At 41.1% G+C, this 72,089-nt stretch overlaps 2 protein-coding genes across 2 annotated transcripts in view; both read left to right on the top strand.

Moving 5' to 3' along the window:
* Positions 1–2,687, top strand: part of ap3m2 (adaptor related protein complex 3 subunit mu 2) — a 10,102-nt gene extending 7,415 nt beyond the window's left edge. Inside the window, exon 9 of the mRNA XM_023275862.3 lies at positions 908–2,687. Within this exon, the coding sequence (XP_023131630.1) occupies positions 908–1,008 (101 nt within the window). The 3' untranslated portion in view covers positions 1,009–2,687. The remainder of the gene's footprint in view (positions 1–907) is intronic.
* A 17,833-nt stretch (positions 2,688–20,520) lies between these two features.
* tet3 (tet methylcytosine dioxygenase 3) lies at positions 20,521–57,066 on the top strand. The gene is given in 12 exon segments (XM_023275860.3): positions 20,521–20,538; positions 20,540–20,710; positions 21,444–21,503; positions 36,434–39,386; positions 41,721–41,811; positions 44,150–44,243; positions 45,676–45,884; positions 47,282–47,432; positions 47,623–47,712; positions 48,053–48,190; positions 48,300–48,651; positions 48,892–57,066. Coding segments are annotated over 12 exon segments (6,135 nt in total). The 3' UTR covers positions 50,700–57,066.
* Positions 57,067–72,089: the final 15,023 nt, after the last annotated feature.

Raw genomic sequence — 72,089 nt, 5'->3', positions numbered from 1 at the left:
CACTGGGCATAATATTTTTTTCATCCAAAAGGGTAAAATTAGTACAAGAAAAGCAACAACAGTCTGGGTTTTTCAGATTTCACCCAGAATATCATCCATCCATCTATCCATCCATCCATTAGCTATACCTGCTTTATTGTGTAGAGATTTGCAGGGGGCTGGAGCTAATCCCAGCTGACATTGAGAAAGACACGGGGTATATCCTGGAAAGGTCATCAGTCAATTGCAGGGCAAACACAGAGACAGACAAACGTTCACATTCACACTCACCTGGGGCCAATTTAGAATCACCATTTAGGCTTCCATGCATGTCTTTGGTGTGTGGGAGGAAGCCGAAGCACCTGGAGGAAACCCATGCAAACTCCACACAGAAAGGCCCCAGCTGACCAGCAGATCCGAACCCACAGCCTGTTTGATGTGAGGCGACTGTGCTAACCATTGTACCACTGTACCTCCTACAATTAATGTATACACTACCGTTCAAAAGTTTGGGGTCACCTAGACAACTTCATGTTTTCCATGAAAACTCACACTTTTATTCATGTGCTAACATAATTGCACAAGGGTTTTCTAATCATCAATGAGCCTTTCAACACCATTAGCTAACACAATGTAGCATTAGAACACAGGAGTGATGGTTGCTGGAAATGTTCCTCTGTACACCTATGGAGATATTCCATTAAAAATCAGCTGTTTCCAGCTAGAATAGTCATTTACCATATTAACAATGTCTAGACTGTATTTCTGATTCATTTAATGTTTTCTTCAGTGTAAAAAAAAAAAATGCTTTTCTTTCAAAAATAAGGTCATCATCCTCCAACATTCCACCCACATGATGGTGTCTGTTCTTATACAGTAACACAAGTTAAGGTATCAATAATTTATTAATATTTGTGTCCTTCAACAGGGCTGAAGGTGAATCGTCTGGACATGTATGGTGAAAAGTATAAACCTTTCAAAGGAATCAAGTACATGACCAAGGCTGGCAAGTTCCAGGTCCGGACATAAAGACTACTGCTCTGTGAACGCCGGACCAAACCACCACAAGACTGAGGGGGGGATGTGATGGGGGAAGGGGAGTAGGTATATTCCCTATGTATATGCATTTATCTATGAAGGTATACCTACATGAATTGGAGGTTCCTTGTAGCAGCTAAGAGTGGACCATTGCACATAGAAGTGAAATCTCTGTTGTCAACTGGTTAGAGCTCTGACTGAGTCTGAAGAGTTTGAACTAAGTGTCCTAAAACATTTCCATCTCTGTCCAAGTTGAACCCAGACCAATTACAAAATATATTTCTCCTCATATTGACTCTTCACAGCTGTTTCACAAAGAGTTCAATCAAACCAGACCTGAGCATTTCCATGAGAACTTTGTACCAGTCTGTGTCAATTCAGGCTCCATTGAGTTTAAACATTCATTTCAAACTCTCAAAAACAACCTATCAGTCACAATCTAATTCTGATTCATGTCCTTCACCTTTCCACACAATATTTAATTTTCTATGTCATTTTTGTCTGGAGAGGTGTGTGTGGATTGCTGGATCAGACAGATATTACACCAACAGAGCTTCTCTGATAATAGTGACATCATGAGCTGTATAGTTCTATCATCTTAATGGACCTCTGCAAGGTAAAACAACAGCATTGTCTGACTGGTAGCACATTAAAGTCACCCCAACTAAATATGCTCCTAAATGATATAGAAGAAGCTCCTACAGTGAAGGTCTGTGCTCCAAAGAATGCACATTGTTAACTGCAAGTGAACATTTATTGTTTCCTGTCCTTCTGTCCAGTTTTTCTGATTCCTTTTCCAGCACTGTGTTTCATGTACTTTCTGTTTGCTCTTCTGTTTTTCTCTTTTCTTGTGCTCTTCTTCTCTGCGTTGAAATAATGTGATGATTTTGTCTGCAACACTGGAGTCAGCACGCTGACATGTGACAAAGTGACACTGGAGCCGTCCTCAAACATGCACTTTTACATCTGCTGGTACTAACTTTTCTTTTCTTGCACGTAAGATGGATGTAGAGAGACTGAAGCTGTTTGAGCTTTTTATCACCATGAAGGTAGGCTGAAAGAAATTCAGGAACATGTTTGCCTGTATTGCTCAACTTTTATTATAATTTATTAAAGAAAAAGGATAATTTGCTAAAGTAAATCCATGTTCGTAAAAGCTTTAACCGAACCTTGTTCTTTAATGTGAGATTCTGAAATATTGATGTTCAACACTGTGGTCAGAATCATCCAGAAAGGTTTTCTCAGGGCATCGCAGCCCCCACAGTGAGAGAAACTTTCTAATGTGCATTTTTAGTAGCGATTTGCATACATCATGTAAACGTAAAATGATGAATGTCGTCATGGCAACTGAGCTGCTCTGGATAAACCAGTACAAGAGAGATAAAGTGATACATTCATGCCTCCGGGTCTCTGCTGAAATCAGCCCACATCATACTCTGCTCTTTAACAGTTGGCATCAAGCTTCATGGTTGCTATAAGGATATTGAGGCGTAAACAGCTGAAAATAAAACGATTATATGAAACTATGTATTAAGGTGTAACGGCGAGGTACCTCAGAAGAAGTGTTGACGGTTTGCGTTTTGTGTTTACAACCTTTTTGTGTTTGTTAACAGCCTCCAATGGAGTGTCACAATGGTGAAAAAAATAAAGATTCAATGTGTTATAACTAAGTGATGACACTAGTTATTAAATGTGTGTAATGTTGTGGTGAAGGTTGTGTTGTGAGTCATAAGGTTCTTTGGAATGATTACTTCTATGAATTTTAATTCTTCATTTTTCAACAGATTATAAAGCCACATTTCCGGATGAAGCTTCATAATATGATTTTAATGTGTGTTTTGCAGTGTTTTGACCACAGACAGTCAGTTTGTACTTTGAGCCTATTGCCATGGAATTTATGTCAAAGTATGTCTAGTCAGGGTGAGATACTTTATCACAGATGAAGCACAAATCTTACAGGTACAGATAAGGCCCAGGGCCTCATTTATAAAACATTGTGTAGGCTCCACACTAAAAGTTTGACTACGCCGAAAATCTGAAATAGGTGTACGCCAAAAAATATTCTGATTTTTAAAACTGTGCCTACGCACAGCTGCACGCAATTTCCCATTTATAAATCACACTCCAGCTGGAAGATTGCGCAGGTGGATCCACCTCACATCCTGCCCACGACACACCCACATTTTACCATGAATGGTCAATGCAAAGTAACTCATGAATGTATTTGCATATAAATAAGCTGCTGATCCATGGCATTTTATGCTCAGTCATAGTAGAAAAAAGAAAACGAAATTTTTCGGAGACCGAGATAGAGGTGCTTTTGGATGAGGTGGAGGCCAGGAAGAGTATTTTGTTTGGTGGTCATAGTAGTGGCATCACTAACAAAAGAAAAGGCACTGAGTGGCAGCAAGTTGTCACCTCTGTCAACAGTGAGTGCCACAGAGAGAACTGTGGCAGAGGTGAAAAAGAAGTGGTCTGATTTGAAGGTGGAGGCCAAGAAGAGAGTGACATGCCATCGCCAAAGCACGTCTGCTACAGGTGGAGGTAGAGGAAAACCCGAGCCCACACCTCTGGACAGCAGGATAGCATCCATCCTCGGGACGGCCAGCGGGTGTGGAATCGTGTCAGAGAAGGAAGGAGACACCGATTTGGCAGAGCCCACAGAGGAGACCGGTAAAGTACAGTTTTATCTGTTTATTAAATGTATTAAATATTTAAATGGACTTGTAAAAAGGCAGTGGACTTATGCTTTTTGTCCTCCGTCACTCTAGAGTTGGAAACGCTGGCTGACGAGGAGGTTCCGACCACAGCGTGTCCTGTCACCGTGGATGAGGCCTGGCTGTCCCCAGTACATCCTGAGACCATGGCACACCTAGAAGTGGTCGGATCCTGACAGACAGAGTCCTACAATCACAAAGGGACACCATCTGTGCCATAAATGAAGTGCGGGATGAGCTCCAGCAAATACGCACAGTAATGAACAACATGTGTGAGGTCCTGTCTGACATTGCCGCCTCTATTAAAGATCTTGTTAAAAAAATGAAACTTACTTTCGGTCTTATTGTAAACGCTGCATAACACCATCTCGGAGCCTTGCTCCGTGTTGGAAATCCTCATGTCGGGTAGGTGGTTGTGGGTCGGGGTCCTCGTGGTGTGGGAGAGGGAGGCCAGGTGGGAGGGGAATGGCATTCCTCAGAGCGACATTGTGTAGAACTCCACAAGCCCGAATGATTTTACACACCTTCTTGGGGTGATATAACAGTCTGCCCCCTGAGGCATCCAAAACCCTCCACCGACCTTTGAGGAGGCCGATGGCTCACTCCACAATCGAGCGCGCACGAGAGTGTGTCACATTAAAAGCTCCTCCTCTGCGCTCTGCGGGTTAGTGAAAGGGGTGAGAAGTCAGTGTCTGAGGGGGTAGCCACTGTCACCTGCAAGGTATAACAGAAGAGTAAATAAATACTCAGCTTTAATGGGTACAATCGCTACAATGGTGTTCATGTAGCTACTTACCCAGGAGCCAGCCATCCCGTGCAGCGCCGGCCTGCAGTCTTTTCCCTACACTGCTGTGTGTCAGGATGAATGAGTCATGTGTTGACCCAGGCCACCGTGCCACTAAATTTGTTATGATCATGTCCGATGTACAAATTATTTGTACATTGATTGAATGTACATTTTTTCGGTTCACATAGACAAATTCATTTTCACTCGGAGCCCTTATAGCAACATGAGTGCAGTCAATTGCGCCGATTACATGTGGAAAACCGGACATTGCTGCAAATTGCCGTTTAGTGTTGGCCTGTTCACCCACAGTGTAAGGAAACCGGATGTATCGACTAGTCATGTTTATAATGCCATCCAAAACAGCTGGCATTATTGCGCTGAGGGATGGTTGTGATATCCCAGACCTAAAGGACATCATTTAACTGTATATCAGACCCAAAGGGGATTTAGACAAAAAATGTAACCTTATATATTCTTCATATAAAACACATAACTGTCGGCCAATTCCCGCTGGAAGGAGCCGATCGCCAGAAACCCCAGAGTGGTCAGCACCTGTGTCTGTACCGGGATGGCGTGGTTTCGGCGGGTGGGTCGGTCTAAGACAGGGCCCAATTCAGCACATAGATCCAAGAGCACTGCTCTAGGGAATCTAAATCGGCTTATTAACCAGTCATCATCTTGGGCCAGGATATCTCCGTGGTCCCTAAAAACTCTTTCCATTCTTATCTTGCCATTTATGTGATCTTCCAGCAATGCCAACGCATCCATTGTGCCACATTACGCATGGCTGCCACCCGCTATTTATCCGCTTGGTCAGCAATTGGACTGATTGTTACATGTCCTGTCTCAATTAGTAATAAATCAGTGCCATCCACCGCTCTATATCATTTGAAGATTGAAGTTTGATATATGAACACAGTTCTACAAATACAGTCGTAGGTCGAATGGCGCACTATAGGAACATCTATAACAATGGGGGGTTTATGATTATCCGGCTCTACAAGTCTAATATGTGATGACAATAAAGGTTTGAGATCAATCTGGCTTCAATTCACCACCTCACCGTCTGGCACTGCCGTTCCCTCTGTCTCCAAAATGTCCCTAAGCAAGCATCAATGTTGGCGCACCGGTGCGCATATTCTCACGCCAAGTTTATTTTTATAAATCACAACCTTTGCGTTGGACGTGGTGTACGTAACTTTCTAGCTCTGTTTTGTGCGTAAGCAAGCTTTATAAATGAGGCCCCAGATCATTTATACTTGTGCCATATTTTCATTTTCAGAGAATTTTTTGTTTGACCAATAGGTTCCTCCGGTTGGAAACTACAGACACAAAAGGCATGAGATGGTAAGACGCTGTGTTAAAGACGTTAAGGAACAATTTCTATACTGTTTATTACGTTTTTATGAATCAAGTCATATCTAAAAGTATTCTTCTCAGTAATTACAATTACCACCTTTATTTGTCACCAAATTCATCAAAAAAGTTTATATAATTACAAATCATCTTCTGTACTGGGATTTGAAGCACTTCTTTTGTGTGATGATCTTCATGTATTTGAGGTTGGAAAGCTTCCTCTGCATCACTCTGATCTTTAGTTACCTCCACAGATTCTGGATGAGATGCAGGTCTGGACTCCTGAACACCTCAGCTCTATGTTTCAGATCATTATCTTATGGAAAGCTCCAGCGCTGCCCAGAGGGAAGTTTCTCTGCACATCGCCTTGTGTTTTCCTCCTGAATCTTAATTATGAGCTAAACTGTAGTGGCACAGCTTGGTACCCTCAACTGAGAGTTCACTTCTACACAGCATTAGACAGACATAAAATTGTACTGTGAAGTTATTGTAGTCAAAGTCAACGCAGACTTTACTGTTAATATCTCTACATATGCAGTAGATACATCCATCCATTGTCTATACGCTGCTTAATCCTCATTAGGGTCATGGGGGGGCTGGAGTCTATCCCAGCTGACTTAGGATGAAGGCAGGGGACACCCTAGACAGGTCACCAGTCTATCACAGGACTACATATAGAGACAAACAATCACACTCACATTCACACCTATGGACAATTTAGAGTTACCAATTAACCTCAGCATGTTTTTGGACTGTGGGAGGAAGCTGGAGTAACTGGAGAAAACCCACGCATTCACGGGGAGAACATACAAATTCCACCCAGAAAGAGCCCGAACCAGGGATCTTCTAGCTGCAAGGTGACAGTGCTAACCACTGAGCTACTGTGCAGCCCTGCAGAAGATACAGAGAAATTGAAATGCTGTTTCTCAGAATGTACAGAATAAAAAATAAAAATCTATATAAGCAATATAATACAAGATATACACTACCGGGGTCACCCAGACAATTTCATGTTTTCCATGAAAACTCACACTTTTATTCATGTGCTAACATAATTGCACAAGGGTTTTCTAATCATCAATTATCCTTTCAACACCATTAGCTAACACAATGTAGCATTAGAACACAGGAGTGATGGTTGCTGGAAATGTTCCTCTGTATCCCTATGTAGATTTCCATTAAAAATCAGCCGTTTCCAGCTAAAATGGTCTTTTACCACATTAACAATGTCTACACTGTATTTGTAATTAATTTAATGGTATTTTCATTGGAAAAAACTTTTTCTTTCAAAAATAAGGACATTTCTAAGTGACCAAGCTTTTGAATGGTAGTGTAAATACAGTACAAATAGTACAGGTGTGCATATTTGGATATGTTTTAATAGAAGAGTGAAACAAAAAAGGAGTTCTGACTCAAATAAATAATGCAGTTGTAAGGTATTTTTTTTAAATCGGACTTCTTTTATTTTTATTTTTTCTACCTACACTTCTCATTTTTCCCCTGAATGATCTCTTGGTTTAAACTCCACTGCTGCAGCCAAGCCTTATGTGGACAAAAACAAAGACTCTCAACTGCGTGTACATAGGCTGAGCTCTGTCAGCCAGGGGCCGCTGCTGGCCCTCCTCCAATCGGAGGAATGCAAATCCATCCAGGAGGACTTCAGACTTTTCAAAGCTCCTCATCTCTGTCGTGACGTCACAGCATCTGGTTTAAACCCCTTTCATTACATCACGCTTTTTGCAGCCCCACTTTTTTTGGTTTCCAATCGGAAACACCACTCAAGCTCTCACTGGGGAAACCATAAGGGACCATTTCAGATCACCTTTGATGACTTCACCTCTTGCCTGAGAACCGTCCCGTCCCAACATTGTGACGTCAGCCATGCCCCTGGCTCCAGCAGCAGGACTCCACTCCATAACTTACTGATGGCTGTAACCCTCCCAATCATTCTACCTTTTCCCCTCTCTCTCCCCAGCGACCAGACAGAGCAGGGTTAAGTCAGAGTTATGTCATTAGGCTCCAACTTTAGCCTCTCCTCTTATTGCACAAGATTGTTTTTCAGTGGGAAAAAAAAACAAAAAATAAAAAAAAATCTGCCGTATTTTTAAATTCCAAGGAAAACTTTTTTTTAACTTTGAAATTTTGCCCTTTTATCTTCATTTTGCAAACGTTTTAAAGGCTGGCGTGAAGAGGAATATCGCGGCAGTAGGTGGTAGGTTGTCACTTATTATTTTGAATATTGTGGGTTTTTTGTAGTTTGCAGACATGCATGATGTGAAGTTTCAGAGCGGCTTTAGTTGCTAATTTATGAATACATATATATATATATATATATATGTATATATACACAAAAGTTTGGGGTCACCCAGACAATTTCATATTTTCCATGAAAACTCACACTTTTATTCATGTGCTAGCATAATTGCACAAGGGTTTTTTAATCATCAATTAGCCTTTCAACACCATTGTAGCATTAGAACACAGGAGTGATGGTTGCTGGAAATGTTCCTCTGTACCCCAATCTAGATATTCCATTAAAAATCAGCCGTTTCCAGCTAGAATGGTCATTTAGCACGTTAACAATATCTACACTGTATTTCTGGTTCATTTAATGTTATCTTCATCGAAAAAAAACTGCTTGTCTTTCAAAAATAAAGACATTTCTAAATAACCCGAAATTTGTAAACGGTAGTGTACATATGTGCTAATTATTTATGACGCAATTAATGTTTTTGCTAATAAAAATGGGAGGAATATTTGGGACTATTTGAGTTGCAGGATAATCGCTGATCGCAGGTTCTGACCTCTGTAACTGCTTGACGCGGTCACGTGGTTGTAAATTGAAATGTGTATTCACAAGGTGCTGTTTTTGTCACCCTCAGTAATTAGCCGCGTGGCCTCACTAACAGCCTGTAGTGTTGTGTTTATCCCGCCCTGATAACAGCCTTATCCTAATGTAAATCTGAGGATGTCTGTTAGTTTATCTGATGGCTTTGATCAGTGCTGCTGGCCAGGCTCCCTGCAGCGAGCACACGTGGACCTACAGTAACAGTAGAGGGGCTCATTACTCATTACTGACTGACAGTTAGCCGAATGAACACCGATTCATCCAGGTGTTAAATAGCCCCAGGACAACGCTGCTGCGGGCGGCCTCACCTGTTAAGTCAGCGTTTTTAACTTAAACTCCGTATTTTATTCTCTGTATTTATTATCAGCTGCTTACCTAATGTTATTACAGTCAACTGAGTGGTGAAGTGTGCTACTGTTGTTATAATGTGGTTACATTTACATATTGTTTAGGTAACTGCACTATCACGTTAGTTTTCGCTACACAGTCAACAGGTTTAGTAGCTTTTTTTTTAGCAACTTCATTACAAATACCTTCAACGAAGAGCCACATGGAGCCCCATTCGGTGAGTTTTCATCACAAACTAAGATTTAGTTTTGGATAGCTAAACTTTAAATTTCAGTTAGCTACATTATTAGCTACAAAAATAATTAGCAATTATGCAACAATGCTGTATGGGGTTACGGTTAGCACGCTAACAACGCTGCATGCTAGTGGAAAGTTTAAATTTAGTCTTCTGTAAACTGCTACATTTAGGTGTACATATTTAAATGGAGTAACCAGTTCGTTTGTTTCCCTTATAGGAGCCAAGTCATTTGCAATTGAGTGTTTCTTTTATTTATATTTTATCTGGTATTTGGTGCTGTGCTAACAACCACAAGGACAAGAAATGTTTACTTTAGTCATAATTTTTTTTTTTGCCAACCTGTAGGCCACTGCCTAACTATAACTATTCAAAATTTTAAAACAAAATGACATCTTTCAACAAAAACATTAAAATGTTTCTTTTTTACATTGTGAACATGTCCACATGGTGTTTTTTTAAAGAAAAGACATAATTTATGAAATATGCAGTCAACACCATGGCTGAGTAAACACAGATTCTGCCTCCCAGGCTTTCATACGTAACAAATCTAAGGAACTGATCCTGTCAGCTTGCGGAGTGGGACTTTATGTGTCATTATTATTCTTCAGAATCAGTTTCCGGTTCAAACATGCATGGCGGAATTACTCCAATAGTAGAACTTTAATTGTGTAGAGTAGAATAGTTTCACAGTCTTGGAGCAGAGTTGTAGGTAAGCTGGAGTGCTCCAGCTGCAGCAAATGGGGAGGGGTAAGTGGAGGAAGAGGCAGGAACTTCATAGATCTACACAGCAATGGTTTGAAGTTATATCTAAGGCAGGAAGTGTTTATTTTAATAGAAAATGGAGAAACCTCTACTACATGTGTAACTTTAATACACAGAGATAGGTTTCAACAATTTAAGAGGGATTTTCATCCAAATGAATGCACAAGCCAATTTGGTAGTCTCATTCAAATTAGCATGAATAGCTTTTACCCTTCACTTCAGTTAAATACACAAAAAACTATAATGCATTTAAAAACACACACACACACACACACACACACACACACACACACACACACACACACACACACACACACACACACACACACACACACACACACACACACACACACACACACACACACACACACACACACATTCAGTACAGACTGAGACCAGGCAGTGGCAAAGAAACTCTGGATTTTTTCACCACAATTCACTTTACTGACGGTTGACTGGAGTGTGCGACCACGAGACAAAGAGGACTGTCCCAGGCATCAACTTATCACCCTCCTCTTCTTTCATTCAGGGGGACTTCAGCCCCCCTGTCCATGTGGGGTCTGCCATTAAAACACAATATCTCCTTAAACTGCTCACATAGGCCAGTGTGGTTGTGGGCCAACTGGATGCACAGCCCTGACAGCTGTTTTTACAAACCAGACATATCCAGACAGTAGTCAGGGATGTCAGACTGAACTGTAATGTAGGGCAACGCATCTATTATCAATTAATGAATGACAGGATTTTCAATCTGCACCAATTATAGAAAAGAATACAGATTCAAATGTTAATTCTAAATATTTTGTCTAATGCCTCTTTCATTCTCCACACTTCCAGACAGAGCCCAAGCTGGGTAAACAGTACCATGAACCTCCAGACTCCAGTTATGCTCTCCAGAAAGTGGTGGGCAGCCAATCATCCCTCAGGGTAGTTGGGATAGATGGACAGACTGGAAATTACCACCTGGATTCTCCACTGCCACCCAGGTGACCAAGAACACCAGACTATAATTGCATTGTCCCTTGAGACAAGATGAAGATAAACTAACTTTTTTGGCACACTGAGATAAGGAGATCTCCAGCTGGTTTAATATCTAGATGGACAAGCAGTGCAGCAAAAACTAACCCAAGACAAGTTTTCCATCTGCCAACCTGCCCTCAAGACCAGAGAAAGGCCAGCCAGTTATTCATGCTATGTTTTTATGGTAACTGGCGTTGATTTTAAACTCAGATTTTTATACTTTAAACTACCCATGTTGTACTGTCTGCCTAATTAATATACAGACAGACATACGACAGTACAGTAACCATGCCCAGGCCGAGAGCAGGGCCTGGCCCGCCACCTGAGGACATTTATGAATTCTCAAAGGACACGGAGGAGGCACAGTCTCTCCTCTTGCAGAGAAAAAGCTTAGACAAGACATCTCCTCTGAGTAAATACATAGAGGCTGAACACCAGCAAGCAGGACTGTTCTCTCTGTGTCCATATGATGCCTCCCCAGATGCAGCTCTTGACCAGCAGAAGAAACGCAGGAAGAAATGCGGGATCTGCACTCCTTGCCTCCGCAAAGAGAACTGCGGTTCTTGTGCAAACTGTCTGAATCGCAAGACGGGCAAACAGATATGCAAACTGCGCAAATGTGAACAGCTGAAGAAGAGACGGAACGAGTGGGAGGTGAGTGAGATACAGGTATGTTTCATATTAGTATCATACAACATTGTATCAGTGTTAGAATTCTGGTAATATTAACATTTTATGATAAATACACCAAGCGTTTTTCCTTAAGGGTTTTATTTTTCAGGGCAAATATGGATGTGAGTTAGTATTGAAGGAGACCAATTATTTGGAACTAGCATACACTTGCAGTTAACATGAACATCTCTGTCAAAATTTAATGTAAAGTCCAACACAAAACTTAGTTCAAATGCTTTTGCTTATTTATGTTTAACAGATGTTTATTTAAAAGAAAAAAATCCGACATTTGTCCTTCAGTGTTGGTAAGCTGTTAATCAGGACATGCAACCAATCAGACAGCGCTGTGCACAGACAGGTGACTACAGACAGAGAGAGGCAGCTGCATCAGAGACAAAAAAAAACAGACATTAAAAGGAGTTTATTTTTATCAGGGTTAGTTATTAAAAAATAACAGTACCTGAAATGTTGAATATTGGATCTGATTAAACGGCCAGACTGATAATCAGTTAACTCTACTAACTACTTAACTACTAACTACTTTTACTCTCTACTGTTGCAGGGAAACAGTGAAAAAACTGCTTGTGGTAAAAATAAATAAATAAATGAAAAATATTTAGGGTTGTTTACTGCCACTTTTGGACCATCCATCCATCCTCATACACTCCTTTTCAGTGCCTGCTCATTACTGTTTCATGTGAGCGTTTATCCCAGAGAATGTGCGCTTGTACTTTTTGTTCATCTAAAACGCACTAACATTGTTAGATTACACACTCAGTCAGGGGTTTTCACAGTAGAAACATGTTCTACTTTGAGTCAAAATAAGTTGTGGTTGTGTTCACTGTTAAGCAGTGCTCAAGGTACCTTTCTAGAAGACTAAAAAAGAGCAGAGTGTATCCATCTATTCATTTGCTATAGTGCACCCATTACAGATGATTACAGACATCACAGACATCATTTTAGGGATGTCCATTCAGACAAATAAAATTAAGCTTTGCAGCTGTTGGTGCTACTACTGGCAAGCCTCGACCTGTTTCTTCTCAGGCTGGGTTACAGGGATAGTCAGTTGCTCTTGCTGTATTTACAGAGTTTTTGTTAAAGCACTCACCCTATAAAGTAACAGACACATTACAATATGAACAGAAGTGAGATTGTTAATAATTAGTGGATTCCTAAATTGCAATTTCTAAATTTGCATTTTACTCTTGAATATTTTATTCTCCTCATGGAAACTGCACTGTCACAGCATCTGCATGTGACCCATTAGGTATTGTTTAATCAAACCAGAACTGATGGAAGGGATTGTCCTGCCAACTCAAATATATTAATAGAGCAAACTTCATACAATGGTGCCATGCTGTGTGCTTTACAAACAAGATCGAACCATGACTGGTTAGATAATAACAAGTTTAACAAATAGTTTATTTAAAATCCAGTTCTAAATTAAGACTAAAAGCACTCAGTCAGTTGTGTGCAAATGTTGGTAAAATTATACATTTTGTTGATTTGAATCTTGTATGCTAACACTCCTTCTTTTCTGATGTTAATGCTGCTTTGTTGCTTCTACTTCCCACTAATTTATTAAAACTAGAGATCTTAACTTTGTCTTGTGCAGTTAGAAAACAAGAAGAAGGCACACTAAATGTAGTTAATAGCTGAAGATACAAGTAACCTTCTAATCATCATCTCCATGCATATGTTTCTCATAAGTGTTGCAGTCTACTTAAATATTCTCCACAAGATGAAGCAGTAACAAAGTTTTAGTATGAGTGGACAGTGTTTTCACGGCTGAGAGATTGTGAGGACTACCAAGCAGCAGCAGTGGAGAATTCCTGCAGTTGCCTGTGCTTTGTCCTTTGACCTCTGAGGCTTCGAAAGAGAGTGGGGGTTAACCTTAGGCCGTTTTGTATTTGTGTGTGTGTGTGTGTGGGTGTGTAAAGAAAGAGAGAGAGTGCAGCTTCTTAAAGCGTTCATTTGTGTGTTAATGGTGCGCTAGTGTGGCTGTGTGTGTTTGTACGTGCACCAGCATTTTAAACGGGGGGGGAAGGGCTGTAAAGTCAAGGAGGAGGACGGGAAGATGCAGTAAATGGTCAGCAGTATTGGAAGCAGGAAAAACCAGAGTAGGCTACTAAAGCTTGACCAATGAACACAAACTGCACAGGGCTAATAAACAGGAAAACAAGCACATCACCTATTCTTTCTGTTAGTAGCAGTCAAACAGCACCTAAACAGACACAGACAAACTCGCAAAATGACTAGACTGTTTTGTGAAGCAATGTGAAGAACTAAAAAGGAAAGAAGCTGTTTTAGGGTCCTTTGAAGGGATGTATCAATAGGAATTCTGTAGACCAGTTCTCTAAGAAATACATTTGAAGATGAATGAAGATGAAGTGTTTAAACAATTTATAACCATTTCCAAAGCTTTTAAAATATCAAGAGAAAAATGTAACAACAGTGACAATGAAACATACACTCTACTGTAATTCTGTGGAATCCATGCCTTAACAAATTATTCAGATTAACACTAAAGACCCTGATGCATACATTTTTTCTCTCAAAGTAGTGAGAGTAGTAGACAAAGTATTTTGATGAGGTATAGCATATGTTAAATGAAACCACATTGTGACATTTCCAGATTAAATCATATTTAGTCTTAGTTACATCTGCATATAGCTATTCATCGTTCTCCACAGCCATTCATTTTCTTTGAATTAATCATAAACTACGTCATTGCGTAGATTTGTGAATATCTACATATGCGGTCATTGCACAAAGCTTTGTGAGTATGCTTGTTACATATTTCTACATCCCGACATAGGGACATTACAAAGACAGATAATACTTCTACAAAGTAATATCTTTACTGGTTTCTTCTCTCATTTTCTCTCATCTTCTCATTTGAATAATACACAAAGCCCCTATAGTTTCATAACATAGGCCTACCGTATATTAAAATCAGCAACAGAACTTACCGTTTCTGTTGATACAAGTTGTTTTCTGTGCAGTAAAAAGTCATCAAGTTTTGAAATTCCAGCAAATTATTGAATTTTGTTTTGCCCCCGTGTGCAAGGAAACTACTGCATCTGAACACTCAAGGGATAACAATATCCATTAGTCACTGAGGAGAATTTTTTTCCCCAAATTTGAAGTCACACTGTATCCGACCACAATGGTTATGATATTTCCTTATTACAGATAATATTTACTCAACAGTGATGAAAAGATATCTCTACTGTCAGCATTTTATGGTGGGCTACTTGTAAAAATGTGTAATAGTCATAAAACATAGCCTTTTTGCTTGATATAAAGGATAAAATAAAGAAAAATTTGCAAGTAATATATCAAATGCTGGAAGAGCTAGATACTGCAGACCACCACCCTATATATCTGAAGGTGTTGATGCCTTTGCAGACATCAAAAGTTGAAGTGTAGAGGAAAAGGCACAATGTTTGTTCAGCCACAAACAGGGCCTCTATCAGCAGTCTTCAGGCCTGTCCTATCTTGTCTGTTAAGAGGCTTCTAAAGTTGCGACAACAACACATGAGCAACAGTTCTGCAAAATGAGTATGGTGTAGTTTCCCAACTCAGCACTGAAACAATTTAAATAACTGCCTTTGTGGTTTATGAGGTAAGCTTGTGAGCTAATGTCAGTATTTGGTGTAAAAACAATAATCTACTAATCATAGTAAGACTCAATAAGCATATCCATATACAGTGTTGCTAACAATGAACATCACAGTCTTTTCCATGCGAGTTCAGGAGTTGATACTGACAGCCTTGGTTAAAAGGGTTCTCTGTTTGTACAATTGTTGCTTTCTGAAGCTCTCTGGTCATCAAGGGGTAATAGAAGTTTACAGCCTCCATATTTTAAAACCCCTGATCTGTGCCTAAACTTAAAACTATTGTGAGGGCACATAAACATTTAATTAGGCCATATTAGGTATCTATAATGATGACAATATCCAGATTGATCTATATTTACAATTATTAGATGAATCACAGCCCATCAGAAGTTACCGTTTACATCCTTGTCTGTCCACACTCATAAAAAATTATAGATTGACACCCAAGTCACCAATTCGGTATGAGGCCATCTATCTGTGATATACGGTCACAATCTCTCCTTCTCTTCCTAGTCTATGGTGTTCAGTAATCAGGGCCAGAAAAGTTTGTGCAGACTATTATGATGTTGACAATGTCAGCGTCAGAATGTACAGGGAAGTTGACCTTTGACCTTTTGAATGTAAAATGTCATCCCTTCTTCATTTATCTTAATAGAGATTTGTGTAAAATTTAGTCAGAAATAGTCGATGAATTTGTGAGGTTTTGCCAAAAAAGTGTTGTGTGAGGTTACAGTGAAATTGAAAATCAAAGTCTAATCAGTTTTTCGTTGAGTTCAGGTGACTGTTTGTGTTAGATTTCGAGAAAATAATTTGAGGCACTCCTTAATATTGCGTTCACAAAAATGGAACAGACGAGTGCACAACCTGCAAAAAAATCATGCCTCTATCCCAGCTGACACCTGCCCCGGTGTCAGCTGGGATAGGCTCCAGCCCCCTACGACCCCCTACATGATAAAACAGGTATAACAAATCAAGTAATAGTTGATGACCAAATACCTGAAAAGTGGTAGCATTTTCATCATCCTCAGCTGCAATTTGTGCTTAGTGCCATTAAGCAAATGCTAAGACACTAAACAAAGATGGTGATTAACCTTCCTAAGAACAGCATGTCAGCATTGCCATATTAAGCATGTTAGTGTGCTGACTTAAGAATTTTGATCAGAGCACACCCTCACTAAGCTGCCACCGTGGCTGGACTCTTAGTTTTGCATAAACACACTGTTGCAATGCTTTAATGCAATATTATTGATCAGCAGTCATTTCAAGTTATGTATGTCTGATAAGTAATCAAAATGTAAATATAACATGAATACAAATTTTCCGTCAGCACGCTTCACTAGATTTGTTCAGTCATGCATTCATATTTCGCATTGATCACAGAAGAAATCATAGAGCAGGCATTTATATGGCCAGGCCAAGATTTTTTGCAGCCTGATTCTGCCTGTCACAATAACTATCTGTTCCAAAATACCAATATTGGCCCTCAGTGATCTTTATTGGTCCACTGTTTCTCCTGATAGTGGTGAATGTGAGTTGGGAAATCAGAAGCTGTGCAGGATGAGTGGCTTTTCTCCATAACCAGTTCTTAACCATGTGTCCATCCATTCATCAACATCCGTTCCCCATAGCCCCTCTGTCTCGGCACTTTGACCTCTGTATCGATCTTCCACATCCTCCATCTTATGACAGTTGCTCTGTAGCTCACTGCACACAATCTGTTAAATGTACAGTTAAATATGGACATGAAATATTTGCTCTACCCATGAGTCTTTACATTCATGTGACATTATGATACGTAACAGCCTGGCTGAGTTTCCATATAATCAGTAACATGCTTGATATGCCTTAGAGGTTTCTTTGCAGTTAAACCACTTGAGACAGGTGACTGTAATTGTTACTGTGCATGAAAAAGAGGATTAGGGTTAACAGAAGGATCTGCACTGCTTTTGTCAGTATAAAGACTAGAGCAACTTTACTTAATTAATCCAACTAATTAGACTTTGATAATTGCAGGCAAACCACTCCAGCACCCTCGTGTACTGTCTGTCTTCCTGCCGCCAAATGCAAATTTTTACAGCACACTCTCCAAACAGCTTTAATAAGCCTCCCCTCTGCTGGGTCTACGTGTAGTGACTGTGTTTGTGTGAGAGTTTTTTGCGGGTCAGGGGAGGCTCTAATCTGTTGTTAAACGTGAGTAGGTAGCAGTGTGTGAATGAGGTGAAGCTGAATGAAGGCACGTGCATGTCAGGATTATGACGCTGTCTGGGAGTAGGTAGGATTTGTGTCTGTGATTACACTCAGTCAGTGATGGCCAGGTGTCTCTTGGAGTCTGGGAAAGTCTGAACAAGAGAGGTATACTCTTCACCAGCTTATGTTTTGCATTACTTGTTTTCTTGTTGAGAACTAGTCATCCCTTAGTGGGTGTTACCCAACATATAATCCCACTTAGGTGAATGCATAATAGTGACTACATTATTTCACTGCAGTCACTCTTATTATTTCTAGTCCTACAACCATTGTTTTTGGTATTTCTGTAGTTTCTACTTGTTATATCAGGGGTGTCAAACTACTTTATTTCAGGGGTCACATACAGCCCAATTTGAACTATCCTTTAACAAAACATTATGAACAACCTGAAATTTCTTAATAAAAATAAGTGCAATTTCAACAGTTTTATGCCTCAGTTTATCATTTACACATTACAACTTACAGATCACAATTTGTCTACAAAATGTAGAAAACATTTAGTCACAGGTATCTGCAACTGAACAATAAAGTGCTTTACTTTATGATCGAAACAAACTTTTGTAAATGTAGTAAATTTATGCATAAAAAATACATAAAAGTTGTAGCAGTACAGTGGACAAATTTAAAATAGCAGTTTCTTTTACTTAAAAATTGCACTTCATGTCATGCCTGTAATTTTTACACTTTGCAAAGTCACCCCACGTACCAGATTGGACCCCCTGGCAGGCTGGTTTTGGCCCAGAGGCTGTATGTTTGACACCCCTGTGTTATATGAATACCTCTGTTTGAACAAATAGTAATTAACTCCTTACTTGAACAGTTATTGTGAGGTTCATCTTCTAATACACAGTATCTGTCACTTGTACGTGTGTACTGCGACTACGCTATTAGGACTGTCGGTTCAAGCACTACCCCGGCCCACCTGTAACGAAGCACACTGAAGCCAAGCAGCCGCTCTTGCTGTCCAGCTCACCACAAACACGCCTCTTCTCACACGTAAACACACGCACTCACACACATTCATACACACGTGGCCCTTGTGACGTCAGCAGAGGGGATTTCCCATGCCATATGAGAGCGTCAGACAGACACTACAAACGCTGTGTCACTGTGTGGCTGCCTCGCCTCACCGCGCCACACTTCGGCTCCCTCTCTCTTTTCGATTCTCCCCGTCTCGGTCTGCCTTTCGCTGTCTGTCCGCTTCACCTCGATCCGCTGTGTCTTCGCCAGCGGTCTGAACTTTCGCTGACTTTGTCCTGTCTTTTGGCAGTTTCTAATTCGGCAGCCCATTTCACTCTCACACGCCATCACTGCTTTTCATATCTTAACAGAAAGCTTTGCTACACTATTTGTTTCTGACAAACTTCCCGCTTCACAAAAATTGATCATTGACAGTTTTCTTAATAGGGCTTCATTAAAAAAGAGAAATGCATCCTGGCCGCAGAACCCGACTGCTGATATGGACAAAGCAATTTCCCCTTGGTTTTTGTGGTTATGTTCAGCACTTTGGCAAGAACGTGTACTGATGTCTGGTTTAAAGAGATGCAAGCTGGAGATGATCTTTCTTGCTGAGAATGTAAATATTTTGAACCCAGGCCTCCAAAATATGCTTGGTATGCCATTCTTGCATAGACTGCACAAAGTAAATACGAGTCCCTGCAGTTTTTTCCTTTTAAGCGAAAGGTTTTGCACGTGTTCCCTTTGCAGATCCCTGATTTGCATACGTGAACATGATCCCAGCTGATGATTTATGATGTTATGACACATAACAACTTTACTTTATGGAGCTTTAATGACTTCTCTTTTAACTGCATCTGTGGCACTGTGCTTATTTCATGTGTCTTCACTCGTTTTGAGTCAGCATGGTGGGCTTTGCTGTGTAATTGTGCATTTTGCCTGTCAGAGTGGAAGTCTGTGTTTGTGTGTGTGTGTGTGTCTGAGAGGGTTTGTTCGACTGTGTGTCAATGAGTGTATGTGTGTGTTTGTGCTGTGCAGTCCAGTCCAGTTATTGCAGGCAGCCCAGACACAGATGGTGCTCAGCGATACCACATACCAGAGGCATTGTTTAGGGAAGGCGAGTTCGAGGAGATAATTGACAGGCATAGAGAGGACCCATCCCCCCAACACACACACGCACGCACGCACGCACGCACGCACACACACACACACACACACACGCACACACACACACACAGACACTTGCACAAACGCACAACACACACCTCCCGCCCACCTTCACTTTCTTTATGTCAGTCTTTCTTTTATGTTGCTGCACACACACATGAAAACACATATTCACAGACCCTTTTGTTTTTTATTTTAACCTCCTCTTTTACTAGCTCCAGTTTCTCTCTCTCTCTCTCTCTCTTTCTCTCTCGACACCCTCACTTGCTCTCCTTCAGTTTCACCCTAGCAGCAGAACCCAGTCGGCCTCTGATTGGTGGACAGGCTGCCTTTGTGTGCTATCTGTAGCGTGACGTCTCTCCGTGTGTGTATTTGTAAATGTGTGTACATTTGTTCACGAGTGTATATGTTTAAAAAGACCGGGGGGAGGGGGTGGTTGAGGGGACATTCACATCATGTGTGCAGAAGGAGAAGAGAAGGAAAAAAAAACTGAACGAGTGGGAGGAAGCAGTGATAGCTATCAGATAAAAAAAAAAAATCTCTCTTGTGCATGTGTGTGTGTGTGTGTGTGTGTGTGTGTGTGTGTGTGTGTGTGTGTGTGTGTGTGTGTGTGTGCGGTAGACCTATTGGCATACGAGCAGGAGGGAGAGAGGGAGGGAGGGAGGACGAGCAAGAGAGCAAGTGGGGGGGAGAGAGAGAGAGAGAACGTGCGTACGAGGGCTCATGTAAAACCAGATTAAAAACACAAGATGGCTTCCTGAATGGGCTGCTGGAACACAGGCGAGAGAGAGAGAGACAGAGAAAGAAGAGTGGAGAGACAGAGAGAGAGAAAGGGAGAGAAGAAAGGGACAGAGGGATAGGGGTGAGGACGACAGGGAGCCGGAGTCTTCTGATGGGGATTCGGCCAGTGGACGGAGGAATACAAACCAAGGCAGCTCAGAGGCTTGGAGGGTAAATATTCATCTCTCCAGACTATTTTAGGATTGATAGGTGGGTGGGTGGGGGGTGAGAGGGGGGCTCGGAGGTTGGCGGGACTGGGGAACAGCTCGAGACAAAACACATGATTTAACACCGAGACAGCCAGGGCCATGTAGACAGGGGGGGTACATGCTGTGCAAAATAAAAAGATGCTATTGTTTTACAGTAATCAGCATTGCTTTGATGAACCATTTCCATCTATTCCACCTCAACCAACCTATCCACTGACACTTGCCATGTTTTATCAATTTACCCTTTAAAAAACTGGGTTATGCAGACCTGTGAAATTTATACATCAGGCAGGCTGCACCAGGTCAGGATACAGACATTACATAATTCCATAATTGAAATTGAATCTCGTTTTGCTGCGTCTCATTCGCTGTCCCAGCAGTAGAGGGAAGTGCCAGCTCACTGTTTGAGCACATATTAAAGAAAAGAGATTTCTGTGCACGGCTGCTTTTTGATGGTCGCTGAGGATGACAGGAATGATAAGGAGATTGCATGTGGGGTGGCGTAAATGTTGTGCGGCCATTCTACATGGCTGTAAAGGTGAAATATTTTTAGTGATTGCACTGTCCTTAATGATGAGTCTTTATGAACAGGCCCTTGTCGCATTATTCTATTGATTGTTATTCTCACCCCCTCCCATCTCTCTGTGTCTCCTTCTCTCTCCCCTCCACTCTCGTTCTGGTGGATGTCTGTAAAGGTGGACTATATTGAAGACAACAGTCAAGGCTGCTTGGGAAACCCTGAACTGGCAACTGAGGTAAGAGAGGGCATTGAGTTTGTATTGCTGTGGGCTTGTGTGTGTCTGTCATCTCTGTCACAAGTGCATAATATCTGGTCATGTTGTTGTGATTCTCAGCTGTTGGGTCATCAGCGCAGTGAAGTGAAAATGTTGTGGTTAGTCAACACAGTGACCAGTTCTTGTTCTCCATCAATGAGTTACCATGCACATTTTTTCAAATGTGACTACACCATGTCAGTTGTATTATATATGTGTATTTGTATAACTAGGTTTACCCACTGAAAACAGTTCCAAAGTTAAAGCTGTGATTGTCCCTGCTGTGTTGCTAGGATGTCATTTGACTATTTTCTGTGCTTCGTGGCGAGCACACAAGCTCATTATATTAGCACTCCTATCACGACGGAATACAGGTGTGTTAGTCTTCTCGCCTAACTTTCACTGCTTGGAAGGTGAGTTTCTTCAGCCCGATCTCCAAGCCGTGGTGAGCTAAGCGCCTCAGTGATGAAGTGGCGGCATCCTCAGTTTAAAGCGTCCCACGCTGCCCGCTGATTGGTGCCAGAGCCAGGCATGTGTAGATACAAGAGACCAGGGAAAGGAGGAGGGAGGAGGAGGAGGAACCCTGCACGCTGGCTCAGGAGCCAGGGGGGCCGTCCTGCTTCTCCTAGGTTCTGGAGTCAAATGAGGTAAAGGGAGTAAAAGTTAGTGGGTCACGCATGCGTACGTGTTTGATTGTCGGGCGTAGTAACCTGTGCCGTATGGCCGCTGAGAGTTGCTGTTCTACAGCTTCCCGAGTCGAGGCACGCTTGTGTGTTCATGTGGGAAGGAGTGTAGAAAGACGGCGAAGCTTCATAAAGAAAGGATTTATTGAGCATCAAACAAACTGTTGTCTGAGTTATGAGAATCTTGTGATGTCCTCTCCCAGCAGAAGAAAGAATGCTTTGACTTCACTTCCATCACATACATACAGTCATTTCAGTGTTGCACCTAGACACTGTATGTGGAAGTAACAAGCTCAGACATTTGACATTTACATTGGTCCATACATTCATCTGCATGACTACAGGGAAACGTAGGTTAATCAATCAGTTTCAAATGTCATAAATGGGTTTAGCTCAGTTTTGCGGCCTACTGTAGCTTACCGCTAAGCCTGCTTTAATCTCCGTCCGTATGCAGACAGCCTCTTTATCTACAAGGCATATACAACCATCTGGTTTAAGGGATAGATAATTGAACTATCCTCTCCTTTGTTTAACAAGTTCTCTGCCTTTATAGCTCTCCCATCCTCCTGTTTGTAGAGTCATGGTTGTCGTGCATGTCCTGGGTGGAGTGTGTATCTCAGCAAGATCTGGTCCTTGGTTATGCACACACAAACATGGTCTACACCCAACAAGCTAAGAACACTATTTTCGACAATTCAAATAAGCAGTTATACAGTATCATTAAGTATTTTCAGCACCCACACAGAAACTCCAAGAAGTTGGAACATAAAAACATTGTGTGACAATAGACATGGTTACTAGTGAGTCAGACAGTGCTTTGAATGATTTATTTCAGTTTTACAGCACAGCGTTTGTTTGGTAGTTTTCTTTTTGCTGTTCAGGAAGCAAAACTGAATGAGGTTACCACAACAGGTTACAAGACAGACAGACTACACACGTGTGATGTTTTCCACGCCCGTACACAGGATTTCCTCTTTCTATGAGATGAACTTCACACAGGTGGGAAAGAGTCAGAAGCAGAGTAAAAAAAACTCAGACCATGAGTGTGTGACAACAGATGGAATGTTTGTTAATCATATGTTGAGCTTTGCGTGTGTGGAATCCCCAGCCTCGTTCGCAAAGGGTTAACACTGACCTAGTTTCCGTAGCAACACTGAATGTCTGGTGACATCATTGCTTTAATTTTAGCTCAAGTCCGGCATCCAAGGTTGGTCACATGAACAACTAGCCGGCACCACATCTGTGTATGTGTGTATATTTGTGTAGTAAGTGGTTTGGTATATAGTACAGACTCAGGAAGTGGAGGGTTTGACATCACATCTTCCTTTCACTGTTAGCTTTCGATGTATTTGCTGTTCTGTAACCTTTCCACTTAGTCAGATAAAGATTCTGTTGCCTATGTGCCGTGACACACAACTTCTAATGGATCATTAAAATGTGAGTAAGTGGTGACATACACTCAGTAATTACACTAGTAGGCAGTAGACTTTGGCCTATGTAGTAGAGATTTTCTTCTTGGAATCATTAGGGTCCGAGCACCAAAGGTGCAACGACCCTATTGAAATGCTAGGGTTTATGTTTCTTGTACTTGCTTTGGTCTTCACTTCAAATGTTTTTTTAAGTAAGAAGTAAAGAACAAATCTTGTTCTCCTATATTACTTCTCGTTTGAGGATACTGGGTTATTCTGAAAGGCATTTCAAGATTTCTGACAGTCACAGTGAAAATGCTTCTACAGTTTAATGTAATTTATTACAAGACAATTGTTTGCACTCTGTTAAAACCAGTAGTTTTCATTTGTGATGTTTTTCTTCTTGGTCTTGGATAGCATAGGTCTGTTTACAAACTTGACTACATTACTATCAAAAATATAAGCAAAGATTTAATACATGTCCAGAAAAGATTTCAGAAATTTTTGTCCTTGTTTACTGAACAATATTTTAGTACAATTTCTTCCACCCTGATAGTATTTAGATGGATTAAGTTCAAGGTGAATCATTCTCTACAGTTATATAGCCATTTACCTATTTAACCTTGACTACATCCAACCTCAGAAAGAGTCAGCTGCTGCCTGGCACTAGAAACTCTTGTAACTGTGGTGAATCTTGTAGACGCACAAGTTCTTTTAATCAGTCTGCCTTTAGCAGTTTTAAAGAAGTGTTTTATCAAAGACACCCCGAGGATTTCAAAACATCACATCTTATAGTCCTCATGGGATTTCACGTCACATTTTAATGTATACAGTTTCCAGCAATTGCCTCACTTGCATGCAATCATTAAAGTATAAACACTTGCTAAGCCCTGCCCCATTGTCATGTTTCATTTCTTATTCATGACAATTAGCAGACATTCGTCTCTGTACTGTCTGTTATGCTACACTGCCTGAAGTTTTGTATGTACTCAAGACCACAGCTGCCTTCACTGAGTCCTGGGCTGGATCGATATCCTGTATGGCACGATGAGTTGTGGTTGGTGGCTTGTTGGCATCGTTGGTGGTATCTGTGTTTGATGTCGGAGGGAGGTTGTCAGCCGCCTGGTGCCGCAGTTAATAAAAAATGAATGGAAAGAGAAGGGGGAGGAGCTCTCAGCTGTTGCTCGAGCACTTTAACTCTCACCTCTCTGGCGCCTGCTCTGCTGCTCCCACCGGGCACACGGTTTATACAGTCCTGAATCCCACTGCTGCCAGACACTGCCAGGTTTTATGTAATACAGTGCAACAGCTGTTGGAGTTTTTATCACATACTATTGAAACACAAACATGAAAACGTTGATTTGTAAACTATATATTATTGTAAATTTATTGGAGCATATTGTCTCCAAAAATTTGGAGGATAGGACTGATGATATTATGAGACAAGGTATAAAAGTGGCAGTAGCTCAGAGCTGCACTGCATACACTCATGCACCTGCATACACCTCATTCAGCCATTATCTACTGTGAACTTGTCTTTATTTGAATTAGTTAGAAGACATTTGACCAGGATTTACTTGCGTATGTTTGATTATGCATTACTTCATCAGGTGCAGTGAAGGTTTCCTAGTTATGCCACAGTCGGGTACTGGCCCTTTAAGTCCGGCTACGCCTGACTTGAACATATGGGAAGCTAATCTTAGCCCACGTCCTGAGAGAGACAAGGCTGGCAACCAGCCACTGTGCAGAACTGAGAAAGGTTTCTCTCCTTTTTTCTCTGTGTTTCTCTCTCAAGTCTGACAAATTTCTTCTGTAGCCCCAAAATATTATCCCTCAAAACACATCACCTGGGATTTCAGAACCCTCATAAATGTTCTACTACTTGTAACTACAATATTCTGTTAATGATTACATCACTGTTCTGTCAGATTTGACTGCTCAGCTCTTTTTCTTGACTTGGCACACATTAGCCTGGCAGGTAGTGGTACACAGTGTACTTTTATTGCTTTGAATCATTTTTTTAAATCTTGCTTGTTTTCCATCCATTTGCTTTCTCTCTGCTCCACTCTCTTGTCTCAGATCCAAAACTGTCTAACTTATGTTGTGCTGTATATTAATTACATTCCATGTCTTCTTGTCATGTCCCAAACCTCAAGCACAAAGAGTAGCCTCTTAAAAAACAGCGCCCCCCTCCCCTTCCTCCTCGTTATTTTTTTTGCTGCTCCACCCAGCCTACCACCCCCCTCCACCACCCATCACCACTTTTCCAATTTTTCTGTCTCCTCCCTCCCAAACCACTCCTCCTTTTCTCTTTGTGAGGAATAGTGAAGGGGTGAGGCTGGGGGAGGGGGTGTAGACCTTCCCCAGCTGGGCGGTTCGTGCTGACTTGCACGTGCCGAATGTCAGGAGGTATGACTCAGACTGGATACCCTACACTCAGTACTACAAACTACACCCAAACACCCTGAACCTAACACCATCCTGCCTGGGAAGGGTTTGGGGATAGGGCTGGTGTAGGTAGGAGGCAAAGACAAAGAGAGAAAAACAGCCCAACAGACATTTGCAAAAATGAAGACACACGAATGTACATTCTGCATGTGGTTACACATATGTACACAATATTTATTTTTTCATTTTTTGGTATATCCTGTTAAAAAAAAGGCATTATATACTATTTATATCTTTTTCATGAAATTATAGATACCCAATACAAAAACCATTTTGTGGTTGGTTAGCCTTTTAAAAAGACCAAGCCAGGCAAAAATATATCATCATTATAATAAGAGATCTTAGTAAGATATTTGTTTTATTTGTTCAGTCAGGCTACAACACTTTGTGTTGCTGCTTCCACTAGTTACAGTATAATGTGCTGGCCGTAGTCCCGCCCACCAATAAACCCAGTGACCCTCACTGAACTGTGTGCATAGTACCGTACTGTATGTGGGGATAAAAATCATTAAAGCATGCCTCTGCATCTGATGACAGTTTGTGCATTTGCTGGAGCCTTTAGGGAACGGGGGGAGGGAGCAGGAAGAGGGAGAGAAAGTGAAAGATAAAGAGATGTGGAGCAAAAAGGGGGTGTGTGGAGCAGGGGGTGCACAGAGTGTGTCAGATCAGATGACCTTGATGCCATTACACTGCAGGACAATGTGGATTGGGGATGAGGGCGTATAGAGGTAGATGGGAGGGAGGTGGAGTCAGCTGACAGGAAGAGATGGGAGGAGGGAAGTGGACCATAGCGCTCCTGTGACATGGTTAAAGACTGCTAGAAAGTGGTGTATAATAATGAAGTCACATATTTATTTAGAAGCACATTTCTCCACGGATCCCCTGAAAATGAACAGTTTGTTCTTTTGTGGTCTTTGTGCGTCTCATACACATAGACCTCCCACTGCTGATGTGTTGGCAAAAATGTGAAAAGCTTGTTTCAGTGTGTGAGGGTTTTATGTCAGGACTTTGTTGAAAAGAAAAGATAAAGATGACTCAGGCTTAGTCATATGCAAGCCAACCCAACACACACTGCTGAGGATGGACTTTTGTTGTCAGTCATACCTCCTACAACCAAAGACCTTTCCTCCATGCTGCTGAGAAACAGCAAGCGAGAGGCAGAGAAACGAGAGAGATGCAGAGAGATAGAAATGGAGAGAGAAAGAGAGAGACGAGGGCGTGAAGCAACTCATTTGGATGATAATTTGAGTGCATTGTGGATGAAGTGATCGATGTGAGATTAGGAGTCCCTGGTGTACCTTCCACTCTCTGTCAATGCCGGGTTACAGCAGGTTTACCGTAAGTGTGATTCCATTTTTACTAAGAAGACAGGATACTTGGATTGTTGTTATAATTTCAGATGTCTTCAAATAGACTGCCTTCCGGTCATATGTCATCTGTCTGTCAGAGATATGTTAACTAGTCGAGAAGTAACCAATGTGTTCAGGAGGTGATGTGGACAGCTTTCTTGTACAAACTTGTGGCATTGTTTCTGTGTATAACTTTAAGAGCACAGAAACATCCTAAAGCCAGGACCATACTTTTCTGTTATTGTTTATTTTCTAAATTCTCTAAAGAATTCCTTAATTCTTATTTTATTGTTAGATTTAGTCAAATATGATTGTGGTTCTCACGAGAGATGTTGAGTAACGTTTCATGTGAAATGACACCAGCTTTATGCTGATGGTTATGAGTCATCAAAGAGCACAAGTGTTTGAATCAACAGTAGTCTTACTGTAAATTAGTTTGATCTGCCTACAGATAGTGAATTGTGTCGTACACATCATATTTACACAATGTACATGCATCTGTAGCATGTGTTGAAGTTCGTTCCTCTATGTTGATGTTTTTGTCAAGTTGGACTTCCTTGTTTTACTCAGCTGTGTACATGGACAGTTACAGACTCAGGCAGAGTTCTTGTTTTTACACTTTGAGTAAGTTCTAAGTCTTCCTTAGCGCACATGTGTTTCAGTTCATGTTTCTGTTCTGTTTTCTTGATATTCATTTAAAAACTATGAATGTGTTACAGTCATTTGATTACATGAATTCACAGCACTGCTTATTATAAATCTAGCTTCGGTGTCTGATGGTTTGCCAAGGTCTTTTTTAGCCAAATGACCCTAATTTTGAGCTTTTATCTTCAGTATAGCTGGCATTGTTATAACAATTATGAAAGGTCTAACTTCTGAGAAAAACGCAGCATTTAAGGACACAAAAAGACCTGTTGCGTTCGGCAGAGCTTTAAAATGAGGAACAGTGCATGGAGAGCATGTGACTCAGGGGTTAAGTTGAGTCTTGAGCTAGAAATGTTGTGTCACTGAAGCTGGGGGAGTGAGCGAGCACAAGCCAGCAGGGTGAGAGGATAAGAGCATATTTTTCAAGTGTCCGTTGGTGTGTGGGGTTGGTGATAGTTGAAAGTGGGCATGTGTCAGATGACACATGTGCCCACACCTTGTGGTGGAGGCAAGTGTCCTAGTGGGAGACACTGATGATGATACAGCTACGTCACCGCCACACGTGCTTCCTACCTCTCTTGCTCACTGCTCTCCCTCTCGCTCATTGGCACTCCCTGGTCACATGACCTAATGCTCTACTTCTTCTCTCCTTCCCTTAGACAGCTTCGGCTGCGCTGTTTCTCTTTGGGATTGACGCTCATCTGTGTGTGTATATACGAATATGTGTGGCAACAGCGAGACAGACAGTGTGCAATTTACAGGGCCAGAGAGCGAGTGCGTCAGAAAGTGTGGAACATTAATGCAATAAGCTATGCTAGAAGGAAAAAAGGTTCAGGAAACAAAATAGAAAGACAAATCGAGGGAGGCAGAGGAAGATTGAAAAAAACTGAGAAAATGAGAGATCAAGAGAGACCAAGAGGAACAGGGAAAGCTAAAGTATGGAAGCAGGGAAAGGTTGCTGAAGTTAATCCAGCCATAGCGAAGTGTAGCCGACACATGCTCAGTAATGTAAGAGAAAAATACTACGCAGGAGCTGACAGCGATCTGCATTGGGGGAGACGGCCATGTTTCCCTCCTCCTCCTCTTGGCTAAATCTGCTCTAAAACTCCAGCAATGTAGGAGAGAAGAGAGAACCAGAAGGCCGGTCAGCCAGCTCTCTCGGTTAGTGGGCGAGAGGAAACATCCAGCGATGATGACGACGTTGATAATGATAGTGGTACTGATGCCAAGGCGGAACAACGGTGAGGAGAGAATTACAAGACTACGCTATCGTAGGATAGTGGACACAAGCGTTGCATCCTGAGCGAACTGTAATGGGTTGATTACCTGTGGTTGCTTACTTTGTTGGGCAACAACCTGCTGACCCTCTTTGTGTTTGTACCATCCTCCTCTTCTTCATCATCTTCCTTCCTGTTGCAGAATGTCACAAGAATAACAGAAATTCTGTGTTACTTTTAAGAGTTTTCTCCACAGACTCTTGTTGTCTTCCCTTTTCTCAGTGTTGTTCTACATTCCTTGATATTCATCCTGTTCCTCTTGTTTTCTGATGTTGAAATGTCATCCACTGTTCCATCTCCATCATCCAATGCAGCTGTCATTCTCTGTTACCTTAGAGCGTACGTTCGTATTCCTACCCCATGTAGATGGGTGAGTTAGCAATATGGAGTTTTATATATTTGATGCCCCTTAGCGTCCTTCAATCAGAAGCCTTTCACTCATTTGTATCCTTTGGATCTTGGAGGAAGGGCCAGCAAGACCGTCAGCCAGCCAGCCAGCTCCCTCTTTATTTACCAACCTTTCAGTCTCTTGTACATGCAGCCTTGCTAGAGGATCTATTATTAGCCACAGGTGTAAGACTGACGCTTTGTTTTTCAAATGAGCAATAGGAAACCAATATAAATGTGGATGAGGAAGAGAATGGAAATTGAAGAACCATTATCGATGGCTTCTCCTTTGGCCCGGAGCTGAGCCAAATCTAGACGCTGAAACATGGAACAAAATCTCCGCAAGGAAACCCAGATGTCGTTTGCAGAAGGCATAAACAAGCAATGTAATGTCGCTTTTCTTTGCTCCCTTTTCTTTTTCCTGTTGATGCCATTGTGAGTTGAGATTGTGAATTCGCTTGGCAGCCGCTGGTTCACCTCTGCGCCCGAAAGCAGAGAAGCTCTGTCACAGCCGAAATTGCCAATATTAGGCTTTTGTGGATAAACAAAACACACACATAGCCTTCCTTATATGTAAAGTCATCTAATGCAGCAGATCAAGTGGTGTTGAAGGGCGTGGATAGAGACAGAGAGATTTTCTCATTGGTAAGAGCTCTGCTACACTGCTGTTTCCTAGGCTAGTGACTATCCCCCACTGCTCTCTCCGTTTCTGCTCACTGCACACTCCTCCATTCCATCGTACGTGCCCGCTGTGGCTCAGATAATGGCCTCTCGCTCTGCACACACTGAAGAGAGAGAGGTGAGGAGATGGAGGGAGAGGCTGCGCGAGAGGGAGGGGAATGGAGGGAGGGAAGAGAGAGAGGGGAAGGTGGGGGCTGCGAAGAGAAGCCGACTGCATGTGTAGTCAAGAGAAAGAAAGAGGATATTGAAAAAGGGAAGGGAGGAGCAGACAGAGATAATGAGAAAGGAAAAAGGAGAGAACAGAAAGCGTTGGCCATAACAAGAGGAAAGAGAATGAGAAACGTGTGTTGTGTGCTGGGGGGAGGTGTGTTGTGTGTGTGTGTTTGTGTGTGTGCGCGTGTGTGAACGCATGCATGTGTGTCTTGGTGCTCGCTGTGTCTGTGCACTGCACAGACTGGAAGAAATAAAAAGGAATACAACTGAACAAGGCCGGATTGCTTGTGGACTGCTGTGCCGGCAAGCAAGTCTCATGCTCCTCTCTGTCTCCTCTTCTGCTTCTTCGACCGGCAGCTTTGTCTGGACGCTTAGGACCACGTAAGTATGCGTCGCTGGTCCTCAGGGCTCTCAGCCGGCTTCATATTGTCAGGGTCCCTGCTTCATGTTCCTGCTCGGCACGGCAGCAAAGGAAGGGGTGGGGGAAGAAGGAGGAGGGCGAGAGGGAGGATGGGGTGGTGTTGTGTATCTGGGATTTAGGTTCAGCTGTCTACTCACAAGCTACACTTAACCCCCTCATCACCACCACCACCACCACTACTGTCCTTGCATGCTTTGTCTCCTCTCTCCAGCTTTTTTGTGCAGTGTCAGTGTTAAACAGCACTTAGTTTGTCCTCACACAAACCTATACAGACTTATCATGTTTAAAGGGCACCCAGACTCAAATCTGGTCCGCCAGGTTCTACAAGATCTGATCCTGGTAGGTGTGTTGATGTTTTTGAATATACTTTGTGGTCTGTGTCAACCTTGTACATATGTGTGTGTTTTTGTGTTTGAAATACAGCGACACAGATAGAGAAGACAAATATACTTGGCTCTGTCATGGTGTAAATATTTGTCATAGCACGTGGTCTGTACAGTCCAAACACCCGGATAGGTGTAAAAGCGCAAGGTGTCAGCGCAACAATTCCATCCTAGATTGGCATATGAACTCTCAATTAAATACCTTTCAAGGTTAATCATTAGATTATATGAGGGTTCAGAGAGTTGTTATTTTGTGTGGGGAGAGGCGTGTGTTTGAGGCACTGGCAAGTTAAGTGAAGTCCATTTGTTCTAAATGCTAGGCATAAGACGCTTTAAAACCATGCAACTTTTTCTGAGGCAGTAGTTTGTGTGTGACTGTGAGAAAAAGAGGAAAAGAGAGTGTCAGTGTGACTGATATGCGTGATTGTGGGATGTTAGGTTGTGCAGTGTTGCAGTCACTGTTTCAACACACTGCAGTTCTCATAACTGCCGCACACAGCTACCTCCCCCCCTCCTTCCTCTTTCCCGTCTGATGCCACTGATAGTACAGACATGGGGCCTCTCACGTATTGCATGCCGGCTGTTCACTGCCACCCCCAAACCCCCCTCCTCCAACCCCACACCACCTCTCACCAATAGTGTCGGCACCCCCTGGGACCCCCACCAGACACCCAGCGCAGAAGGTGGATTCAAAAGACCCAAGCTTTCTGCCTGTCCAGTAATTAGCTACTTCAAAGGCTCATTTCAATAATATTCAAATGATGGGGAAGCTGGACGTCACGCTCACTTCTACTATCATACACTGGTGGATCTACAAACAGAAGTCATCTTCTTTGTTTTTTTCTGGCTGAAGATGATAGAATACTGAGTCGTTCAGATTTAAATTAGAAACTACTTCATATCTATGTTGGTGTGCAAGATGTTCAGTTTGCCTGAGGTTAGTTTGTGTGCATTTATAAAATATATATGGATCACATTATCTTAGATTAGTTTTTGTGGTGTCTTTTTGCAGGAAGTCTTGTATTGCAACCAGAATTTTGATGCCTGGTAGTGTTCTTTAGTTAAGGCTACTGCTTGTTTAGGGTACCTTTGCATATAGTAAACACATAGAAGAGTTTGACATTAATACAGTGTGCCGGCTTCTTTCTATGGGGCAAGCACAACAAATGTATTTATATAGTGACTCTGCAATTGTTTTTTCTTTCACAAGAGCTGCTGAATATGTTGGAATATACTGTTAAGCCACAACATGAACTCTGTCAATGATTTCTAAACTTGCCCTTGGGTTATCTTTGTTTGCTGTTCCTCACTAGACTCATTTAATTATAATCGGTGAGGAGCCAGCATGGGCTTGAATATTGTTTGCAAGTAACATCTTTGGATTCAAGTGACTTGTAGAATTGTAGTTATTTTTAACATATGACGCTAATTCAAATTTTTAGTCATGTAGAAGCAGTTTAGCAACATTACTTTATAATAGTCCACACCATTTTTACACTGATGCAGTCAAACTTATCCCTCTAGTGCTTCAAGCAGACTGAAATAAACACATCACTTTGAAAATGTAAGTTGAGACAGGGTCATGTGATGTGTTTGCAAATTTCAGTGGAACTACAAATGTGGCAACTGAACCAATTTTGAAGTACAGAGGAAGCGAGGTATGTGGCTGCAACCATCAGCTCTTGATTAGTGTTATCTCTGTGAAAGAACTTAAACCTGCTGAAGTGACAAAAGATCAGGAAAGAATCCATCATGCATTTACTCTATGTAAGCATGTTTTTAAAATACTTACTGTTCTTTTTTTTAAATTCTACATAATGGGATGCAGTAATTGCATGAACAGAAAGAGTTGCTTATTGAACCCTTGAAATCAGTGAAAATAAAAAAAGGTTGGTTAAGCTAGATTCCCGAAGATTATGTTTTACTCATATGTATTAAGTTACAGCAGCTTGCAAGTTGGTGACCGCACAGTATTAATGTGCAATAAAATGAAGCAGAATTTTGGAAAAGATGATCTATTTTTGCACTACAATGACCTTAAAATAACACTATCTTTTGTAACAGTTTCGTGCCTGGCTTAAAAAAATGTTTAATAACAAGAAATATGGATAGTAACAATAGTTTTGCACAGAAAAGGTCAAAAATGTATATTTGTGTGCATATTATGGCCTACAGCTTCAGAGACCAGAAACAGTCAAGGACTAGAAGAAGTAACAGCCATCAGGGCCATTAGAGAGCATGGAAGGTGTCTTGGTGATGTTTGATAGTGTTAGCTCATGTTGTATTATATCACAGTATTGTAAAATTTACTGTCACATAGAATACAACACAACCAGTATTGTACGTGTATACTGGAGTATTGATACTATGTACCTTAAACCAAAACTATGTTTTATAGTGTCATGTGTGAGACAGAGAGAGAGAGAGAGAGAGAGAGAGAGAGCTGACCAATGTAGAAGTTACAGTTTGCATTTTTGTTAAGCTAATTCTCTGACAGATCTGATCTGTAACCATGACTCCCACTAGCAGCAATAACAGAAGCTGTTGCTGATAGTGGAACTGAAGCTGCTGTGTGTACCCAAAGGAACCAAACCAGCTATCAGTCTCACATGTCCTGGCTTCGACATCCATTCTGTGAATCCACTGTATCACCGAGATGATAATTCTCCATCTACAATGAGTGATGCACACAACCACGTATTTCCTTAAAGATACAACATTGAAGTCTCTGTCTGTACAAAAATGCACCCAGGGTCAAAAGCTAGCTGTGTTGTTCAGAAAAGTGTGGAATCAGATGTCCTGACAAGTTGGACTTTCTGCAAGTACACAAACACAAGGAGTCCCCATAATAGAAAACTGGGAAATGACAGGTTATTAGCAAAAAGGACGAGCTTCCCACCTACAATTCCACACTTTGATTATGTGATGTAATGTGACGAAGTGTTTTGAAGAGCACTGCTTAAAATGCGTACGCTTTCCTCTGAATTACTGCCATTATGTCTCATGAAATACAGAAAATCCAACACCCATTTTCAAGAAATATTAAGTAGAAAGTTAGTAAAAAGCAAGTTAACCTGAAAGTTGGTCTTTAAAATGACGATTTGAATCAAGTGCACAATAAGAATGTTGTTTTCGTAACAGCGCATTTGTGCAAAGACAACTACACATTATGGCTGCTGGAGTCCTGGGCTGTTAGTGTGGCTAAAAGTCTTACTGTTTTATGAAAGTCAGTATACCTGGCTGAAGTCATATGCTAGATTTACAGATTGCAGTGATTGCCGTTACATTCTACAAAGCTATGCAAAACTTGAGAGTCTACATTATTCCATTCAATCATTTAGAACATCTCATCGGGTAACTTGGGGTATTATAGTGTGTTTCGCCTTTTTGAAATGCTTCAAAAAAATTGAGTCAGGTAGAGGTCTTTTGACTGCTAAGGAGAGATCATGCAGGTCACGTCACACCTGAATATTTGCTTAATTTTTCTCACTTCATCAGCTCCTGTGGACAATTCAACACTAGGTTGTGGACAGTGTTGTGGTAGTTCCATGCCTACATACACCAACTCTGAAATTTACATCAGTAATGTCACAGCAATACCTGGTTTCAGTATTTCTCTCTCTCTCTCTTAGCACACACACACTCCTCCTACATGGCAATTTAGTTGCAACTGAATAGATGTTCATGTGCATAAAATGTCATTAACAAGTGTCATTAACAAATAATGGTCATGTTAAAATATGAGACTATATTCATACAAGACTTTCCTTCATACTTTAATAAAGAATTTCAGTATTTGTAGCTCTACACTTGGTCAGCAGGTTCTTAGGTAAATCTTATGACTGTATTGTTACCATCTGTGGTGGTATGATCTTTGTTCAGCTGACTTTGTATCTGAGATAAGGTGCTGTTTGTTAGACAACAGATTATCTCAGCAAGGCATACTGATCTTCTGACATTCAGGTCATTTCAGGTTTGCCATTTAAGGTTTTGTCCTGTAGGACAGTGAGTGTATGGATAAGTTGTGAGTTGCACTGAACACAATGTGATACTTGGTTTAGCTGCAATTTGCTGTGAAAGTCATTTTTCAGCACCGAAAAGACTCAAATTTAAGTCAGTAGAACTATTACGAGCAAATGTAAACATGTTGCATTTCTACAAAGGCTGTCTTAGAAAATGAAAACAAGAGAAAAGACTATAACAACTTAATCTGTGTCTGGTTTTGGTTGATAATAAGCAGTTCATAATAATGAACATAAATGTGTTACAATCGCATATATGTTTATATTTCTGTTTCTAAAGAGCTCAACTATCTGGACGTCTCACATTTGACCTTTGTTTCTCTTATTTATTACAGTATCGACCAATAATGCATAGTTTTACGCTTTTGTTACTTATTCTCTGCTTACTGATAGTTTTTATACATTTAATATATTTTTATTTATTACATTTTAGAAATGAACAATTTATGAAAGTGAACTTACATTGTATTTCATTTTCTTTACCTGTCAGTGTGTATGCAATGCCCCATCCCTCCCACAGAATCTCCTAACACCACAGTTGACAAATTTTAACTCCAAACTGCCTGTTTTGCATAGCCCAACTGATCTGGAGCTACGTCCATTCATTTAACAACAGTGGAACTGTGTCACATGACCTGTGACTTACCTGCAATATGTTTGCCTGTAGTGAAGTCACTCCACTGAATACTGCAGTAGTTTAATTCACTTTCCTTTACTGCTACTGACCTCACCCTGCAGCACTGTATGTTAATGTGTGAGATGGGAGGGAAATACTGGGGAAAAAGTAATAACGTCCTGCATTACTTGGTTGTTAGTCTATCAAGTTGTAATATGAAAAAAAAATATTTATGTTATTCCAAAATAGTGATCGAACACATATGCACAACTTCAGATCATTATTTCAAAGTCATCCCCAATGTAGGTGTGTAGTGTTGTTTTGCTTCAGTCTTGAATTTATTAACTTCACTAACCTTGCTCCATTTTTGTCTTTCAGACTGTTCACAAAGTCACTTCAGTGGATGGCCCCAGAAGTGGAGGCCAGATGGAAATTGGGTCACATGACCGCCTCCAGGAAGGCGCACTGAGCCTGGAACTGGCCAATGGGGTGAATCGCTACCCTAATGATGATGAGGCGTCTATAGAAAGAGAGCAGCAGAGGGCAGGAAGTGTGCCTCCAAGGCAAAACTGGGTGCCAGGACATGGCAAGGTCAGTGACACCCAACAACAGCAGTCATGTTGGAGCAGCAGCAGTGGTACAACCTCCGGTGTACCTGTCCACCATGCAAATGTGGAGGATGCTCAAAATCTGGTGGCTTTTTCAGCTATTGCGGGTTCCTTGCCTCCTTCCTCCTCCTCCTCCTGCCTCCTCGTGCAGCCTAATACTGCCCAGCTGTATGAGAAGTTCACTCAGGAGACAGGTGCTGGGGGAACTCATGCCAGACTCTCTGCAGGGGCTCCTGAGGGAAGCTGCCAGCCTCCAGAAAACCTGGACACCCTACAGTCAGCACTGAGCCAAGCCAAACATGGACACAAGCCCCCTAACTGCAACTGTGATGGGCCTGACTGTCCAGACTACCTTGAGTGGCTGGAGAAGAAGATTAAGCTAGCAACCAGTGAGGATCAAACCTCCCAAAAAACGTCTGATGCTTCTCCACACTTACAGCCTCATCTACAGCAATCCCATTTGCAGAATCACACTCAGCCCTCCCAACAGGTGAATGGTGGCCACCATCTGTCTACTTCATGCTCCCAGCATCAACAAGCAACTCAAGGCTCTCACCCAAACCAAGTGCCCTGCTCCAAACCTCCAATTCCCTGCTCCCCCCAGGTGCTCTCCATAGCCAAGGAAAAGAACATCAGTCTTCAGACAGCCATTGCCATCGATGCCCTGACCCAGTTATCTGGTACCAGTCCACAAGCTGCCGGTCCTCCAGGTCAAACCAATTACAAAAGTCACCTCCATCACCACCAACATACTCAGAACATCATATCACAGCCTTCTAATGGCACTGGCTTGATTCCATCATCTCCTGGCACCCACTCATCTTCCTCACGCTCTCAGTCTGTCCCTCCAGGACTACACACCAGCCAGCAGGCATCATGTGAACACCACAGACCCCAGTCCCAGGGCCAGCCACCCCATGCTACCCCTCTCCCATTCTCTACCTCTCCTTTCCCACGTCAGGGAAAACCTGAAGGCTTTAGCCCTAGCCCCCAGCAATGGCAGCAAGGCTCAGGCAGAGGCTCTGAACAGAGGAATCCATGGATGTGTATGAAATCTGAGCCCCAGTCTCACTTTGCCACTGCACCTCACAGTAGCTCAGATCCCATGTCAGAGCTCAAACAGCTTCTTGGTGACACAAGTGGCAAGTTCAGCAATGCTACTTTCAAGCTTCCAGTTGTACAGCAGCTTAGCTTGAACCAGAATGGGGGTGTCCAGACACAGGACAACCCAGCATTGGCCAGGATAAAACAAGAGTCAGACTCTGGTGAGCACTACCATCACACTGCCTCCATGGGACAGTGTGGCATGGCTAATGGTCAGCAGCAGGGTCAGCACTACCCTGGCACTCCCCTGTCTCCGGGCCAAGCAGCCATCAGCCACTCCACTCAGGCAGCTCTGCAGCAGCACCTTCACTATAAGAGGAACCTCTTCTCTAACCACTCCTCTGGCTTTGGAGCACCAGGCCCGCATGCACCTCTGGCTTGCCAAAACTTGAAGAAATGGTGGCCACAGATGGATGCAGAAAGTTTGTCCCATCTGGCCATCAAACAGGAGCCCAAGGAACCCAAGAAGAAAAAAAACAGCCAAGGATCTCCCGTTATTAAAGCTATGAGTGGAATGCTTATAGGCCCTCCCCTTCCTAAACCTAAACAGATAATCATCAAGAAGACCAAGCAGAAAGCCTCCATGCCAACCTTCCTGCCTCAGACTCAGATCACCGTACAAAAACCACCGGTCCTCATGATGGACAGAGCTCCAGCCCTTACCAGCCTGCAAACAGGTCCTCTCCCCTCTCTGCCCTTCCACAGTAACTCCACTCAGGCTGCTGCAGCAGGCCTCCCTGCCCCAGCCCAATCTCAGGTATCCATTTTCAACTCCTTAATGACTCCCTCCTCTGCCATTTCTGTTTTGTCAGAAAACACTCCAGCTCTCATCGGTGCTCTGCCCCCACCTGTGGCTCCTGCAGCCCATGTTAGGTCAGAAGGAGCAGGCAGCCTGGCCTCCAGTAACACCAGCACCACCACACCTGTGACCTCCACATCTCCATCCAGCACCTCAAGATTACAGAGTCTCATCAACATAGACCCGAAATATGAAGAGTTAATCCGCCAGTTTGAGGCTGAATTTGGGGACTCAGCCCCAGATGCACCTGCCAGTCAGCCCATGGAGGAGACTGCTTCAACCCCTAAGCCAGGTATTCAATCCCTGATCAGTCCTAAGGACCTTAGTCCCACGTCATCATTCACATCCCAGTCAGTTCTCTTAAATTCCACCACTCAAGCCAGCTCCACACCTCATTCAGACCACCCGGAGATGGAAGTCAACAAGGATGAGTCAGGGACCCAAAGTAAAGCAACCTTGAGCCAGACACTCACAGAAAACCGTAATGACAAGCAGCATGAGGGAGCCTTTCCTATTTCTCTGCATCAAGAGGCCATTCTGGACAAGCAGCAGCAGTCTAGAGTGTTGGAGGATACATTCAGCATGCCATGTTCCCCACTGCCTAAACGCATGAAGATTGAAGCCTCGGGCGATATAGCAGTTCTGTCTACAACATGCTATTCTGAGGAAGACACACCGACTAAGGACAGTCTGCCCTCCTCTCCATCGCTCAAAGGCTTTCTAGAGTCTCCTTTGCGCTACCTGGACACCTCCACCAAGAGCTTGCTGGATACTCCTTCAAAGGATCTACAGGCAGAGTTCCCCACCTGTACCTGCGTGGGTAAGTCTGTGCATCACTGGTAGCTTTTTTTATGTTTATGCAGATTGCTGTTCATCCACAAAGTGCATTGGCTCTTTTCAGACACATATACAGTACTGTTCAAACATATAACATGCCACTTAAAACTTTAAACACTGAATAAGTGATTCAGTCTGGGCAAAAAGAGTAAAGGTGTTTTTTTTTTCTGAAGGGCCTTATAGTGGCATGGGACATGCATAATTTGCATGCTCTTTTTTGGAAACATTTTATAAATCTGGAAGTGTAATGTTTTGTTCTACCCATTGAGCTAATCCATAATGTGGTCACTGGTAGCGCTTTACTTACCTATGTACACAGATCCATTGTAAGGTTTTTTCAGTCTGCAGCAGCTCTTCTCTGGATGCTTGTTTAGTGTGCCTAAGAATGTATGTGTTGCCAGGGTGTGGAACTATGACCATCCAGACTGCGACAGTGTGAGGCAATGAAGGCAGCAGGCAGGAACAATAGCAGTGGTGGCAGAAGGAGGCTTTTGTGTGGGTTTGGGTCTGGCAGGCAAGCAGAACGCAAGCTTTGTTAGACAGAAAGGGGTTCAGCCTCATAGTTTGGGTAGCATCCTACTTAGGTTATTTATTTGCATCAAAGTAGGTGGTCCTACAGTAGAAATGTATAATTTATAGATCATATTATACAGTACATGTTTAAAATACATGAGAAAAATGTTTTTTTTTGCTAGCCTTACCAGTAGATGGAGTTAGTCAAAATGGGTTTGCCATTAGAAACACACATTATTATTATGTACACTGTCTCTGTCCATTAAGTCATTAATGAATGACGAGGTAAATCAGAATGTTACTGCTGTAGCTGCCCTGGATAATAGTTCATTAACTTGATGCAATAACTTCATAATAAAAGTCAGTTCTCAGAGATGTGTTAACTGTAGATTTGTGAAGGGCTAAGGCTTGGTACATAGGCCCGTGCTGTCCCTCACCATCAAAAAGGGTACACAGCAGGGGAGAGCAGCTGCAGGGAAAACACTTGCTAACTGTGTGTTGTTACTAGAGCAAAGACCAGCAGACAACAAGCCTTCACAGTAAAGCCTGGTTACTCACTGTCTTATCAGGGCCCTATAGAATATAACTGCACTAGAAAACTACTCATACTCATACAGTATGCAGCCATAATCCACACACGCACGCACGCACACACGCACGCACACACAATTTTCACACAAGAATTTAGTATAATTAGTCCACTTCCTACTATGAGCCACGCCCTGGTGACTCCCTGCACCAACAGGGGAATGTGACCTCATATAGCCTCTGAACCAGAGACACACATCACTGAGTGAATGTCCGCATTTCAGATAATCCTCTGATAGTGTGTAACATTTAGTGCATTTAGCTAATGTTGTTATCAGAGAATGTTCTATGAGAGGTGTGACATGGAAGTGTGATACAGAAGCAAGCACAACATGGTAATAGTTGTCAGACATTCCCGTTTTAAAACACATAGTAAGCTGTTCCAGAGCTAGGAAGTACAAAGTGCATTAGAGACTTTCATTTAATGCAGGCAATCTTATACAAAGATTTGCACTGAAGTCATAGGATGTGGTTTATAACCACAGATATGTGTAGGACACTGGTCAAATACACTCACATTCTCATACACAACAGAAACAGATGTGAGCAGCATGCACACAGACACACCCTGACTCCCTCACAACACTCCTAAATACTGATTCATCCATTACTACCTCCAAAAGCTTCTGCTTTACAAAGTGGCTCCCAACAGACCACACCCTACAGTCACAGCCCACTGTCTGGCCTTGTAGAAGATCTGTGTGTTCATGTGTGTTGGTGTGAACTGGATGTTGCAATCTGTTGTACATTCTCACACTTCTCATGGATGATGTGGCCTCAACTGCAATGAGGATGTCTCTAATTTGGACTAAAAATACATCAAAATGCATACCTTTGACCTTTTACAAAACTCTGCAACAAGTAAGACGTGATGACATGCAGAATCAGGCTTCACTCTACTGAAGTCAAGGGGCTTTTACTGTTTACTACTTGATAGAGACACATATTAGCTTCAAGTGAGACTATCTCTAGGGACTGGTACATTTGAATTTGAGACATAGACATTTGATCCATTGATCCGTCCACTAAAATTACTATAAGTGTGGAAGAGTAAAGTTTTTAATAGACAGGCAATGTTTAAAATATACTTTTTATACAAACTGACAAAAGATTTAAGGAGAAACACAAACAATATTTGCAGTAATACACAATAATTGTCATAGCAGTTTACAATTAAATGTGTTATTTCCTCACTCTGTACTGTCTCTTTCTCAAGAACAAATCCTGGAGAAAGATGAAGGCCCGTACTACAATCACCTGGGATCTGGACCTACTGTAGCCTCTATACGAAGCCTGATGGAGACAAGGTGTGTTCATTCTTCTCTTCTCTTCTCTTCTCTTCTCTTCTCTTCTCTTCTCTTCTCTTCTCTTCTCTTCTCTTCTCTTCTCTTCTCTTCTCTTCTCTTCTCTTCTCTTCTCTTCTCTTCTCTTCTCTTCTCTTCCTCCCACATGCTCTTGCTTTCCCAGCCGCTCCCTCCTCCTCCTGTCTCTCCACTTTCCCTCCTCCTCACATTTTCTCCTTAGGGAATCTGTGACCCAGAATCCAATAGGAGGAACAGGAAATATCAGCATCATAAGCGTGTCACAGGCAGAGCAAGAAACACAGGAGTAACAGCAGATGACAACAGAGAATGGGAGGAGTAAGGAAGGAACAGGGATGGATATCAAATTACAGAGAAAGAAGAAAGGGCAGGAATACAAATGGGTACCCTTTTGCTTGCAAATAATGTACATAAAAGCTGAAATCAATATGTTTGAGACCTAGAATTAAACAAATAATCTCACAATCAAATTGAAGATTAAATCATTGTATTTTGGTTTTGTAAACGAGGCAAAGGATAGCATTTAACGTTATTAATCAGGACTCCAATCTTTAATTAATGCCACATATGCAGTTATCACTAAACAATCCAATAAGCTGTTGTTACTTTGTCTACAATGTATCAATAATCTTGATGATAAAAAGACTGAGCAAAGGAAAGCTCCCTTTGCTAGAAGTTTCAATAACCAGTGCAGCTGCAGCCTCTATAATGATATTGTTATTGGGTTGTGTTACTAAAACATAACACTAATCTAGTGTTTATAGAGTTGAATGAAAAAAAAATTTCATATTGTCACTCCTCATTGCAAATGTGCTTTCTGCTCTGTGTAGTAACCTTTTATACCAAGATCTCTCACTGTGTTATGCTTCATATTAACAGTACTGGACATTGTAAAGAGGCACACGTTTGACTGCTAGTCATAGAAAGCCTGGATTTCTGTAGGACCAGTGAGGTATTAGTAGCCAGAGAACACAGGTTTAGTGAGTGAGGGGGGATGTTTGGCCGAAGAGCACTTTTTGTTGTTTGAGAGATGACGTAAGATGTTAAGACCCTATAGTCCTTAGCTGACCTTTGACCCACCTCTGACCCCTGCAGGCCACCCCTGCAGTGACAGAGCTCAATCCCGCCCAATTTCTCAGCCACCTCAGGGTGGTTCCTATTCAGCAGGAGCCCCTTGTGTGCACTGTCACGCCAAATCTGCTCAGGGCTGAAGTTTGCACAATGGCAGGTATCAAGCTGGCGTAGACTTGATATGAGCTGTGAGCGGACATCTGACAATTTCTGATGACCTACCCGCACCCCAGTGCAACCTCTGACCCCTCCCTCCCCCTAAACACCAACCAATAGACGTGCTGAAATACACACATGCGCAGCTAAGACTAGGACACACAAACACATACAAATAAAAGGCAAATGCAGTCGCATGTCATGAACACCAGCACAGAATTATCTCCAAGAGAAGACCCTGTCAGCTGGCATTGTGTACAGGCTGGTGGGTTCTGGTTTATTCTGCCATGTTTGTGTGAATCTCAGCAGAGCCTTGTGAACATACACCTCCCTAGCTAGAGTTGCTGAAATTGGCCTGTCTTTGACAGGGTTGACATATACTACATGTTTAAAGCAGGACAGACAAAAGGAACAGTTTGCTTAAAAAATAAGAAACACTGTTGATGAGGTCAGTTGTGACAAAAAGAAAACTTTGATTATCGTCTCAACAACAGGATTGTGTCTCCTATTCCAACTCTGATTCAGATGATGGGGTGCTGTTCAATTGTTATTGAATAGCCATGTGGTGTCCATAGTTTTTGCAATATGGTACTATTGGCAGTAGTTATGAGCAACCATTTGGTCAGTTGAACATGTTTATTCAGAGCTTGTGGTTTGGTCAGCTCACGAAATTAGTAAAAAAGCCAACTGGACATATTAAGAGCATGGAAATACAGGCTAGCTTTTCTTGTCTTTTTGATGTTTATTTGGGAATACAGGCACAGAATGCACAACCTTGTCTGTTGTCAACTGACTGTCAGGTGTAGTCTTTGTGGTGTGTTCAGATTGAACTTTTAACAGATCATGTGAGACCACAAGAAACGAATGCAATGTCAGCTTTTGTCTGCACCATTTCTTTGAGGTTGCCTCAGTGGCCCTTAGGGCGCTGACACTCAATTAATACTGCAGTCTCTGTTTAAATGTAGGAGATTTGAATGTCCAGTCAGTGTGTCAGGCACTAAAGTCAGACATCAGGACAAGGCGCCATTCTGACTGCAAACACCAATTGCGTAAGTGGATGTACAATAAAGGAAATTGTCTTTCTCTCTCTGTGAAGGTATGGTGAGAAAGGAGAAGCCATCCGGATTGAGAAGGTGGTGTATACAGGCAAAGAGGGAAAGAGCTCACATGGATGTCCTATTGCTAAGTGGGTAAGTAGCATAACATCACATCCACTATGTAGGCAAAGTTTCAAAAAAGCTTAGACATGGGATGATGAGGAATAGCCTTGGGTAATTTTTCACTGCAGTATATAATCCTGCACTTCTGAAAACAGCACAATCATAGCTAAAAGCAGAGAGAACTCAAGGCATTTTCTGTGCCACATCACAAAATCATAGTGCCGTAAATCATTAAAAAAGAAAAATATAGATATCTGTTTGATTGTTTATTTTACAAAAAGTAAAAAAACCTTTCTCCAAACAGGATAATAATGGTCAGTCTACATACTATCTATATTTTTATTACTTATTTTTTTATTTTTCCCTGAATTGTTGTCATGTGACTGTTGGTTGCAGCTGAGTCAGTCATGGCTTCTTAGTGCATATGTTTTAATTTTTTACAGATTCTGATTAGAGTTCCACTTTCTGGTAAATTTTTAAGTGACATTTATACAATACAGTGATTTTGTGAAATATTGCAATTTTAAACCTACACAGCTCAGTAGTTCAAGGAAACCTCATCATTCTCTATGCTTTGACAGTTTCTGTCTCTTATTTATGGTGTTTAAAAGCAGCATATATTTAAAAACTGCCGGTGGGTTTTGGGTTTCAGAGGGTTAAAAGAACAGCTCACTTCTTTCAAAAAACTTTCAAGCATTTGTGACAGTCAACAACTCGTCAACAACTCAGTCAGTGTCTGATTGTGATCAAGTGAGGGGGGTGAAAAAGAGAGAAAGGTGTTTTTGAATGTTTGTTCCACCTGACAACAATGACAGCTAGTCAGCAACAGATTTATGCTGTGTGTGTGTTTGTGTATAATGAGGGGTCCTGGGGAGACACACAGGCAAGTTTGTCGTCCCCAGTGAGAAAATCAGTAGGAGGTCTCACTCTGTAACAACTGCCCAGCCTCTCCCCCGTGCCACCCCTGACACATTCTGCTAATGACTTTATGGATTCAAAACAGCCATCTGATTGAGGGAGGGTGACTGTGAATGTGTGTTTATGTTGAGGCAGAGCGAGACAATTTGTGAGAGCAGGCATGCACATATCAAAATACATTTATCTTTTTAAATACCTGTATATGTAATATAGCTTGACTCTTCAGCATAATTTAATCAGTAGAATCATAAGCAGACTAGATTAATATTTGGTCACCAAAGCAGGTTAGATTTCAGTACAGGTATTAAATATCTTACCAAAATACAGTGTAACCATCAACTGTGTCTTAATGTGTCAGTATATTAAAAGCATTTGTGTGTGCTGGACATCTGCTGGACAAACGTAGTAACTACAAAGTTAAATAGTAAGTTTCTCTGCATTTTAGCATATAACTGATATTTTATTTAAGTGATATGCAACTTTTAAAGTGAAACTTTGTGAGATGGTAAAAGCAAAACTTATCGTAATCTTTGTTTCGTGTCAGGTGATCCGTCGGAGCAGTGAGACAGAGAAGCTGCTGTGTGTGGTGCGTCATCGTGCAGGCCACCACTGTGCCAATGCTGTCATCATTATCCTCATTATGGCCTGGGAAGGTGTCCCGAGGGGCCTGGCTGACAAGCTGTACCGCGAACTCAGTGACACCCTCACCAAATATGGCAACCCCACCAGCCGACGCTGTGGCCTCAATGATGAGTGAGTAGCCCATAGGTGGTTTTTGACAACAGTTTTCTCACAAACAAGTTTGTGAATGTGCAAACAACAAGCAGTTTTTAAAATGTTTTTGAATTTGCATCACTTTACATACTTTACATTAACTGTATGTTTTGTCATACATGCAGTTAATGTAAAGTGATTCAAAACGTGATGCAGAGAAAAAGAAACGAGCAATTTTCAAAGTTGTACTTTACTATATTACTTTCAGTCATCGCTGAACACGGAGTAAAACATTCCTAGGTAAAACATACTAAAAGTGTGTTTGTTTTGTGAGGGTCCATGGTTTTATCATATGTGAGGGCAGTACATTGAAAAGTTTAGGAAATTCTGAGGTATAAAGCATAATTTTTAGTAATGATGGAAAAATTCCTCTAAGTACACTTTTGAAGTACTTGTAGTTTACTTGAGTATTTTCATTTTGTACTGCTTTAGACTTACACTCCACCACATTTCAGAAGTAAGTATCATACTTTGTAGCCCACTGCATTTATCTGACAGCTTTAGTTACTTTGAAGACAAAGATTTTACACTATAGACAATATAGCATGTTTTTGAAATACAACACATTGCTATAGATTAAACCAGTGGTTTTCAACCTCTTTGGGCTCTTCTAAAAAGCAGAATTTAGTCAGGGTCGCATTTCAGATGTCTGTGAATTGCTGACAGCTCCACCAAACAGTAAATTTTTCCCTTTAAACTTCTCTCACAATTTCATTTCAAAAAGTGTTGAAGTGATTGAATATCACAGATTAGAGAAAAAGTCAAACAATAACAGTCCAACAGCAACTAGTGCCTCATTAATCAAATCATGTCATGCATACTGATATATCAATCTGTGGGAACAAATCAGGACTTTTATTTTATCTATATATTTTTTTGCGAATACATATGTATTTTTCACTTTAGCAGGATTTTTGATACAGGGGTTTTATTTGCAATAGAATATTTTTGTATACTTTTGTATTCTGTATACTTGTTCCACCACAGATTTTAAGACAAATGGTTTGTGCATGCACACAAAATAATACTGCATCTTCATCACCAGATGTGTACACATTGTTTGATGTCATACATGTCATTGTTCACGCTCATAATTATTCATAAATACATATCAACACAGCCTTGTTTGTGGTGCATAAAGTATAAGAATCACTCGCCACCTGGGATGAGAAAATCAGTCATGATTTCTCCTTAATCCCCTTGAAGCAGCCTTTGTGTAAAACCATGTTAGTCTGTATCAGCTTCAATTGAAACACTGGCCAAATTTTCTCACTGATGTTTCTCCCACATATAGTGTATTCATGATGTAAAGCGTGCACAGGGTACACATCATTTATGAATGAAGCTGTGGGTGTGCTCACTGTCTCCCCCTGCAGTCGTACCTGTGCCTGTCAAGGCAAGGACCCTGAAAGTTGTGGTGCTTCCTTCTCCTTTGGGTGTTCCTGGAGCATGTACTTTAATGGCTGTAAGTACGCCAGAAGCAAAATGCCGCGCAAGTTCAGGTTACAAGGAGATCGCCCTGAAGAGGTACTCATCACATCACTACCACCTGTTTTACAGCATACAGCAATATATTAATGCAATAAAGGAGCTAGTTTTTAAAATTTCTTTTGTCTTAGAGTTTAGTCTCTAAAACTTTTAGTAATTTTATGGTGCCATTTAATTGCTATGTTACTGTGTTTTGTTTGGACCCGTGATTCATGTTTTTGCTTATTAGGAGGACAAACTCAGGGATAACTTCCAGAATCTGGCAACTGAGGTGGCTCCGTTGTACAAGCGTCTGGCTCCACAGGCTTACAGTAACCAGGTTTGTTGTACAGACAAATTTTCATCAGTGTACATTTACTGTACAGGTCTTTACACAGTAACGACCTGATGCCACCAAACTCCACTTGTCATTTTTCTCACAAACAGCATATACTACTGTGCACAAGACTGTCAAGGCAGTTGCTGTCACATAATGATAAATTCCTAGCAAAAAGAGGAGGCAGAAATTAATCTGTTGGCAGGGACTGACTGAAATCTCAGCAAATATCACAGTATGAAATGTCATACCTGTGAAGTGCTGTATTTCAAGAGTGCTTTGAAATTTAAATGTAAGTTCCCTCCTGTAGCTGGTTTAAAGTTTTCTCTGTCTTCTACCTCAGTGTCAGTCAGAACACAAAGCTCCAGAATGCAGACTGGGCTTAAAAGAAGGTCGTCCATTCTCTGGAGTCACTGCTTGTATGGACTTCTGTGCCCACGCTCATAAGGACCAGCACAACCTCTACAATGGTTGCACAGTGGTAAGATCACTCATCATCAGATGAATTAACAATAGATAATTAGTATTTCATAAAGGATATATTGTTTTTAATAAGATAAATGAAATGGGTTGATATTTGTCTGTGTTAGGTGTGTACTTTAACGAAGGAGGATAACCGCACTGTGGGGGAAATCCCTGAGGATGAGCAGCTCCATGTGTTGCCTCTTTATACAATTTCCCTTACTGATGAGTTTGGCAATGCAGAGGCCCAGCGCCTCAAGATGCAAACAGGTGCTATCCAGGTGCTTCAGGCTTTCCGTCGTGAGGTACGAAAGTTGCCCGAACCTGCCAAGTCCTGCCGACAGCGCCGACTGGAGGCTAAGAAGGCAGCCTCAGAGAAGAAGAAAAGTAAACTCATGCAGCAGGCAGGGGAGACGCCGGAGAAAACAGTTGTCAAGAGTGTCTGCATCACCAGTTCCCCTCAACCCCAAGGCAATAAAGGTTAGTTATTGTTGTTTTGTTCATGCTTTTGTTATTCATAATGCTCACTGATTGTGTTAAACAGGTGTCCACACCATAAGGCAGTTACTTTAAAGTTCTTGATCTTAATCCTAAATTGCAACCAGTGTGTAACAAACAATAAAAATTCCACATAATAACTGTATTATTAAAAATTGAAATGCATTGAAAAAAGTACTTGTTAAATTTGTAATTTACCTTTCATTTGTTTCAAACAACCAGCAATTATAAAACAAGAAGTGAAGCCCAATATCAAGATGGAACCATTTAACGGATCAGTAGATGGATACCCTGTGCAGGCAGCAGACCCATTCAGTAACATCTATCCACACCCTGCCTACTATGCAAGGGGAGGCCTCCCCCCAACTGGCCAGCCCTCTGCACCTGAAGCAGTAAAGGCTTACCACCCCACTCTGCCCGCTATGCCCTATGGTTACTATAACTTCCCGCCCAATGCACTTTTCCCCCCTAAACTGAGGACCTACGAGGGTCGCAATGGCTCTAAAGTCGTCCAGGTAGACAAGAAGCCTGACATTCAGAGCCTTCAGGCAAAACTGGCCCAGTCCTGCCCCAGCCACCCAGAGCAAACCAGCCAACCAAACCACAGCACTTATACCCAGTCTGCAGACTACAACCAGTCCCGTCCTTCCTCTGTCTCCTCTGAGCCCTCCAACAGAGGCACTCCAGTCATCAAACAGGAGCCTATGGATGTTCCAGTCTATGAAGGCACATTGCCGAGCCAGTCTGGTGTCAACACAGGGAGAATCACCCCTCAGCCTGTGGCCTGGCCAGGACACAAGATTAATGGAAGTATTATTCCTACCACCTGGGATGGGCATCTAAACCGCAAACAAAGTCCTGAGGCCTCATCATTAAACCCGGACAAGCAGCAATTTCACCAGCATCCTCAGCAGCGGCAGCCCTCTCCTTACTCCCAGCAGTGGACATCCTACCCGGGTTCAAACCCCATGATGGTTTCCCCATCTCCATCACCTTCAGTCCAGGTACCTCTTTCTCCATCTCCGTCCCCTCACCTAGGCACAGCGCTCCAGGCTAACATACACCAAGGCTCCCCACGCCCTGCTACCCCCCGGCCAAGCACCCCTCACACAGGTCCACTACAGCCTGTCAGCTGTCACTCAGGCTCAGTTACCCCACAGCCAGGCACCCCAGGCCCAGGCACCCCCCGGCCAGGCACCCCCAGACACTGGGCCAGCCCTGCTCCTAGTCCTCAGCCAAATGCTTGGGCAATGGGGCCTGCAGCATACAGTCCTGTTTTGAAGCACAGCAATCCTGCAGGAGCGTACCCTGATAAGATCTGGTCCAAGACTGGTGAGAGTCGATGCTCCACTCCCCTTGGGCTTCAAGAAAAGGCCTGGAAGTCTTGTGGTGGTTCAGTGGCAGGTAGCACCCCGTCCCCTGCCCCCGAGGGACGCCTCTTCCCGGATGCCCTGCAGCAGTCAAATCAGGCCTGTTGGGACCCCAGCCAAGCTGAGAGTGACACTGAGAGCACCAAGCACCGTGAAGAGGATGAGGATGAGGTGTGGTCTGACAGCGAGCACAACTTCCTGGATCCCAACATTGGTGGTGTAGCGGTAGCACCAGCTCATGGCTCCATCCTGATTGAATGTGCCCGTCGGGAACTACATGCTACAACTCCACTCAAAAAGCCTGATCGCTCCCACCCCACTCGCATCTCCCTGGTCTTCTACCAGCACAAGAACCTCAACCAGCCCATGCACGGCCTGGCTCTGTGGGAGGCCAAAATGAAGCTGCTGGCAGAGCGAGCGCTGCAGAGGCAGCAGGAAGCAGCTCTCCTTGGCCTCTCCCAGGATGACATCAAAACGCTCGGGAAAAAACGCAAATGGGGAGCTTCAGTGGCAGGTGCCAGTCCAGGACCTGGACAATCTAAAGACAAGAAGGAGGGGCCAGTGACACGGGTAGCCCCCACATTCAACACCACCTCTCTGGTTACTGTGTCTCCCTATGCCTTCACCCGCCTCACTGGACCCTACAGCCACTTTGTCTGAGGCCAGACAGACACAGACAGACTGATAGCTACGGAGTGGTGCAGTGGAGGGCTGGAGAGAGCAATGAGCAGGATGAATGTCTCTCAGCCACCCCGCAGTCTGGCATCTCTCCATCCTGCCCCCCTCCACGGTCCACTGGGAGGAGGGGACATTTTTATTGTTTTTACCTCATGTCAGGCAGTGGTCTGGGCTTCAGACACACTGCCTGTGGTGCTCTTCCTCTCTCTTCCCTGGAGAGGAACTCCATTGCTTTTTCTTGTTTATGGAATTTTAATGATCTAATTATTGCTATTGTTATCAATATTATTATGATTGCTATTGTTACTGTCAATGTTGTTATTACAGGTATTATTATAATGAAGACTTGTTTGTTTTTTTATTATTGCTGTTTTCATTAATGTTATTATTAATGAGGTGATTGTTTTTGGTTATATATTTTTTTAAATCAATCAGTCTGAGTCTGACATACTCAGACAGTTGCTTTTTCCATGTTTGGAAAATGTGTACCCTTTTTTTTGATTTTCTTTGTTCTTGTCAATCTTTAAGCTGTACTTGGAGGAGGAGCCATTATCTGCTTGATAAGACAACAAATCAGTGTTACAATAATCATAATCATGGCTGTATACAAAAAATCAGACTTGGAATAGATATCTATTTCTATATTGACAATATACAGATATCTGTCTCTAACTTTATAAAAACCAGTTTAGGCCCTCTGAAGGATCATTCATTTTATTTTTTTTGTTTTGGCCATCATGAGGACTGTGTTCAAATTTTCTACCAGCATCATTATTGTCTAATAACAGACGGTGGTCTGACTGCTAACTGCTATTATATATTATGAACATTGTCTACACAAATACATAGCATGTATGTCAGATGATCAGACGTAATGCATTGATGCAATCCTTCATACCTTTTTTATGTGGCTAAGTAGACTGAAAAAATCTGTTCAGTTGGAAACAATATGATATTCTTTGTACACAGCAGAAGTGCAGTAGTTGCTTTCAGCTGTTAGCAGTTTGCAAGACTAAAACTGTGCTCTAAACATATGAACAAAACTAATCGTCATGATGTAAACATTAAGAAAATGATGTCCAGGTTGATAACAGCTGCATTTAAACCACACTGAGAGAAAACGCTGCTGCTTGTCTTATCGTTTGATGATGCGCTCCTCCTACTCTTCCACACCCCTCCAGCTTTCGACTGGTGCTCAGCTTCCGGCTCTGACCGATTTTCATTCCGCTACTCTTCATGGCACTTGTTGCTGTATTTAGGTGCTCTAAGCCAAATTTGGCTCAAGTAGTATTTGCAAGTATATTTTTTTTTGTTTTGTCTGAGGTGGGGTACCAGAATGATGGGATATATTGTGTTAAGAGATGGAGGCAGATAATGTATTGTGCAAGGAAAACGTACCATGAATTATCCTGCAAATGCTTTCTCTTGCTTTTCATGTTGTGCTGCAGGGGAAACTGTGGTTGTGTGGTATCTGGTACCCCACAAAGGCAGGAATAAGTCATTTTATTTGCAAATGCCATTTAACCCAGATCTGCAATTATCACACAGAGATGGAACAGGTGGCACTCTATCTTCCTATAACATTCAAGTAGGGGTGAGCACTTCCCAATGTAAACTCTAGAGGGCAGCAGTGACCGCCGTTTCAAAGCGGTGTGTACAAACAAACCTACAAGCACTTGAGATCCATGCAGAAGCCAGTAACCCTCTGCATTGCTGCTTTAACCACCCATGGCCAGTAGAGGGGGATCTCATACCTTGTATGCTGATCATGGATGGGAGTCAAGGCAGATCCTTGTCCCATTGAGGCACAAATGTGAATGAAGTGTGGCGATGCCTTTGGGAAGCCCACCCTGTGTTAGAGCAGAGGGAAACAGTGTTGGAACAGCAGTGCTTTTGGTGCTCCTACACACACTCTGGTGCTCTCCTATTACACTTGATTTACTGTGAAGGGCCCACTTCTTCCTCTGCATGGTGCTGTCATCTTCGAGCAGAGCGAAGTGTGACCTTCTGTAGGCACCTTGTCACCATGGAGCCAGCCAATCAAAGTGGCCGCCATGTGGTTGCAGCTCTTTCTTGGGCCCAACAACTGGTTCCTTTTGAGCAGTTTTTGCAGTTTATTGTGGCATAGAGTGGTTTTGTCTCAAACAAAGTACACTGTACAGGGCAGAGAAAGCACAGTCATTCAACACATTTCTTGTGCACCCATTAACAGTGCTTTTCACAGAGAAAACAATACTGAGAGATAAAGGGAAACCTTAGTATAGTACTGTCACTGCTGGGAGTCGGCACCAAATGTAAAGATATCAAATCAATGAATCTCTCACTTTGTGTGTGTGAGTGTGTCAGAAAATGACACAAATGGATGATTGTGTAAAAGAGAAGAGCCAAAGAGAGAGATGATTTGATATTCAAGCTAGAATTGCTGTTTTTTTTGGATCACATGGTTTACTTGCAACATATGTAGAAAATATAATTGAGTGACTAATAGAGGTCGACAGAAGCCGACTCCCAGCTGCTGGGTGGTTGTTTGAGTCAAGGCCCTGGTCATCTGTGAAAGACCCTGTTACCGATCCAGAGGGTCTCCAGCTCTCTACCTCACGCTGTAGAGACACTGGTCACAATCACAACTTGCTACTGAGGACATGTCTCTTTGTGTGCTCCAGATCTCCACACTCATTTTAACCTGCTTTTTAAAAAAATCTTATTTATTACTACATGGTGATGATGATAATGATTGTCTTTGATGTTATTTTTTGTTTTTGTTTTTTTGTCTTTTTTATATAGCTAATACAAATTGTACATAGAGAAGAAAAGATTTATAAAAGCACTTTTAATCTTGATTTTAATGACAAAAAGAAAGAGCCGATTATTGACAACTTGAAGCTTAGGTTTTCGTTTATGTTTTTTAGTTTTTAATTTTCTCAAGAGAGAGATAAAAAGTGTAAATATTAAACTATTTAGGTAAGATTATTTAACTGGTGAGGAAAGTAACTAAACCATGAATGACAAGGGGGTATTTTGAAGTCTCTGACAGCCCTTAACAACAGTAAACAACACTTGGTCCCAATGTGTTGTGTGTAAATGTGTGCTTAGTAACACTGCTGTTTTGCTTTCGTAAGTACTGTACCCCCTGTCAGCATGTGGCTGACAGAACCCTGTCACTTTCTGAAATTTAGTTCATGAGCCCAATTATGTAACCTGAAACTGCACTCACCTTACTCACTGACCAAGGTCCAAAAATATGCAGGATCCCCCTTGTGTTGCAGTTCTCTGGTTAAAACCTCACGTCTGCAAATTATTGAACTTGAAGAGTTTTAGAAAACCTTGGCAATGATGAATTTATTGGAAACTGTCTTTTAAACTCTTATCATAAAGGAATACTGACAGCAAATTTCTATTTAGGTGTGAAAAATACCAAAATTTGTAATGATGTGGTTCTCAACAGCAGATTCCAACTGTCAGTAAGATAAGAACAAATCTAAATTGTTGTTTTAAGGAATTTGACATTTTGGGAAATATGCTTATTTGCCACTTGTATACCAGAAGCCAGTTAGCTTAGCGTAGCACAAAGACCAGACAGATCACCCACATCATTTCATTAACCCTGTATTTACTTTGTTTAAAGGCCCCACTTAGTACCTAATTTTAATAAGAAAATTTAAGTTTCCAATATCCCAAGAATGTGTATTTCAGGTTTCAAGTCAAAATACTGCACAGATCATTCACACTAGTATGCCTTTTATGTTTGTATTTTAGACCTGTTAAATATGGGCTATTTCAGCGTTTGCAGCTTTAAATCTAACTGAGCTGCTGCTGCCCACATCTTCAACAGAAAGAGGGTTGTAGGTAAACCTTTCTCTGAATCTACTCTGTTCAGTGAGCGGCAGAGAGGAGGAGGAGCCAGCTGGGGGCCGGTGCTAATCCTGTAGTGGCATCACAACAGGCTGCAAACCTGAAAAGCTCATTTAGAGACACACTGATTTATGTAGAAGAAAGAGAAAGAATACATTTTGTGGCTGTCGTGACACACTTGGGACAGATAGTTATTTTCAAGAACAAATAAAAACTGAATTTTGCATAAGATGGTCCCTTTAATCTATTAAAAAAAAAACAAAAACAAAACAGAGTCTCAACACATTAGAGCGAGCGAGTAGCTCAGGGGATAAGAAGAGAGACTACCAACTGGAAGCTAGCAGGTTCAAGACCCACCACTGGCCTTTATTTGGGGGCAGTGGTGGTGCAACAGTTAAGTCTCTGGACTACTGATCAGAAGGTCAGAGGTTCAAGCCCCGACGCGGCCACTGTTGGACCCTTGAGCAAGGCCCTTAACCCATCCTGCTCCAGGGGCGCTGTACTTTGGCTGACCCGTCACTCTGACTCCCCCAATTTGGGAGATATGTGAAAATCAGAATTTCCCCTCGTGGGATTAATAAGGGATAATAAATTAAGATCTATGTGGTGTTCCTTTCAAGAAGTCCCTGCTCACAGCCAACAAAATCATCTGGCACATAAACTCCTGCAAAACACTGCTCTTTTCAGTATGGATTTTAAAAGCAAGCTTTAGAGGTGTTGGCAGGCAGATTTTGTTACTTTTGATTGTTTACTGTGTGTCCAGTCTTCATGCTAAGCTAAGCTGCCTGCTAGCTGTAGCTTCATATTGAGCATAGAGACATTAAAGTAGTGTATCTTCTCATCAAAGTCTGAACAAAAAGTGAATAAGTGTTTTCCCAAAAATTTAAGTCTTCTTTTAATATTGATTATTTGGTCCTTGATAAATTCAGATTTATGTGTAGAACTGCATCTGAGAGGTGGGATGTGTCCGACCACACAGCTGCAGAGCCAGTCTGGTGGTGAATCAGTGGGTGATGTTGTTGTGAGTTATAGCCCAGCAATCTTTGTCAGTTGTGTTAGACTATCAGGTAAGAGACTGCCTTCCTGCTTGTTTAGATGTATCTACCATTATTGTCTGCTCTAGCTTTCGTAATAGCACATGATGGGTCGTGGTTAGCGCCTTGCATGGCAGCTTCCGCCATCAGTGTGTGAATGTGTGTGTGAATGGGTGAATGTGATGTATAATGTAAAGCGCTTTGGATATCGTTTCCGGTATAGTAAAGCGCTATATAAATACAGACCATTTACCATTTACCATGGCAGAAAAATCACGATGCCCCTGCGGAAGACACCAGATGTTTAGTTTGTAATGATAATTATTTAAATGACACATACATCATGGCTAACAGTAGTTTGACTGGTGCAGGGGCTGGGACTAGTACAGTAAGAGGGTCAATATACACGGCCCACATTACACACACTTGCCTAAGAAAGGGTGCTGAGGATACAGTGTACACGATACCAACTTTGTAAATTTCTAAATGTCTCACAAGTTTGGTGGACGGTTCTCATGAAAGGCACCACCTCCCAAGGACGTGCTGAGACAGGGTGGGGGTGGGTCGGTCAGCTGGTGCTATGATGCTATACCTTGAAATTCACTGTGTTAAAAAAAAAAAGAAAATGAGGGATAAATGGTAACCACAGATATTTTTCTGAGCTCTTCGAATGTCAAGAGAACTATACTTTTGATTAAAGCAGTTTCACGGGATGGGAAGCTGCCCTGGTGCTGACTTCATGAGAAGTCTTTTGTTACAACGCTACAAATTTGCATCTCTTTTTGAGGGCAGGAGGGCACTCAAACAGTTGATTACATTCTCTATTAATATTCATTCCATATTGTACTTGAATTCATTTAAACTAGGATGAGATATAGAGTCATATTATATGAAGACTGTTATCTGGGTTTCATATTTGGTACAGCGCAAGTACCAAAGGCTATTAAAATTATCTTTTGAGTATGTTGTACATGTTCATGTTAACCTAATGCTAAGATATTTGAACAATACAAGAACTGTGTGCTACCCCCCTCTTTCTATTTGTGCACTTCCTTTACTCACCCACTCTTTTTCTCTTAAATCTTGTATATTCTGTCAAACACACAAACATAGATATACATTTGCATCTAACTGTGTATGGCCCACTTTTCAAAATTTATGAACACCTGATTTTAACGAACACTCTCCAAATTTGGACTTGGACCCTGGCCCATACAAAAAAAAAAAAAAATAATGAAAATGAACCGACGCAACTGGCAGCTACATTCCTCTTTGAGTTTTAGGATTGTTCTTGGTTTCTTATTTTTCATGTCAAGGATGCAGTATGTAAAAAAAATTGTGTTTTTGTTCAGTCTCTCTCTCTTTGTAGCTGTATGGTGTATTATGTGAATACATAGTGTATGTGGTAAAAACCCCACAATATTGTTTTATGTTGCGCGATAAATAAAAAGATTGAAGTGAAACGTGTTTATTAAGTGGTTTAATTTCCTGGTCAAGCTGTAATTGAGTCTGATTTTGATTACAGTGGTGCGGTGATGGTGCCACTCTGAGCTCTGTGAATATGCATTTTGTTCCAGCAGGAGACTTGAGTAATTTCACTGATTTGCACTTCCACTATGATTGATAACCTCCGGGTGGATTCTTCTCAAGGATCTAATTAAAGACTAGCTTTGAAAACTGTAGACAGGGCGCTGATCAATAATTGCCTATTTTTCAGCAGCTTTGGCTGTTGGGAATGGGTGCTGGATGAGGGTGGATGAGGGCTGATTACATACGAGCAAGCATGTCGCACACTCATTTGAGACTGAATGATGGGCAAACAGAGGGGCAGGTAAATGGATTTTTTGATGGTTCACCGAGCCAGTGATGCAGGATTTCTATGGGCAATAACTAAGTGCACCACTACTCACATCGCTGTTTGTTATTGCTGATAAGATGTGAGATCATCTAGGACACGACAAAGGAAGAAGTGGTGGCCTTCCAAGCCATTAGCCCCACATATTTCCACTTTCTCAGAAAGGTCTCTATGGTAGCATAACAGCCCTGCTTTTAACGTGGATCAAGGTTCTGAGAGGTCCACCCCTCCTCAACTCATCTCCAAGCTTCAAGATCAAGCCAACATTTCTTTTTAGTGCACTGTCGCACGAAGATACGCGAAAGGAAGCCATGAGAGTGACAACAGTGTAGGTGTTGACAATGTTGACTTGGTGACTTGTTTTGCAAAAATCTGAATAACGTGGAATCGACGTGTACAGCAATTTTCAACAGGGGCGTTACAAGTACAAAATTGTAGCTTTACATAATACAGCGGCTCTATCTACTACCTCCTCAAGCTCGACATATACCACTGTACTCTGCACATGGTCTGCTATTATGTAGCACTTTTCTATCCTAGTGTAAAGTGCTTTCCAATGTACAGTCACACAATGCCTGATTGCAATCAGGTGCAACTTAAAATTTAATGTCTTGCCAAAGGTCACTTCAGCACTTGGAGGGGCAGTGGATTTAATCACCCACCAGCCATAGGTGCCCAATTGGGATTGGACATCAGTTTTAAAAAGATATTTCACCATGCTGAATGCATCTTCCAGCAACTTGCTGACAACTTCCTCCTCTGTATATTGTTTTTGAGGCATGCTGCATTTATTTTACTGATCAAATACATTTTTTTTAGCTCTTAATCTCTATAATTTGTCTCCATACTTGTCTTTGCTATTTGGTCCGTGTAAACACAACTTGCAGTTCAACCCAGTTAACTGAACAGTCCCAGCATTTTTGCCACATGACTGGAGTCGATGGTCACAGCTGAGTAATACATCACTTTTCAGTTACACTCAGGAGCGCAGACTTTTTACATTTTTTTTTATTCACAGAATCTGTTGAAAGCTGTTTAGTTTTGGTGAATTTTTAAATGAGACAGAATAAAGTGATTTTGGTGAAATATGATTTTAGGTTTGATTAATTTTTTTTGATTAAACTATATGTTACTCATGATTTGTCTGAAGACTGTCGGAAAGTTGAAAATCTGTTGATTCTCTCTGATTTTACCATTTCTGGATATCATAAATGGTGTGATTTTGCTTATTTTAAAAAGAGATAATGTGCCTTAAAAACCTACCTGTGGGTTTTGGGGTTCAGAGGGTTAAACAAGAGTATCAATACATGTCCAAAGCCTGGACGGTAAATATTGAGCTACACCCACCACATCTTAGTGTAGCTTGGCTGAAAGACTGGAAACTGGAAGAAACAAATCAAATTAAACTCTGCAAGAAAATGTATGTCTGAAAATGCCAATAGGTCCTCTAACAATTCGAAACACTAGTGTTATCATCAATAGCAAAAATAGATCCGTCTCTATTCAGGTCAAGTTGTGGACCCATAAACGTTTCTCTCTCCTACATGAAATTATAGAAGCTGCTTTTAATTATAAACTGTAACTGTATTGTCGTTGTTTTTTTCAGTGCTTATTATGAGTTTAATAAGTGGTAAATTTCTACCTTGAAACTGCAGTTTACCCGTGACAGTCTCAAAACATAGATTCAGACTTCCAGGGTTTCATACATAACAAACTAAAAAAAATGTTCTGTCATCTTGCAGGGTGGAACTTTCTGTATCATTGTTCTTCTTCAGAATCAACTTTCAATTCAAACTTCTATAGCTGATTACAATATTAGAACTTGTCATTCAGCATAGAGTAGCTTTAGTGTTTGAGCAGGCATGTAGGGGAGCTGGTTTGCTTGAGCTGCACCGAGTGTTGAGGGGTGACTGAAAGTCTAATTAGATTCTAATCCTCTGATTTTACTTATCTGCACATTCTAAAGAAAACAACAATATAGAGTTAGATCTAAGCCATTTTAACATAAGAATAGATTATTTTCATCGAGAAAACTTCTAAATATGTAACTTTGACACACCAGGACTTTAGAAAGACAAGTTCCACTGAAAAGATGATTTGTGAACTGTGTCTTTGTTATCATGGATCAGGTTTAAATTTAGGCTATTATGGTGTAATATTCATGTATTAGGGCAATTCATTACAGACTGACTTCAAGCTACTGCCACTCATACTGTGCTTGTCATCATTATTATAAACTTCACTCACTTTAACTCAAAGATCAGGATAAAAAACAAACTTTCTTGATGCTAGCTACCATAAAACTACACAGAAGAACTAATCTAGTTCTCTATGGCGCTGCAAGCAGGCAGTAGCAGCTACTTTTCATCTGTTTACTTAATACTCATTTTTTTCATAGGAATAGTGGTAAATAAAAGCTAAATCAAGTGCTCTAAAAATCTTGTATGTGAGGGTTTTTTGTTGGGGTTTTTTTTTCAACCATAGAAAGAACCAGGAAATTTCAGTGGAAGGTATTGGCAAAGAACTGAAATCATGAACACAATTAATAGTCTAAATATAAAGCCTTATGGCAAAAATTTAACATGTCGAGGCTTTGTAAATGTTATTAAAACCTGGAGGAAATGGGGGAAAGGTTGGTCTGTTTTTAATTTCAAAATTAATTAGTTTCATAATCCTTTTGGACCTGTGGGCGAGTGTTGATGATGTCTTGAGAAATGCTGGTCTGATACAAAATTTACACACAATAATTCCACACGCAACCATGATGAAATGAAATGAATGGCCTCAACATTTCTTAATAATCATGCTTACAAGCAATACTGACAGCAGATAAAATCAGAGGATAAGAGTCTAATTAGACTTTCAGAGAAGTTTAATATTCATCCATTTTTTGAGACTCCACTTAACCATCATTCCACCAGTGACTGAGAGACATTAGATTACCTTTCACAAAGAAGCACAGAACACCTTTAATCTGCAAAGAAATACATTTTGTCTCAGTACTACGTCAGAAGATTTTATCACTTTTTTCAGACTTCGAAGTGAAGTAAATGTGCCACACTCACCACCCGGAGAGACTCTGGAAGCACAAATAAATATTTTCTGCCATTAGTCAGTAACTGAATTGTTTGAGCAGAGATATTAAGCACTATGACTGTTGAACAGGAGGCACTTTTCATCACCTGATAATGCCGCCCCTGTGAAGCATGGTGGTGGCAGTATCATGCTATGGTGCTCCTCAGCATGTGGAGAGGGTGGTCAGAACTGGAGGAAGCAGAAACAGTACAAAGAAAAAGAGCAGCACACAATGCAAAGATATAAATAGGTACTTTCTCATTATAGAAGAGATATGAATATAAATGCTTACAGAAAAACATTCTGTGAAATGAAAAAGATACTCAGCAAGTGAGAGCTGCTGTAACCAGCTGCCATTAGAGTGGCGCCCTCTTAGATTACTGCTCATCACTGTGTTGGACACACAGATCTGAAGGCAAAGATCATGAGGAGGTAATGTATGGTACGGTAGTGATTACAGGACAGGACAAGTTATGCTGATGATCACAGTCTATGGATGTCTTGGCAACTGCATATGTCTGTGTGTGCAGGAAGAAATATTTGTTGCTACTGTAATGGAAGAACTCACATCTTTGCTCTTTCTTTTTTCCACTTGATTTCATTTATTCCATTTGTTCTTCATTTTATGTATTTCATTACCTTACAAGAAATGGCAAATCACGACTCTATGAACTTCTGTCCATTAATATGCAGAAGTGAAGAAAATCCTGTTAACTCCAATCTGCCATGGGCAGAAAATCAAACTTGTCATTTACACTAAAGCCAAAGAAGAAATGGAAACATAACCAATGGTGATACTTGACTCTGGCTAAAAAAGAAAACAAAACTGAAATATCACCACAAAGGTCAATACATTTACCTCAGCTCACCTTTGTTTTACATCGGGGAGTCCTGTTTTTCAGCAGAATGGTGAAAAGGCTAATGAAGTCACAAATAGCCAAAGGCTTTATTTATGCAGTCTCCTGACAGACTGACTAAGTTCAGGCAACCAACAAGGGAAAAGTTCAGGTGATGTGAGAAAAACTGTGAAAGAACAAAAGCTAATATCCAGGATAAGACATTAGAGTCCAGCCTAGCAAATTACACACTATTGTCAGGTTCCTGGGAGTTTCTCACAACTCCTCCTTTTTCACAGCTCTATTATTAAGCCATTCTGTAGCACCTACATAGCACAAAGGTATAGAGTTCATGATAAAACAGGGCAGCGGAGGAGAGTCTACCATAAACACAGCATCCACCTGCAGACTCAGACTTTAACCTTTAATCAGCTTTCATCACTCTGCTCTTAGTTACTGTGCAGGTGTAGCTGCATGGAGCCCCAACATGAACTACTATATATCGCTTTGTGTGAGTTGAATGACTGAAATACTGGACAGTTTGTGTTTAAACAATTCTGGAGTGATCGGTCATGTCTTTTGGCCTTCATCAGCGAAACTGCTGGATGATTCATTTTCCTCCATGACTGAAAGCATGGGGTTTAGGTCATGTGATACAGGTGGCTGTAGCAAACATGGATATACACTACCGTTGAAAAGTTTGCTGTCACCCAGACAGTTTCATGTTTTTCATGAAAATTCACACTTTTATTCATGGCTAACATAACTGCACAAGAGTTTTCTAATCATCAATTAGCCTTTCATCACTATTAGCTAACACAATGTAGCATTAGAACACAGGAGTGATGGTTGCTGGAAATGGGCTTCTGTACCTATATGTAGATGTTAAAAATCAGCTGTTTCCAGCTAGAATAGTCATTTACCACATTAACAATGTCTAGACTGTATTTCTGATTCATTTAATGTTATCTTCATTGAAAAAAAACTGCTTTTCTTTCAAAAATAATGACATTTCTAAGTGACCCCAAACTTTTGAATGGTGATGTATGATAAGAGCTAGACTGGGAAAAACCTGAAGCTTTCTAGCTTCCAGCACAGACTGTATGTAAAAGAGGGATGCTGCGACCATGATACAACCACTGGTTTGTTAACTTTTGAAGGCTAGAGCTTGGCATTTGGCAGTTGTCATCTTGTTCTTTGGATGTGATGAGTGAGTGGAAGGTCTGAGAATCTGAGGATACTATATCTGGTGATAGACCAGCAACGTGTCAAACAGAAGGTAGCTGTTCTGTAAATCATATCCTGCTCTATTGTCTATTTTTGTCTAAGTAGGACCATAATTTACAAAGTGATTAGGATCAGTCAGAGGAATTGTGTTCAGCTGGCTGTTTTAGGTTTAAGGTTCTGTGCTGACTCCACTTTTCTGACCAGCAGGCTACATCCATCTTAAACATATGGTCTATGCTTTCAGAACTGCCTATGCATGATGCTCTTCACAGGTTAGTATTCTCACTTGTTCCAACTCAGAACATGAAGTTCACTTTGGACAAAACAAGTATTAAAAATGCAAAATCTCCATAGATTAAGAAATGATAATAGAAGGAAGCATGTTTGTAGTTGTGTAGTTGTTTCTAGATGTCCTGTCACACTGCATTTACAGACATCTCCTTCATAATAGTGGTCTATAGGGAAAACGCTTTCAAGGCCACAAGGGCTTTGTTGTCACGTTCTCCTGAGCTCTAACTGCCTGATCAACAGAGATGTGGGGGTTTTTGTTTGCTGTTTATTTATTGTTTTAATCTCCTGGGTGTGTTCTGATTCTAGTTTCTTGTTACACTTCTGTGTAACTTACACAGACTTCTTAACAGCCTAAGTTGTACACAGTGTTTTCAATATTCAAAAGTAAAACACAATACACACGCAAAAGTAAACACACAAACGTCTGTTTCTTGTGAGTTTGTCACTCATCAGCTTGTGTCTTTCTTCCATATAGTATATATAACAGACACCACACATACCTCTACTTTCACAGTGAAAGGTGCAAAAAGGGAACACTGCACACTCCCCAGATCTGCACCTTCTGTGACATCCTCTTAGCATCATGCTATTCTCAATTGCAAGGCAATTTCAGAATTCAAGATTTTTATTTGCCCTTTGTACATGTAAACAGACAGTTTAGGCTTTAGGCACATAGGAATTATTGTGCAGGGCTTTCTTTTAAGTCAAGTTAAAGAACAGTCAACACAACTGTCAAAAATAGAATAAAAAAAAGAGTGACATAGAGGACAAATACAAAAAAATTAAGGGAACCAGATGCTACAGCTGAGGTGCAAAAATACTTCAAATGTCAATTGTTCATAAACATACACACACACACACACACACACACACACACACACACACACACACACACACACACACACACACACACACACACACACACACACACACACACACACACACACACACACACACACATATGAGAGTAACAGGCTATGTACCACAGGCTTTTAAGGTCTCTGTAATCAAACCTTTACTTAAAAAGCCCACTCTAGATCCAGATGTTTTAGCTAACTGTAGACCAATTTCCAACCTCCCATTTCTCTCCAAAATTCTGGAAAGAACAGTTGCAAATCAATTGTGTGAAAATTTACAAAGAAATTGCTTGTTTGAAGAGTTTCAGTCAGGCTTCAGAGTGCATCATAGCACAGAAACAGCTCTGGTGAAAGTTACTAATGACCTTCTCATAGCATCAGATAATGGACTAGTCTCTGTACTTGTTTTTTTGGACCTTAGTGCAGCATTTGACACAATCGACCACAAACTTTTATTACAGTGACTAGAACATTCTATTGGCATTAAAGGGACAGCACTGGACTGGTTTAAATCCTACTTATCAGACAGGTTCCAGTTTGTGCATGTCAACAATGACTCTTCTGAGCATACTAAGGTTAATCATGGAGTTCCTCAGGGTTCTGTTTTAGGACCCATACTGTTCACATTATACATGCTTCCGTTCAGACTGATAAGTCCGCGACTGTTGATTTGTAGTAGGATCGCAATCATGTGATCGTCAGCAGGCAGCTGACGTAGTGTTCATTTGTTCTCATAGTTACAATGAGGCTGTGCCACTATCTTGCAATGATAGAGAAATCTTTAACAAATCTGTGGATCCAGACTATAAGCCGCATCACTGCCAAAATCTAATCACTTGGTGCTTGTGTCATTTCTGACCTTCCTGTATCATTGTCAGATAGCGGCACGGCATCACTGTAACTATGACAAGTTAACACTACGTCAGGTGCCTGCTGACGATCACATGATTGCAATCCTACTACAAATCCACCACTGCAGACCACAAATTTTTTTAAAGATTTCATCTGTCAGAAATCATACAATGGTGGAATAATGCGATGATGATGGCGATGATGATGATGAGTATCATCATTATCCATCCATTATCTATACACTGCTTCATCCTCATTAGGGTCGCAGGGGGCTGGAGTCTATCCCAGCTGACTTAGGGTGAAGGCAGGGGACACCCAGGACAGGTCACCACCATTGCTATTTGTTTTTATTTGTTTGTTTGTATAAAATATAATTGCTCTGTTTCCATAATGTTTTGGTGTAGCGCAAAGTGGAGGGGCTTGTCATGTTTGCTGACTAATGCATTGACAATACAATTATATTTATCCTCTTAGTGTACAAGCTATCAATTTGTAATGTCAACACCTCATAATTATCCCCAAATAAAAAAAAATGATCACAAAAAAGGGATGGAGAGTCAACAACAGCACTCAGGTCCAGAAAAACAAGAAGGAAGCTTTCATCATAATCTGCAGCAAGAACCAAGTCACCATAGAGACCCATTCTGATGAAAATCTTTTTTTTTTTTTTTTTTTAAATATCTCATTAAAATGTCCACCATACTGTTTCTGGTCTGAATATGTATGAATGAATTACTCAGTTATTACAGTTTTCCATTGTGTAGAAACCAGGCTGAAAGGTGTTTAAATTTAGAGGGAATAGTGTCCAACTGGGAAGAACATGCATTATGAAAGACTGTGGCTTTAAAGACAGAGGGAAATTGGATGAAATTGAGTCAGGACTGCACAGTGTGTCTACTAGAATCAGAGTCCTGATAAGTCTGCTAATACAGCTCTAGGTTCAGTATGAGATGAAACAGCTCACAACAGGACCAATAATTTCAACAGCACTTTACAGAGACTTTAAAATAACACAAACCTCTCTCTAGCTGCAGTCTGATGGTGGACCATGTCAAAGGAAGTATGCAACCTGTTTGTTTTCCAAATATATTCAGCTTTTCCACATTTGTTCTCAAGGGCCTGAGTGTGTGTTCGTTAAGCCACGGAGGAGATTTTGACTGTTTCTTTGTGAATATGAGAGGAGCAATGCGGTCAAGGTTGAACTGGTATATTTTGTCAGAGTAATTAACCAAAACTTGAGGTCTCTTTTGCTGCATGAAAGAGGACATGGTCGATGTGTTAAAGAGAGATCCATGACATTTCTTGTCAACAGAAAGGACCCATGCATGCATGGATATTAAAATGACCAAAGACAAGAAATGCTTCAAAAATCTATAAAACCATTTAGCATTGGAGGCCTGTATACAAGTATAGAGAGCAGAGAAAGTTGACCTGTAATGAAAAAACTTTGATAGAGTTAAAAGAAGTTGTTACCCATGGAAACAAAAGTGTTTCTATGGGTAACAGCAGTGGCATCATCCCAACCAGAGCACCTGGTGAGATGAACATATGAAGTTATCAGGAAGACTGGGGTCAAAGGGATAATAATTATAGGTTGGGCAAGTCCAAGCAATCAGAAATAATAAAACTGGGTGTCCTGTTAGCTCACAGGGGGTAGACTAGTTGAAAATGTTAGTCTGTCTGCCTGAGTCGTGGAGCTTTTAGCTGACTGAGCTTTGTGTCAGTGTCAAGTGTCTTTTCTTAACGCTATGGCTTCCCACACTTGAAAAGGAAGGACTGGACTCACATCAGGATTTCACTCAAATCTCTTCTTTATTTTAATTTGATCAGTGACGAAGGAGGAAGCAGGTGAAAAAACCTTTTAAACACAAAAATAAACAAATATAAATACAAATGCTTCTCCAACTTAGTAAAGCAAGTATATTTTGCATAAACAATCATTTTTTAAACCCATAATACTCAATCAGGTTTTACAAGCGTTAAACTGATTTTTACACTGGTATTTTTTAACAGTTCTAACAGCTCTTTAGCTCTTTGCATTTACTCATGAATTAAAATTAAAGCAAAACTCATTTAACTAATACCATTCGTAAACTATTTTTTATTATTTTTTTATTAATATCGTTAAGGCGTTTTGTTTAGTGTTAAGCTGCATTTTAAAATTAAAGGTAGTTAAAAGTTTCACTTTACTTTCACCTGTTGATGAACTCCAGCAGGCGTTAAATTAGGCCAAATCTGCTGAGATTCATCTTCTTCAGGATCACGTCATCACTAACTCGCTGAAATGTTGCCTTATGTTCATGAAACACCTGCAGCATCACACAGCAGCAGGATCCAGTCTTCAAACTGAGGCTGTGTGCAATTAAGGTAGGTGTCACAGCAGGCGATTAAATTATTTCAGTCTTTTCATGTGTTGTTGTGATCTTTCGAAGCCTTATTAACCTGAATGCTTGTCGACAAGCAGTCAGCTATGAAATCATTGGTTCAAGCTCAGGATGAATCCAGTACATCCGAGCTGTCTATACATGTTTATTTTCAGTAAATATTGTTTCATGTGGACATATGACGTAAATTATTACAGAAGGTTTTCAGTTTTGCTCTTAAATGCAATAATACATCTGCAGTTGTGACATTACTAAAAACATGAACTGATCTAATCATTTAAATAAGGCAACTGTCAGACTAATAATGAAAAAACTCAGCCGAGAAGTTAGTGTAGATAGTTTAGTTCAATGCAAACATCCTGTAGGTTTATTTTAAGCTATGGCAACATAAAGTCAGTGCCAATGATATAAAATGGAGTGTTGTATTACTGTCCTTTGGAATTTTGAGTGGCTGCAGATGAAGCTTTTTTTTATTCTGATTCATTTCTAAATGACTACAATAAAATTTTACAAAGCATACAAAGATATAAACAAATCACAAAATAGAGATTCTCTGGCTTCTCCATTGTGGAATCTGGCTGTTTAGATTGTGTTGAATGTGGCTGTTTTTTGAGATAGAAGGCAAACCACTTCCCTCCAATTAAGCTGTTTATTTTCTAAATATCAGTGTCCCAAAAGAATCTTGTATCCCAGAAAGGGATACAATCAAAAGTGAACATAACATTTTATTCAGTCTAGTATTGTGTGATAGGTAATAGATATAAGCATCTAATTCAAATATTGAAATGTGATTGGCTAAAGGTGGGGATAAACCATGCTTTAGACTTAGTTCTCCCATTAGTCAGTGCACAGATATGTCCATATCTCTTGGCACACGATTCATCCAATCCACAGGAGCCGTACCCTGTAAAATGAACTCTCCTGCAAACCTTTTCCCGCTTTCTACCAGTTAGTGTTATTCCATTGTTAGCTGAGATGTGATGCAGCCATTAGTGGTATCTCATAGGGAGGATGCAGGTGTCCCTTAGGGAGGATTATTATGGTTTTCTCCCTCAAACAATCTTGAGCTAGCAGTTTCAGTAAGATTAATTGTTACATTATAAGAAAATAAGAATGTGCTGTGTATCAAGGCCAAAACTCTATCTTTGTTAGTGTGTTCATGCGTAGAAAAAGAAGCATTTTTTGCAAGCGGCTGTAACTTTCCAGCCTGACCTGTCTGTGTCCATCAGAGCTTGGAGTTAGTGCTTAGCTCCATCTCTTCCCTTTTAAAGGTCAAGCACAACTCATGGAATCACTGCACATTAAATAGTTATTATTATCAATATTATAACACTCATATGTAATATCAATTTCAATGTTCAGTTATTAGTACCTTCATGAGATAAAAATCCTAACAAATTTCAGTGTTCAGTTAGTAGTGCCTTTGTGAGATAATAAATCCTAACAATTGTTTGATTTAATTTGAGACAGCTTCTGAAATTGCACCAATGGAGTGGCGTAGAGTGGAATTTAGTTTAGGGTTCAACATTAAAAGGAAACATTCAGCAGCAGCACGCCTTTTGCTACTCTGGACAGTCCACATCAACAGAACACAATGTGTGCAGTATTAAGTACAGCTGCTTTTTACTGAACAAATGTCTGTCAGCAGTCTGTCTAGAAAAGTACCCAATTCCTCCAAATCACGATTAGTAGTTGTGTAGTGGTAGTTTAGAATGAAAGTGGCTGTTTTAGCTCTCAAAACTGCTGGTAATCGAAATTGCTTCTTTTACTTCAGGCTGACTTCTCAGTTTTAGTCGGCAACATTTGCAGATGGAGGTTTTTTTAGAAACTGTTGCTGATAGAATTCATTAGCTCGTAGCCAGTTAATGAACATTCACACTCTAGTTTCCTCAGGTTTACTGTTCAGTGTTTCTAGCTGATTTTAATGTTGCCATGTGTCACACATTTGGTGTGCTTTTAGTCTGTCTCACACTCTCACACTGCTGCAAAAGCTCTCATGCAAACCATGAAGCCTTAAAACCTCCTTTATTTACAGTTATATATGTTATATAGACTGCCCGTCCAAAAACAAACTCACACACTCTAATATTTCATTCCATGACCATTTCAAAGATAGAGTTTTGGCCTTTAGCTCTGAGAACAACATACATTTGCCGTGGCATCGTTCAATAAGCTTCTGCAATGTCATAGCATTTATTTCTGTCCAGAGATGCATTCATTTTCTATCAAGATCTTGTATTAATGATGGGAGAGTCAGACTGCTGTGCAAAGTCTTCTCCAGCACATCCCAAAGATTCTCATTGGGACTGAGGTCTGGACTCTGTGGAGGCCAATCCATGTGTGAAAATGATGTCTTATGCTCCCTGATCCAGTCATTCTCAATGTGAGCACCGTCAATCCTGGCATCATCATCTGAATATGCCCATGACATCAGGGAAGAAAAACTCCATTGATGGAAAGACCTGGTCATTCAGTATATTCAGGTAGTCAGCTGACCTCATTCTTTGGGAGCATAACGTTGTTGAACCTGACCAACCCCAGATCATAACTCTAACCCCCACAGGCTTGTAGGCACTAGACATGATGAGTGCATCACTTCATCCACCTCTCTTCTTACCCTGATGTCCCCATCACTTTGGAACAGAGTAAATCTGGACTCATCAGACCACATGACCTTCTTCCACTGCTCTAGAGTCCAATCTTTATGCTACCTAGCAAACTGAAGCCTTTTTTTCTGATTAGCCTCACTAATCAGTGGTATTCTTAGAGCTATACAGCTGTTTAGTCCCAATCTCTTGAGTTCCCTTCACATTGTATGTACGGGAATGCTCGTACTTTCACTATTAAACATAGCTGTGAATTCTACTCTTGATTTCCTATGATCATCTAAGAGTTTGTTCTGACCACATTTGTTCCTCGAAGATGATGGTTCACCATTATCCTTCAAGTTTTAATAATGCATTGGACGGGTCTTAACCTGATTTTTTTCTTAACCTTAGTTATTTTCTTTGCTTTATGCAGGCCAATAATTTGACCCATTTGAAACAGATTAATATCCTTTCCATGACCACAGGATATGTCTTCCACCATGGTTGTTCTCCTCACTACATCAGTTAGGGTTAAATAAGTTGTTGCCAGCTGAAACATATTCATCACTGCAGTAATTATCCAATGAAAGGCTCTTACCTATTTGCTTAGTTAAATCCAAGTGGCGGCTTTTGTTTTGGACAGGCAGTGTGTATGTTGTTCTCTGCACACAAGACATCAGGCCTCTTCCACATTTCAACACCACTACGGTTCCATAAGCTTCACAGACAATACAAAGGACAGCTTGCATGCCTTTAGTTGATGAAAATGCACACACGGACCTCTACCACAAAACACCTTTCATGTCTATTTAGTCCACTTAGTAACAACGAAAACATATTTTATTGTTTTATATATTGTGTTGTATTTATACATATACATGTGGACAGAGTCTTTAGTATTTTCTGTCAGCAGCACAGGCAGCAGCTTTGTACTGATTATCAATTACTTGTTTGGGCTTTTATGTTGTAGGACTTTGAGGGTGAACATTTTCTCCTCACCAGCACCTGCATATGATCTCCTGGACCATTTAAAGGGTCTGTCACCCATATTCCTAAAAAAAATTATCTTAATGAGCATTATTACCATGTAAACAGTGATCAGGCACAACATTACAGCCACATGCCTAATACTGTGTGGGTTTCCTTTGTATCGTTTAAACAGCTGTGACCTGTCGGAGCAAATTGACTCAGGAATTCTGGAGGTGTTCTGTGGTATCCACCAGTGGCAATGGATCCTAAAGGTCATGTTGGATGCAGGAGGGGCCCTTCATGGATTCGACTTGCTTTGGTGCATCCCATGGATGTTCAATCAGATTTAGGATCTGGAGAGTTTGGGCTGTTTGTTGAGCTGGTTGTGAGTAGTGTTTGTTGTGTGTGTTTGTTCTTAAACAGTTTAGGTGGGTGATGCGTGTAGAGCGCCATCCACACTAGGACCAAGAGTCAAGTCATCTTCAACAACATCTCCCACCTGCTCCACAGCATGCTGGTCAGCTACAGGAGTTTATTCAGTCATAGACTCATTCAAGTTTCCACAGAAAGTCATTCCTCCCTGTGGCCATCAAACTGTAGAACTCCTCACTCAAAGGTTCAGACACTGAGTGAATAGACAGGACTCATTGTGTTTCAATGCCACAGTTATATAACTTCTAACTTCACTGCAGTTCTTGAGTTAACACTCCATAATGTGCAGTAACTGTATCTCTGTGCAATAAAAACACAATTTATTACACTGTATACTTATTTTCTTCTTAGAAAATGCACATTATACATTTATGCTTAACTGTTTCTACTTATGTTCATCTTTTTAGGACATATTTTTCTACCTAAGTTTATCTACACCACCGTTCAAAAGTTTGGGGTCACCCAAACAATTTCATGTTTTCCATGAAAGCTCTCACTTTTATTCATGTGCTAACATAATTGCACAAGGGTTTTCTAATCATCAATTAGCCTTTCATCACCATTAGCTAACACAATGTAGCATTAGAACACAGGAGTGATGGTTGCTGGAAATGTTCCTCTGTACCTCTATGGAGATATTCCATTAAAAATCAGCCATTTCCAGCTAAAATAGTCATTTTCCACATTAACAATGTGTATTTATGATTTATGTTATCTTCATTGAAAAGAAATTATTTTCTTTAAAAAATAAGAACATTTCTAAATGACCCCAAACTTTTGAACAGTAGTGTATATATTTTGTACTGTTGATATTTCTCAGACTTTGAATGAGAGCAACTGTAACATAAACAATTTCCCCTCAGGGATAAATAAAGTACTTTGATTCTGATTTTGGAGGTTTCCCAGCAGAGCATTCCACAAGATGCACAATGTTATTCATGGAAGAATCTGTGCTGTATCATTATTATTCATATTCAGAGGAAACTGTTGTAGAGCATCTAAATTTCTACATATGGAAGAATCTTGTGTACATTTCTTTATGTATATTTCTTTTCTTCTTTTCTTCTTCTACTGATGTCCCTATATTTCTGCACTATCCTCTTTGCCGTTGCAACACTGC

The sequence above is a fragment of the Amphiprion ocellaris genome, chromosome 6 (assembly GCF_022539595.1).
Source record: "Amphiprion ocellaris isolate individual 3 ecotype Okinawa chromosome 6, ASM2253959v1, whole genome shotgun sequence".
Lineage (NCBI taxonomy): Eukaryota > Metazoa > Chordata > Actinopteri > Pomacentridae > Amphiprion > Amphiprion ocellaris.
Note: the sequence above shows the minus strand (reverse complement) of the source record. Positions and strands in the feature narration are given on the sequence as shown.